At 29.2% G+C, this 65,959-nt stretch overlaps 1 protein-coding gene and 1 long non-coding RNA gene across 2 annotated transcripts in view; both read right to left on the bottom strand.

Annotated features, from left to right (window-relative positions):
- Positions 1–785, bottom strand: part of LOC147808220 (uncharacterized) — a 12,839-nt gene extending 12,054 nt beyond the window's left edge. Inside the window, exon 1 of the long non-coding RNA XR_015434928.1 lies at positions 240–785. This is a non-coding gene — a long non-coding RNA (uncharacterized LOC147808220). The remainder of the gene's footprint in view (positions 1–239) is intronic.
- Positions 786–16,177: 15,392 nt separating this feature from the next.
- On the bottom strand, positions 16,178–50,177 carry ATP6AP2 (ATPase H(+)-transporting accessory protein 2). Its single transcript, XM_016075498.3, has 8 exons — positions 49,868–50,177; positions 48,297–48,433; positions 47,867–47,998; positions 44,218–44,319; positions 41,915–42,106; positions 40,673–40,822; positions 39,078–39,200; positions 16,178–17,120 (listed from the first exon to the last, which is right to left on the bottom strand). The coding sequence occupies exons 1-8, from the start codon at positions 49,917–49,919 to the stop codon at positions 16,923–16,925; spliced, it is 1,086 nt and encodes a 361-aa protein (XP_015930984.3). The 5' UTR covers positions 49,920–50,177; the 3' UTR covers positions 16,178–16,922.
- Between the last annotated feature and the right edge of the window lie 15,782 nt (positions 50,178–65,959).

Below are 65,959 nucleotides of genomic sequence, written 5' to 3'. Positions count from 1 at the left end.
AATTAATTTTTGACAAAATATATTCATATATAATAAGGACAATGATTTGAAAGCACCCACTATATTGCAGATACGTTAACTCGGTCATCGTTGAAACGTGATGTCTGAGCTATATGTTTTAGATACAAACATAAAATATTTTATTTATTTATTGTAATTTATTTGTCCATATAAAGATATTTTTTTCTCAAATGAAAATGAGATTAAAGATAAAGATGGAAAAAAAAAATCCTACTTACCATTTTGAGTTTTGAACCTTTTTTTTTGCAGAATGGTAGAAAAGGATATTCTATAATTATCAAATTGGACATGTTGAACACCTTACTATTGGATTTATTATTATTATTATTTTAATCGATTGCTTTTAAAAACAAATTTCATCGTCCAGTATCAGTTGAAGTTTAGTTATCAATAAAACAACAGTTGATCATGATACATTGTTTCTGTTTCACCATGATGGTATGCAATAACAGAATGGATGCCATTAAAAAACATGCCGAAAACTCACTTCCACGATTTTCTTGTAGGAATTAGCTATATATTCGAATTTTTTTATTTTTTTTATCGTTAAATGCTTGAAGTAAGCGATTTATTAAGGCAATGTTCTAAAGGTATTTTTGTGTCTGTTTACACTTTACGCAGTCGTAAATTACTAAAATTCTGTCAGATAGGTGAAAAGCTCATTCGAATCTTTCTACATTGTGAGTTTTCGTTTTATTTAATTTGCGGTTAAACAGTTCTGAATAGGTTTGTATCCTCATAAGGAGCTGCCCTGCCAGCAAACGCTCGGTAGCGTAAAGGTAGAGGGTTCGAAACCGTCGTAACCTTGGATGCATTTTCGCGTTGTCCTTCTCTGAATTGTAGTATCTGTTTTTCTACTTGACATATGCTTATAAGCTGTACTTATGTGATTGAGTACACAAGCTTGCATATATGTGTACCAATAAATAAATAAGTATGCTCATAACAAAGCACGGTTTATAAATCTCTGCTAAGCTGAAGAACAAATTACCACTTGTTAAGGACATCACAAAAATACACTCACGGTTACGGTGGAATTCGAACCCGCTACCTCCAGAACGACTTACAGTGAGACTGTTTGGGCAAGAAAGCTTTCAAGTTTTGTTTGTAATTTTGTTTTCGTAGCATTTTGATGGGGTTTTTTTTTATATTCATTATTCTTACATTTGTTTTAACCTATGTTTACGTTTACATAAATGTAGTGATTCAAATGTTGGAAAAGATTTAACACATTATAATTAAAAGAATAAACATAAATTTTTTATATTCATAACATAAATTTTTTATATGTTTATGTCTACGTTAATGTAGTGATTTAAATGTTGATAATTAAATGAAAGTATTTTTGCGTTTGAAAAGAACCCTTTTAAAGTGTAACTTCCTGGCAAGGATGGTCATATATTCATCCTTAGAAGGCATTAAAAGCGTCAGTGATGCGTTTAAAAAGTAGAAAAACTGACCTGAATTTGCTTTCAATATAATATACTTAGATTGTTGTCACAAATTGAACAAATTATAGTGGATGTGCCTCGAAAAGGTTGACTAGAGTAAGACTGGCATTCTAAACAAAAAGTGTTTGCTCGTCGGGTCTTTAAGGCAGAATCTTGCGGTGCTTAAGATCTGATGCTGCGGTCAGAGGTTTGAGCCTTAAGAAGTCTCTATGTCCAGTTTTAAACTGCAACCTTGTGTCGGAATTTTCTTTTTTTTTTTGTCACGGAAATGTTTGTACTAAAAACCTTTTTTCAAATAAAGCAAAAATATTTGCAGTTTCAAACCGTTAATCCTAAAAGGATTAAAAATTATTTTTTACTGTTTTTTTTTCAAAAAAGTATTGTCACTTTGGTAAAATGGTCGCTTAAGTTCATAATGTTGTTTCTTAGCTGACGTCACACTAGCGATAGGAAATAAATTGCATTGTCCTCTAAAATTTCAAGACAAGATGGATTTTAGCTTAGCTTACAAGACTTAGTGAAAAGAAACCTTACAATTGCATAGATTTAAGATTATTTTCACCTTGTGACTAGCTTTGTTAAAAGATTTTTTCACGCTTGAAAACCCCAAGTCAGCCTCGATTTAAGATTTTTTTTTACATAGATGGTTGTTTTCCAAGGTTTTGGATTAGGGTAATAATGTGAATAGAATAGAGCAGATTGTCATCAGATCTAGTTTTAAGGTTAGAAGGTTTATACGTAAACCGTATAACAAACCTTTTCAGGTTTACATTAAAAGGTTAAAATAAACTTTAGTTAAAATACCTGAGTTAAAATAAACCTTATTTTGCTATCTGGGATGAGTGTTGTTCTGTTTCTAGTATGATTACCTTGGATTGACAGAGTGCATGGATGCATTGAATAGAGGATTTTGTACGAAAAGTTTAAAAGAGCAAAAGTGTAGGATCTAGAATTTGAATCCTTATAACCAACTTTGTGTACAAATGCAGTACATAGAAGCAAAGCAATCTCGCTACAGTCAGAGTAGTCGAACAAAGTGGTCGTGGAATTATAGGCTACATGAAATCCAACTACGAAACCATTGGCAAAATGGTGGCCATTATTGCACACCTGCTGCTTTTTCTTCGTAAAAACATGTCACCCATTGTTCGTAAACGTTATGAGCTTCAAGCCGCCACCAGAGGTCGCACACTATAACAGCTCAGTGCTTCAATTGCTGTGCCATCATGGTTCCTGCATTACGTAATAATTTCTTGATATTATAATATATTTATTTATTTTTTAACCGTCACTGAACAGCCAATTCCAACTTTGAGTTTACGACTACCAATGTTTGACTCCGTAGTCTTGTAATTTTGAACACCATCCAGATGACAAGGGAGCTCTGTAATCAAGTATTGGGGGAGAATTTGTCTTCGTAGAAGACTTTTTGATGGAACTAATTAATATTTGCGTTACATGGCGTGAAAAAAAACATGAAACCCTCCTACGGTTAGCCTGATGACAGGAGATTTTTGATATTTTATATCCGTCGATGAACCACAGATCCAATTTTTGGGTTTACAACTAACTATACTAATGTTCAACTCCGTAGACTTGTAATTTTGAACCAATCCAGAAGACAAGAAAACTCCTGGATCAGTACCCCAGAGGTATTGATTTGATATGGGAACATGGAGGACTTTGCGACTCGAGAAATTTAACGTGCATCAGTCACCATTTACTACACGGGGAGTTTTCGGCCAGCGGGGATCAAACCCATGAACTCCTGGACATGGGCTCAGTGTCCTACCAACCAGGCTATCCCGACCATGTGACAGGAGATTGTAATCTATGATCCGTCAACCACTGAGGACTGTCGTCGGAGCGAGAAGAGTACGGAATTCGCGTCGACCAGCCATCGCTGAAATTCGAACCTGGTTCATCTCTTGTCCGTGACCGAGGGGTATTAACATTTCATCAATTGTTCTGAAATGCATATTTAGCCGGGTTCCTTATGGCTTTTTAGATTTTTCCGCCAACAAAAAACTAATCAGTATCATTGAAATTACTTTTTTATTTCATTTAATAGAACCTTATCTTCCCCATCAGACAAAGTAATTCTTTCACGGTCAGGTCAATCACTTTTAATCAATTCAACACCAACGAGTTTTTTTTTTCTTAGAAATAAATACATCCTTTTAATCTGATTCAAAAAACTTTTCAAATTTTTTTTACCCCTCTTCCGAGCGTAAAAAGAAAGAGGGGGACCTATAGGTTGGAAGGGAGAAGAAAAAAAACTCAAAATCACCCCGGTATGCGATAGAATTTAAACTATTTTACTGAGAACACCACTTACAAAATCGAACCAAATCTAAAACGGGGGTACAATGAGAAGTGAAACAAACAAACAAAATGGAAATGAGAGCCTAGAGAAAGTTTTGGCGATGGCTTCTCCTTCAAAGAATCCTTTTCATCTTCTAACGCCAGGACTGTGAAAAGGGGAATTTTCTGGAAGGGGGTTCATGAAAAGGAAAAGAGTTTTTATTAGGATAATGAGGGGAGACTGGAGCACGATTTGGCCATTAGTGTGATGGGAAGTCACTTTCACCAAAGAAGAATAGAGAAGCGCCCTCTCTCTCTCATTGAATAACATTTTCTGCAGAAAATTTTCCGTTCGTATTTTAGCTTTAATCCGCTTTATTGCATGGAGCTAATATACGTTTTAGTTGCATCCATAACTTGAAAAATATTGGAAAGTTGAGAAGGCACTTTCACCGGAGAATGCCATCAGTTCCTCTCTCTTTCAGCGAACAACATTCGTAAAGGGAATTTTCTGACCTATTTAAGGAGTGATCTTTGGAGCTAATTTTGGTTGCACCCATGTTTTATAAAATACAGAAAATTTCAGAGCAAAGTCGATTTTTTTTTCAAAGTCGATTTCACCAAAGGATAATAGAGAAGATACCATAATATATAAGTAAAAAACATACTTTGATGAAATATTTCGCCATTATGTCGGGTGTATTAATTTAAATTGGAAGCATCAACTGTGTTATAAATATTAGAAAGTTGATAAAAAATTTTTGAGGGTCATTTTCACCAAATTATAAATGCAAAATCAATGAGCTTTCTCTGCGTTTCAAATAATAAAATATTTGGAAGGAATCTCCTGTCTTATTACTTTCACTCTTTTTTTTTTTTTGTTTTGTTTACATGGAGTAAACTTTGGTATCATATAGTAAATATTTGGTATTTGGTAAATATTTTGTTTGCATGGAGTAAATATTTGGTATTTAGAGTAAATATTTGTATACATGGTGGAAATATTTGGAATTTTGGTGGCAACAATAATAATAAAAAAAAAGGAAATTTTTTGGTAAAAGTAATTTCTAGAAAAAATTAGCAGCCGTAGGTCAGCTTTTGATGCGTTTTATTTCTCACGGAGTAAATATAATGAAATAATCCTTCCAATTTCAGTTTCCATTTGTTGTTAGAAAAATATTGAACTTCAGGGACAAATTTTTTTGAAAATTTTTTATAATAATCTTGAAAGAAAAGAAAAAAATAAGCTATGGAAAAAAGTTGCAAAAACAATGGCTACAGCAAGATTTATTTTATAGAAAAAAATCAATTATTATTATTTTGACAAATACATTGTTTTTTTGTTTTTGTTTTTTCTTTTACCTTAGCGAAAAGTAAGGTACTGTCAAATCTTAACTACCATGCTTCATTAATGTTTTTCATATCCATGCACTTGCAAGAAAACAATGTATTATTTTATTTTTAAGAAGAGTAGTAATATTTTAATATTTGTAATAAAAATATTTTTGTTTCATAAAGAGTATAAATAATTACGTAGTAGACATAGAATAGAAAAACAACGAATTTTTTTTTGCAAAAAAAAAAAAAAAAATCAATGATTATTGATTTAGCAATTTTCAACTAAACAAAAAGTAAGCTTTGTAAAATTCTTAAATACGCCGCTTCTTAAACTTTCTTTATTTCCATAAACTTATAAGAAAAAAATGTATTATTTTAGTTTCATGAAGAGTAGAAATATTTTCACTCAATCAATCAATGCCATTCCTTATGTCCATCCCGTGACAAGTTTAGTGATTTTGAAGCGGACAAGTCAAATTGTTTAGTGGCTCTCATATTTAAAACATTAGGTGGGGAATAATTCAGTTAAGAAAGGATAAAATATAAAGACATAAAAACGACAACATCGATGATAGCTTTTATAAATTGATTGACGAAACTATTTTTAGACGAAAGAGACAGTTTCAAAGTATCTTTTTTACTTTGTACCTTTCAGTTGTATCATTTTTATAATCCCTCTTTATTAATAATAATAAAATAAGAGAATAAATTTACCCTATTCAGTTTTTGTACTGTATTGAAAATTGAAATACAGTCAAATCCCGCTATAGTGAAGCTACAAGGAGCCAAAATTTTGGTTCACTATAACCGGGAGTTCACTATATTCGCATTGCAAACAATTTTAACTAATTTTACCGATCTGCTCCGTTTTATTACACATTATTTAAATAAATGACCAATAAAAAGAAACACAAAAATCATTAAAAAACAATATGTAGTAACAAAAAATGTGTTAACTTTTATTTTTTATTACTCTTCGTCTTGCGTACAAAAAATTTAGGGATGACTTTTATTTAGGGATGGGAAACTGAGATAGAAGAAGCAAACAAGAAAAAATGCTTATGGCTACATTACACTAAATAGATGGTTTTGAAAATCGGTATATGTATTTTATGTAGACATTTCAACAAAAAAAAAACAACAAAAAATCAGTCGAAGACAGAAAAAAGTTCGTTATATCCAATTTCCTTTCCTCTTTTGGTTCACTATAACACAAAAAGTAATATTATATGTGTATAGCAAGGCACGGGAGCTAACGTTTCGTTCACTATATCTGGGAGTTCACAATAAACCATGTTCACTATAACGGGGTTTATTAATAAAAGGAATAGTTTATGCGTTTTCAGTGCGGAAAAAAAAAACGAATGAACCACCAAGAATAATTTTTGATCTAATGATCACCTTTTCACGTACTAGGACACAATTTTTTTAACAGGACGCCATACAATTTTCGTCGCAAATTCTCTTACACCTCTATAACTGACTTAAAATTTAAAGTACAGAAAAAGTGAGTTTAGAAAACCTAGAGTAAGCCACGAAGTTTCAAATATTGAAAAGAAATTTTAAAAGTATCAAAATGAAATTAAATTATGAGAATATAACTTTGAAACGGAGAAGTTCTCTTAGAATAATTTGTTTGCATTTTGATATTTTTCTTCCAGTCATTGAAACTTTCTTGTTTGCCTCTACTCACTTTTTCTTTCCTTTAAATTAGTAATGGAAAGCCGGGATACCTGGTTGGTAGGGCACTGGGCCCATGTCCAAGAAGTCCTGAGTTCGATCCCCGTCAGCCGAAGACACCCCTTGTAGTAAACGGTGACTGATGCACGTTACATCTGCCGAGTCACAAAGTCCTCCATGTCCCCATAACAAATCATACCTCTGGGAGTACTGATCCAGGAGTTTCCTTGTCTTCTGGATTGGTTCAAAATTACAAGGCTACGGAGTTGAGCGTAAGTAGTCGTAAACCCAAAATTGGGACGGCTGTTCGATGACGGTTATAAAATAAATTAGTAACGGAGGTGAAAGAAAATTTGCGATGAAAAGTTTCTCCGGTGGTATGGTGTCTTCTTAAGGAAGTGACCTCAAATATGCTAATTAATTAGTGCTGACGATATTTTAAGTTACGGAATCAGAATCAAAAACGTTCTTTCTCTGAATAAACACACTTTTTGTTTAAGATCCGGCTCTCTGACTCCTGAAATATATAGTCCAAATAGTTTGATCAGGAGAGCGGTTATAAGTTTGGACCACGTAATGTTTATTTACTTTTCGCGTCTTTCGTCATAACTTGAGAATTTTTTAATCGAATCAAAAACTTTTTGCATGCATTTATTTATGAAATTCATTTATCTAAAGATTGTTCAATGCAAAAAATAATTTTAATAGTTATTTATTATTTTATTTAGTAATAGTCGAAATAATTTCGAATTGTAAAGCATACGAATTTTCGCACCATTTGGAAGAATGAAATTTTATATTTATAAATGCGAAATTTGAAGGAAATCGAATGAATAGTTCCTTACAACTGAAATTTTAACGATACAACTTCTTTAAAATTCGATTTCTCAATAATTATTCGACCTATTTCGCTCAAGTTTTGAATTTTTCCTTATAAAATTACATTCCTTAAAATGATGTAAAATTTTGTTTTCCATACAAATAAAATTTTTTTCAAATATTATTAAATAAAATAATAAATAATAAGTAACAAATATTTTTTCATGGAATTTTCGTTGGGGAAACGGATTTTAGAACTTTGTCAAAAAATTTTTCAATTCGCTTAAAAAATTCTCGAGACATGAAAGAATATGCAAAAACTAAAATTAACATTAAGGAGTCTAAATTTTTAACAGCGCTCCTTTCTACTGTACAAACTATTGGGATTATATTTTACAGATTGCGACCCCCCCCCCGCATATTTAGGGGGTCAGAAATCAAATTCTGTCGGAAAAAAAGGTATGATTATTTAGAGAAAGCTTGTTTTTGCGTCTGAATTTGTAACTTAAAATATCGTCTGCATTAATTAATTAGCATATGTCAGTTCATTCTATCGAACCATTAAGATTGACTTTCTAATAAGTGGAGATCCGATCATTATAACAAAAGTTATTCTGAATTATTCATTCTTTTTCCTCATTATGCATCCCACTTATGATTCCTGAAATTTTTTGTGCCAGGGTCTTGAAATTTGTAGGATACGTGATCAGAGGACATTAGTCCCCAATCCGAAATTTCGTACAAAATTTTCAATTAGATCGTTTGGGAAAAACGTTTGAAAAAGTTTGTTCTCAATGGTTTAGCATCAGGTATTGTTTTATAGTATTGAAATACAGACATAGTGTTTTCAAATACTTTTAAGATAACATCAGTGATGTTTGCTAGCTTAGAGCTCTATTTAAACAAAAAAGAAATTTATTGCAAGCTATTGATTTATTTTCTATTCGTTATGTCAAGTAAGTTCAACGATCAAAATGATAAAACGTCAAATTTCTAAACATTATCTTTCAGAATTTTATCTTTTTTATTTTATTTTTTCATCTTATTTTATCTTTTAAGAATTTTAAGTTGTTCCTATTATTGAATAAACGCATAAAACTCACATTTAATTTTTTTCAAAGATTCTTTTGATTTAATTTATTTGAAATTTCCTAAGTAAAGCAATAAAACTTCAATTCTCATCAAATAAACAGTTTAATTTCAAAGACAGTAAACATTTTAATATCATTAAATAAGCATTAAAGAATAAAAACAACGAACAGTTGAAAACTTCGCTTATTTCTTAAATTTCAAGTAATTTCGAAATTAGCGACAATAAACTTAATTAAAATTAATTTTCCAGCTATCATTTGAATTTATTCAATTAAAAAGAATATCGAATAAATCTTAAATGAAAAAGTCAACATACATAATTTACACAGAGAATAGAGCGCTCATTAGTTTTGAGTGATAATAAATTAAGCTACATTTACTCAAGTTCCAAATTTCATTAGAATTCTCTCTTTCTGTTGTTGGACGTTCCTAAATCTACTCTTTTATAACTCAAATAAATTAATGTTCGCAAAATCAAAACCACCCGAGGGTAACTAATGCAATTTTATTTTCCATTCTTTCAAAGATGACGAAAAAGTAAAAATGGGTTCTCATTCTTCTGTGTTGCCAATTATCGATGATCAAATACCGGTCGTCAGTTAGATGGGGGAAAATGTAAATGAAAAGAAGGAAAACTGATAAAATGCCTGCTTTTAGCTCACTTCGTCCTGGTCTATATTTCACTGTCTTTTCAGATAGATGGTGCTTTAAAACGATTTCCAAGAGCCGTATGATTCGTTTCGAGATTCAACTAACTGGAAGGAAATTTTTAACAACTAAGTTAAGTAACCATGACCGCATCGAAACATATTTTAGTGGGGGGTACGGAATATGCAAACGAAAAGAAAAAATCAGAATAGAAGCTATCTTCATTTCGTTTTTTCTTTTTCTTTTTAGAAAAATCATTTTTCATCGTTAACATTTGTAATATTTATCAATTTAGAATATTTCGACATCAATTAACTAAAGGAGACCTTTTTTAAGAAAAGAAAAAAAATTACTCGAAACTTTTGACTTCTTACTTTTATCTACAGAAATGAAAAACACAATAACTAAAAATTTGAATATGTGCTTAAAGTTTAAATAAAATAGATAAATGAAACAAATTCGGTTATTTTGAAACAGTTAGAGCTATAACTTAAAAGTTTTGAAGTAATAAATTAATGTAAAAAATGAAATTTTGTTTTTATTTGATAGTATATTTCCAAATAAATAACGCAGACAATCTAATATTTTTTATTAGTCTCCTCCTTCCCTTTATTTTTATTTTTTTAAAAAAAGATAACCTTTGAAACTGAAAATATATTTTCATATCATTGATAAAAGGAAGTTTTATTTTCGCGAAATGGGTTAGAAATAAAGTTATTCTCTCTTCAGGGGTCTGTCCAGACATTTTATGAAAGGTCCGGTTTTCGTGAAATTGTGAAAAAATTACTCACATTCTTTCAACCAGGGTCCTGCCTTTATGAATTTGTGCAAATAGGGTCCGGTTACTGGAAAAAACTTTTTCAAGGAGTCTTTAAATTGCAAATAGATACAAGATTATGCTCGACACTGTAAAATTATAATAAAAAAAATTAAATTTTCAAAAATAAACAGCAATTGCTGCTTTCAAATTAGAGACGCAACATACAAATATTTGGTATTTAGCCTATACTGCTGAACGCAGAATATTCATTTCGGACGAATAATGGAAGAATCGTCTGCCGAAGACAAAACTTAATTTTTTACATCCATCTTTCTTGTTTTCTGCCCTGGGAACGGTTTATTCAATTAACAAAACAATAATGAAGATAAACATATTTGTGAAGGATCCGATTAAAAGAAAAATCATTTTGTGAAGGGTCCATTTTTAAGTTAAAATATTTTGTGAAGGGTCCGCTGACGGACCCAAATTTCTTCAAAACAGACCCCTGCTTTTTAATCTATAGCATCAAATAAAACTTATGTTAAAACGAAAATAGTTCTAAGCGCTTTTTACAATACACATAAATTGAAAAAAGACAGTTTTAAAACTTTGTTGGCAAAACTTCTTTCAAACTGGACTTTGTTGGCAAAAACAAAATTTCTCAATGGTTATTTTTTAAATTTTAACAGGCGATTCTGATCAAAATCAGCTTCGTTGCTTGATTACGCCAAAAATAAATACAGTGGAACCTCTCAGGAGCGACCACTCTCTGTTCCCCAGTAAAATGGGCGTTAATGGAGGTTGGTCGTTCTTTAGGTTAACCCAGTGGTCGGCAAACTTATTAGCCAAAGAGCCAAATATGAACCTTACAACAATTTTAAAAAAAATTGGGAGCCAATTCTGCTTGTTAAGTAAACTTTTATTACACTAAATAAGTAGCACACCAAATAAAAAAAATTGCATACTTAATAAATATTTATTAATGCGAACAATGTGCTTTCATCGGGGGTGTAGTTCTATTTATAGCAGCGCGATGCAGAGCATCGGAAGAAAACTTCCAACATTTGGACAAATAGAAGTTATTGAAAAATCGATTACAAATTTTGTACCGGAACCACAAACATACATAGCAGGTGTAATAAAATCGCATAAAAATACCTGTAAGATGTGCAGCTAGATTGAAAAATACAACAACTTTTTAATAAGACAGGACAACGGCAGACAAGACAAAACTGTTCACACTGCAACTGCTGGTCTGTGGATGCCAATTTGTACCCCCATTACTTTAGAAAAAGTATGCACGCGTATTCTCCTGGTACCTTTGTATCATACCGAAAACATACGAATACATATATTGTGTTTACGTTTACGAAAACTCATAAAATTAAACTCGATGTTCGTTACGTATTTTTACAACAATATAAAGTTTTATTTACCTATCTAGCTTCTAACTTAAACAAACAATTATACATGTTCTCGATTTATAGAAGACATTAAATTTATCAAAATAAGATGTAATTTTTTTTCTTATCAAGTTTTTTTTTAAAATGAAAGTATTATTGCGTCTTCCCTTAATATTTGTGCCAGAGCCGCACTTAAGGAGCCAAAGAGCCACATGCGGCTCTGGAGCCGCACTTTGCCGACCACTGGGTTAACCCAATTGACTTCAAAATGTTATCGAAGGTACATGATTTTTCGCTAGCGATATTAATTTTACTCAGGTTCACTTTCCTTATGCGAAAATGCCCCTTGTGTTGGGTCATAAAAACCAGATAGATGAATAAAATGTACCGTCATTTCTTTTTTTTTTTTTAATATAAGTTTGCATTTAGTTTTATATCATAAAAATGATTTTACTTTTAAAAATGAGAGGTTTGTTTACTGGAGACGCTTAGTTTTTTCCTAACTTGACTTTTAACTGAATAACTAAATCATTGTGTAATCTACATTGTTAAAGCATACATTATTAATCGGCAAAATAATGCTGGTTTAATAGTTTTAAACATATATCTGCAATAACGTAAGTGAACACACGAGCAATATGTGTATAATGCTACGTGAAAGTGTTAAATGTTTCTAACAAAAAAGTAAGTGTCTCGAAGCTGTGGAAAAGTAGTAAAAAAGATCCTGCACACATTTAAAATAAACAAGTGCCTATTTAAAGAAATCGAAAAATTCCTCCTTCAACCTTTTCAACAATTCTACAGTAGTGACAAAAATTCCTAATATTTATGAAAAATCCACGGTTACTGAGATTCCGTATTACAAACATAAAACAAAATACTTTTTGAACATACACAAAAAATTTAACGCGTTGCTGATTATATCACATACAAAAGCATTTAATCAAAATTTCAAGTAAAATTTAATTCTCCACACGATGAAGTTATTTTAATAAATTTAAATATAGAAAGAATGTTCATTCCAAAAATTCGTCATTGATTAAATAAGATTGCATAATTTGAAAAAAAGAAAAGGGTTTTGGTCAAGATGGATCGAAACAAAAAAGCATTATCAATCCTAAACTTATTGCTTAAATTGGATAAGCTAAACCGCATGTTAAAGACCTACCAGATGCATGAATCGAGTTGGAAATAATTTAATTCTATTCAAATCCATGCAAATCAGTGAGCCTACAGTTACATCAAGATTCACCAACTGTTTCATGCAAGAGAAAAATTAAGGATCATTTTATTTAATATTCTGAAGCAAAGGTTAAATAAAAGCATCCTAGATTAAAATCGCCAAATCTTGCGATGATTTTTTATCTTTAACTTACGGAAATATATTTGCATTGGGGAAAATTGAATCAGGTAATTGATATGGAAGAATGCAAAAAAAATTTGTTTTTATGAAATCGAAACATGTACCGCCAATAAAGCAATTTAGATACTTAATTATTTTGTTTTCAAACAGAAAAATAAGGATAAAATTTTAAAAAAAAACAACTTCAAATAGTCTAAAATAGATAAAAAAATTTTATGTTTCTTACTGAGATCTGAAACGAAAATCGCAAGGCACGCACTTTCAACGTTCGGTGGTGATAGAAGCTTATTTTATTGCGAAAGTGATGAATTTTTCGTTTTATGTCTGACAAAAATTATTTTATTTTAAAAGTTAATATATTATAATTAAAAACTGAATAGTTAATATATTGTTTTTCCTTTGTTCTCTTTTTGTTTTGTGTCTCTTAGTTGATGTTGAAAATTAGTAAAAATTTTTATTACTAAAAAATAAATTCTGCTTGCTTCACTTAGAAAATAAATTGTGACTTGTATTGGCAAAAAATCAGGAACAGTGCTCCAGCTAGAACGTGCGCATTTTAGCTAGAAAAAGTCGGAAAGGGGTCAAAATTTCGGTTGACATTAAATTCTACTTTGTAGTGGTCGAGAATCAACTGAAACTTGTCCAGTAAAAAGTTCCTTTTTAAGTTTAAGCAGTTAGTTGAAATAAGGTAAAATTTTGATTGACCAAAAATTCTGTCTGTCGCGATCAAAAAACGATTACATCTATCCAAAGAAAATTCGAGTACTCTAGTTAGTCAGAAGGTGGTTAAAATTTTGATCGGCGAGATATTATAATTTTCGGTAAAATAGCAATAAATTATGCATGTAGCGAACAAGAAAAAATAAAAACTTACATCGTCATCAAGTACGGAGATTCAATTAAGATTTAAGTGCTTTAGCAAGTCAAGAACAGAATACGTAGAAAAAAAAAAGAAAAAGCACCTATTAAGCATAGAAAAAAATATTCTTAAGCAAATTAACGAAAAAAATAAATAAAAATTAGGATATGCACACTTTAAAAAAAAACATCTCCCTATTGTTGAAAGTGTTCCTTTTATATCTACATAAAATAGTGGTTAGCGAAATAAAAAATTTCAAGATTTTACACAATCATGATAGGAGTTTTCGGCAAATAACTCCATCCCAGATCTTATTAGTCACCATACAGACCTTTAACGCACAATTTTAAACATATTCAATATAGCTGTGCCCATTCCATTTTTTTCACTCAATAATTATTTTATTCAATTATGTAAAAAAAATAATTTTACTCAAAATTATAATAATCTGAACTTGATAAAGTTATCGGGTGTGTGTATTCGTGAGATTTAAATAAAAATTATTTATGAATGTATTCTTAACGAAAACTTTTTAGATCATTCTTAAATGATACATGCGTGTACAGAAGTAAGCAAATAAATTCATATCACTAACATAAATAAGTGAATGTCCTCCGCTTTACCAAAGAAGAAATTAAAAAGAAAGAAAAATGACATTTTCTTGATTTGGGAGAAAAATTCAGCAATGTTTAGTTGGACTAAACGATCAAAACATAGCAGAATTAAAAGTGTGAGTAAAATACTCCTTCCCCTTGAATCTAGCCCAGTGCAAGAGCATACAGACGCACGAGTGCCATATACGAGGGTTGCTATTTATATTTCTGGCCTAATAATGAAAAAACAAATATGTAGGATCGAAATTGGTTTTATTGTTTTTCAAAATATTCTCCATGATGATCAATACACTTTTGCATGCGTTTGAACCAATTTTCGAAGCACTCTTTCCAGTCCGATTATGGTTACTCCAAAACATGCGTTTTGAATGCATCAACCGCTTCTTCGGGGGTCGAAAATCGTTGTCCACGTAATTTATTTTTGATGTGTGGGAATAAGAAGTCATTGGGTGCCAAATCAGGGCTGTACGGCGGATGACCCTATCAGTTCGATCTTTCGCTCCGTCAGAAATGCCTTTGTTTGAGTCGATGTGTGAGAGCTCGCATTGTCATGATGAAGAATGATTCGCCCGTTCTTCTTTTTTTCGAATTTCTCCGATGACTTCTGGCAAACAAATGTTCGCGTACCATTCAGAATTGACCGTCCTGCGTTGCTCTAACGCCACTGTTGCCACATGACCGTTAATGCCGAAGAAACAGGCAATCATTTGTTTCGATGTGCTTCTTCTCGAACAACTTTTGTTGGTTTTGCCTCGTCTTGGAAGACCCATACAGTTGATTGCTGTTTTGTTTCCGGCTCATATGCATGGATCCATGATTCGTCACCTGTGTAGATGTTATACACAGCCTTTGACGTACCTTGAACGTATTTTTCCAACATTTCCTTGCACCAATCGGCACGAGCCTTTTTTTGAGCGCTTGTTAGATTATGCGGGATCCAACGCGAACAAATTTGTTTTACGCTCAAATGTTCATGCAATATTTTATTGATGCTAGTCATACTAATGTCCAAAGACACTTCTATCTCACGGTATGTCACATGACGATCTTGCTTTATCAGTTCACGCACAGCATCGATCTTTTCTGGCACAACAACGGATTTTGGACGACCTGTACGGGATTCGTCCTGGATCGAACATCGACCACGATTAAATTCGTTATACCAATTTTTTACAGTGCTGTAGGATGACGCTTTATCGCTGAATAAAGAATTAAGTTCATCGAAGCACTCTTGTCTTGACAATCCACGTCGAAAGTTATAAAAAATAATGGCACGAAAATGTTCACGATTCAATTCCATTTTTTGAATGAGAAGAACTTTTCAATTTACTGTCAACAACACAAATGAAGCTATAATGGTAAATCGTCTGCTGAATTTATGTTTAAAAATATCAAACTTTCGATTAAAATCGTCTGCGGTCGCCTAGCAACACTTACTATTGCCAAGGCCAGAAATATAAATAGCAACCCTCGTAGAATGACCTATTCGAACATTATAGATGGAAGCGCATCGTCACGGATTGTGTTTGAATGAACTGTGAAAACGTTGAACGGATCGTGAAAAATTATGATTTTTCTGCAATTTATCGCCAGGTAAAGGAAAAAATTCTCCTTTTGGAAAAGAAAATTAATCTCTTTTTTACTAAGATCTAATGGAAAAAGCACTTTTAATTGTTTTTAAAAAACAAAAATAAGCACCTTTAAGCACTTTTTAAAAACGCTACTCATCGTTAATCAGTCGTTTTTTCTGTAATAAGTTTCCTGCCTTTTCACACACGAAAATAAGTTAATCAAAACGTTTTGTTATGAGAAAAAACAAAAGATATTTCTTAATTGTTTGACTTTATTCTCTTGATTATAAAACAGACAATAAATAACCACAGTTCAAATATTTACATACAAAAAATACAGAATAACATTGTGGCAATTTCTTAATGAATGAATAAATTCTAATACAATGATGACTTTGGAATGCATAGATACCATTTAAACAACTGGATAGTATTCTATTTATGAACAACAATCAAATATTAAATTAATAAATTTTATAATTACTATTAAATACTGTAAAGACAGAAGTCACATTTAACTGCATGAATACAAATTATTTCATAAAAAAAAGGCAAAACTACGTTTGAGGATTTACAATATAATTACTGAAACTACCAAGCACATCTTTATAATGAATTATACTAATATCACGCATACTAACATAATAATAAATAACAAGACTAGAATTGTTCTGTAGCTAAGTTAAAGAACAATAATGAAAATTTATAATGAATGGCAGAGTAAATTTTGAAATTATTTAAGATACAATTTCCTAAATACAATGTTTCATGAAATAAACAAATTAAACCTTGAATAAATGTTTTTCTAGAGTATAACAAGCTTTCCCTGACTTAAAAAAGTTCCAATGATCATCTAACATCAATTTTGTAATTTTAGAATCAACACAACCTTTGCAAAACTTCAGATCATCTGAAAAACGCCAAATGGCAGAATCTATGAGTATAAATCGGAACACTAATTACAATTCTAGTTAATTAATTTGAAAATTGTTCTTATGTTTAATCTCTCTTCATTCGCTGACTCGTCATCCTGTATATCAGCGAATCACGACCAGGATCCATGTTCCAAAGAGCCACACTGATTCCGAGGATCGAGAGAGTTAGAAGCAGGCCAATAAAAAGGAACATGATGAAAACCACAGGATACATTTCATCAGCTGCCTCGGCTCTGTTGTATTGGTTTACAACTGGAGGTTTCTAGCAATAAACGGGGAAGAAAAAGTTAGAATTCTATTCTGGTTTTTCATTACATGTTTCAAGAATACAACTACTATATATTAACTAATTTTATCAACTTTTTTACTGTGTAATTTAGTTTTAAATTGTGACATTCTACATGAGTAATAGTAGGACTAATGAGACAATTTACCTTTATTTTTCTCTGATGAATGCAGTTAAAAAATTGTTTTACGTGATGATATATACATAGCTTGCGGATAATATTGGCATATCCAAATAATCGCTAAACAATCGATCACGAGCTGCTAGTAGCTCTCCGAAGTAGATCGTAACAATGGTCCAGTAGACAAACCAAGATTTCTCTACTGAGCAAATAAATCTAACATTTCTCTTTTTTTTTTAAAATGATAGTTCTTTTGGTTGGTAGCCCACAGTAGAATTTAAAAATGGTATGGTAGCTCAGAAGCGACTACTTTATACAATAATAGAGTTAAAATTTATCGCAACTCTACTAAGATGTTGAGTTAAGTTTAAATTGTAACATTTATAAATATTGAACCTATAGCAAAAGTACGGGAAGGAGGAGTTTGCACATTAAACTTCGATTTAACTTGAATTCAAGATTGGTTTTCAACATAAACATTTGTGGCTTTTAAAATGGTTTATCGAAACATTTGTATTTTTAACAAATATTGCAGCAAGAAAGGTAATAAGTCTTGTAGCTTGAAAATAATTCAAACAAATAATTTAATTGTTTCACACAAATAATATATATATTTTTTTAATCTTTAATAGTGGATTTAATGCAAAGATAAACACTGAGGTTTAAGCTCATCGAAATGTATCTAAATCACGCGCTTCGTTGACAGAGTCAGGTTAAATGAAATTTGTTTTATTGAGCGGCATTTAATTCTTTAATTGGGTATAATATGAAAAAAACACAACTACTTCGATTTAGTAGGAACAACATATGACGCAATGCTAAACGAATGGAATTTCGTTGTTGTTTATTTAGTTATTGTTATTAGTAGTTGTTGTTATTTGTTTTAGTTGTTGTTGTTTATTTAGTTGTATTTAGTTTCAATAACTTTTCTTTATAATGCAATAAAATCTGGCGAGCAGCTATTTAAACGATCGAACACTTCGTTTGTTTATTTGTGGCTTGAAGTTAAGCTCTCAGAAAATGCCGTTCATGCGTTAAATTTAGTAGGAACAACACAACCTGTGACGTAGGCTATATTATACCCAATTGGGAGGTATCTAAAAAGAAACGAATAGGGAATGATTAACTTACACTCTCATTTTACCCCAGAGTTTTGACATTAGTTGTATAAGATACATTATAATGCATTGTTCGAGAAATTTGCCTAATAGACATATTTTTTACACCAGCTAAGTGAACCACTTTTTTTTGTGTGTGGATCAGTTAGTACAGATTTCAAGCCTGTTCTTTTTAATCTTGCTGAAATTAATTCGTTTTCTTGCACACACACAGCACCGACAGATCTACCAATTAATTCAGCAATATTTCTTTAAGATTTCTAATAGCCAAGAAAAAACAATATTTGTCTCACCTCTTTTTGACTAAGGTCATTATTTCTCGACATTTTAACTCAATGGTCAATTTTTGTTGGTGGAACAACCGAATGTTTGATTCTTGCTGTCAACTTTCACTCCAGAAGCTTGTGACGCAAAAAAAAAAAATTGCATATAACTATTACTGAGTGCTTTTCTTCTTAGTGTATTTATATTCTCTTTACAATAAAACGGTGTGAGAAAATTTGAATAATTAAAATTTTTCTCTTTATAAATAAAAAAAAATTTTTTTTGGATGTAATTTAAGCAGTTTTTTAAGTAAACAAAAAAAAAATAGTTATTTCTCGTAGATTTTAACTAAAATTTCAGCAATTCATATGTGTATTTATAATTTCTTTACACACTGTATGACTTAGTAAATGATGTTCCACGGTCAATATTTTAATTTTTGATTAATTGAATTGATAAATTTCTGCTTTTAAGTTTTTTTTGTTTAAAATATAATTCTATTTTTTTATTTAAATTTTCTACGTACAGAGGAAACTATGTTAATGATATTCAAGTTCAAAAAATTTTGGGGAATGAAAATTTAATTTGAAAATTCATTTGAGTTCAAAATTTGAATTCTATATTTCTACACTATTAAACCAGCTACGATTTTAAATAACTACTGTGAACGCTGTCGAGATCGTGTTGTGGTCAACAGATGTTACTTTGAGGGTATTTTGTTTCTATAATCACTTTTATGTCTCCATTCACAAAACTTAAGCATTCGGTATCATATGATTGCTTAATTTATTTTTAAAAACAATGCGAAACTTTTAACATTGTTTCAGCAGTCACTAAACTTTAAATTACTAATCAAACTTTTTTCTTTTAAGAATTCCGTCAAAAACTCGAATGTTCATTATTTGGATTGTATCTAATTCGATATGATTCCGCAATAATCAAGAGTTTTACTTCGAAAAAAAAAAAAAAAGTTTCTAAAACTTTGCGTATACATACTCCGGAAGCAATTCCAAATAGATCCATGAAACACAAAGCCACAAAATAGAGAGACCATCCAGTATTTTCTTTAAAGCAAAGTATAAAACAATAAAAGGAAATGTATCAAAAGGACAGTCTCTGTCACTTCGAGTTGGTGAACTCCCAAGAGCCTGTCTATTTGGGGAGCGCTTGTGTTCCTTAAACATAACTGCGGACAACCTGAGAGACCAGGATGTTTTTATAAAATATTTGGATTATAAAAATCCACTAAAGCCGTGTAAGGAGAAAAATGGTACATACACAAAGAGAATAATTCTTTGACAGTCGTTTTATTTGAAGAAAAGTGTACTTGAACGACACTTGAAATTGTTTTCTTACTTGAGGTAAAGGTTGTGTTTAGTATTCATAATTTAACTTGTAGACTTAACCCAATAAATAAACCATCCCTTTGAAAAAAAAAACTTTATAGCATTATTACTACTATTATCTCCTCATGCTACAACAGTGTACTGTAAACTTATATGAGTAAAAATATTTAGAAAATATTCATAAAATTTTTAGTTACGTTGCCAAGAATTTTTCGAGATGTCTAAAATAGATTTTTGGTTCATTGAATTTGGAGAAGCAGTTTCGGATCAATGGCTTTCTTATTTTGGAAAAATGTTTCAAACAATAATTGCATTCGTATATTTAAAACAAGAAGCTAATTATTTTTATTGAATTATAATTTTATGCTGCACAATTAATAATTTTTTGATGAAACAAATTACAATTTCTCCTTTTAGTAATACAACTTGTTGATTTTTTTTTTCCCAAATTAGAAGAGAATGAGAGTTTTGATCACTTTTTAGTGTAGTTATGATCAATTGGAACAGGTTCGGTACAGTTTTAAACAAAAATGAAAGCGTTCTAGCAGTTTCATTAATGTAATTAAAATTATTAGAGACGAAACAGGTAAGTTCATGTGATAATAAAATGTGCCTACAGAGTTTAAGAATACGCTTTTATTATCACAAATAAATAATTTCAGTTAGTATGTTTGAAGGTTTTGGTGCAAGAGCCAGATGTGGCTATGTCGCACCTACGAATTTCGGGATTATTGGCAATTTTAAATTTTGCATTGATAAAAATGGTGTTATTTCTGAAAACCATAATAAATATGCATCCATCATCAATATGTACACTAATAACATTCGTATCTATGTGTATTATAAACATAAATTTTTTTCATGACTTTTGCAGTACGAAGAATTACTTTTTTCATAAAGTAGTGTGAGCATTTAAAAGATATTAGCATTTTAAAGATATATTTAGCTGAGAAAATTAAGGAATAAATGTAATGATCGCCTCACCATGCCACACATAATCATCAACAAGGCAATAATACCTTATCAATTGAAAGTAAATGCAGTTAGATATTTAAAAAAATGATTTGCCTACAATGGCATTGGTACAGACTAATGTAGACCACAGTATGCAATAAATATTCAACAGTAAACATTCCAATAAATAAAACAATGGTCATAAATCTGAGTACTGTTTGTCTACGATAGGTACTCTGTCCGCCATTCGTCTGGAGGGGTGTCGGGGACTATGGTAACGAGGTATGATTATTTCCTTAGAGGAGATATTAGGGTAGAGAGAGCTAGTCTATTGTTTGGGCTCTGAAAACTTGTTCCAAGATGGGGGTTTCCATTTTGGCGAAAAATTCATAGCTGGCGGTCGCATCGTACAGGAATATTTTCAAGAGTACTAAAGATTTTTTCTCACTTTTATTTTATTTTGAATGCTTTCCCAATTTTATTCGTGATTGTAAAAGATAAGCTTTCAAATAAAAATACATTATAGTATGTGTGCTACATTTAATTATTTACTTTTAATTTCTTAATCATAAAAAGCTTATAACATATTATTTAAGTATGACTTTGCCAGACAATGAAATAAAAATAATGATTTTTTGAATCGAAAATACATTTGAAAGCATTTAAAATATAAAGAACTAATTGCAAATGATTATAGGTATTAATTATTTTTGTCAAAGCGTCATAAGAGTAAAATAAAAAAAGTAACTAAATCCTTCAATAGAATTTAAAGAACAGCAAGAAAATAATTGGATATCAATATTCTATTTTAAATAGTTAAAAAAATACATTATCATTCTGTTTTATATTATTACATTACGGCTTGAACTAAGAAATATATTTTCATTGTCAATCTTTGTTTAAAGAAAATCATCTTATCCATTTGATACAACAATCTGGCTTAATATGCAAAATATTTCCTAAGTCATTACTTTATAATCTGTAAATTTTAATAAGGAAAAAGAAATAAAATGTAATTTGCAAAGTTAGGAAATACATTTAATTTTTAAAAATACATCATGTCTTTTTTATATTACATTCTGACATGAATTATAAAATATGTTATCAGTGTTATCAGCGATAATAATTTATTTCAACCAATGCATACAATTAAAATTTTAGTGAGTTAACATAACATGATGAAAGTATTTAAATTAAAATACCAAATTTTTGTTTTGTTATTTGTCCCTTTATCTTATTTTTAAAAAAAAGTATTGCGAAATTCCATATAAGAACATACTGTCTACCAGTTGTTTGAAACATTGATAGCTCTCGACAGCTACTTGTAATTTTACATTAAAAAAATTAATTGATATTCAAAAAAAGAATGATTCCCTTTTTATTTCTCGAAATCAAAATTAAATACATATAATGATAATAATAAATAGCCACACCTTTTATAATCCTAAAACAATTATTTAATAATAGGACCTATTATTAATAATAGAACCTATAATAACCTAGTTAATATTTTCTTCAATAATAAATGTACAGTAATAAATATAAAGCTTCCTAAGTAAATATGAATATCCAAACAATTTTTCCTACATAATAAAATAATAAGAAATATATTCTTCGGCTTATAAATTTTATTTAATAACGGAATTTCTAAAAGATAATTTTAATTTTGATCCAAAAAATTATTTTTTGCATGAAATGTATTAAATATATAATTAAATCATTTAATATATATAATTAAATTCGCTTGAAATTATTACAAAAAATTATTTTAATGCATCAATAAAAGTTGCAGAGCGAAAATTAAAGCGATCTGTTTGCAAACATTGGCGTGAGAGAAATGCGCCAAATCCGATGCACGCGCTTTATCAGAAAAGGAGTAAAAATATCAGAATATTTGTATCAATATGAAATTTAATTGTAATGAAAATGCCTATCAATGTTAACTACATTATAATCTATTAATTTAAATAAAAATATAAGAAATTAATTGCTATTTTGCTAGTTAAAAACAAATTAAATTCATTCCATAACTTGACGTGCTAACATATAAATAGAAAATAAATGTTTATATGTGAATATAAAAGAATAAAAATCTTTCTTGTGAAATGTAAAAGGTCCTCCTTTAATGAATTTTTCGTTGCATCCAAATGCACAGCAGTATACCACCATTTTTTTTAAATTTTATACTTAAAAACACAGCTCATCAATTCACCTCCATAGGAAAAGAATGGGGAGAGGGTTTACTGGAGGGAAAATCGTCCAGGAATCACGTGACGATGTTCTTTGCAACGAGGGATGGGGGAATGGTTCTCTCTACCTAAATTACTCCTCTAAGATTATTTCAAGTAGGGGTGCGGGGTCCCTCTTTAAGACTGGTTTCGGTGGGAGAAAAGGAGACTTCTCTCTTCGATCTATTGTATTAGCCCTAGAGTTAAGAGAAATGAGCATTCGCGCCTGAAACATCGTTTAGAGCGTGTGATTCCTTTTTTTTTTTTAATCTTTTCTCTTTTTCAAAAGCTTCTGTTTTAGAAAAAAAATTAAAAAAATTTATATGTATGTATGGAAATTGTATAAAATTGTTTAAAGCAGCTCAATGTTTTATTAATAAATAGCTCATCTATAAATTTATCATACATAGTAAATTGGTTATTAAGAAAAAAATAAATTTGCTAATAAAAACTGTTTTTAATAAATAGTGAAAAAAAACTGTACAGGTTACAATAAAATATGAATAAGAAAACGTAATTTAAGCAAAAAAAACTTCAGATAATTTCAGATGGTTTGATGGGTGCTGATAAAAATCATCGTTGATAGTTTTAGATTTCATCCTAGTTGCGGTCACTTGCTTTCAGTTTCAAAAAAAAAAAAATAAATAAATAAATAAATAAATAAATAAAATATTTAAAAATTAATAATCAAAACAAAGATATTTAATATTTCTCCGGCACAGATAACGTGAACTATTTTTATTTTCAGCAAAAGTTTTATCTCCTTTTAAAATCAGAGTTATTAAGTTTAAGCTCTTCACTTTTTCCAGAAAATTCAAGTAATAAAAGAAATTAACTGCTTTAAAAAATGCGCAAGTTTAAAAAATTAAACCATCTAACAATCAATGAACATTCATAATAAATATCGTAAAATTAAAAAGTAATATTAAAAAAACCTGTACTACCCTTAATGTCAGAATTTGTTCACTTTTTTTTCCTTTGTATTTAAAAAATAACAACTGATTGAATCGAGAGAATTATTTTAAGTAAGGAAGAAATATTCATGCGAATCTTAAAAAAGTTCTTGAATCAGATTAAATAAGTCTCCTACTGGTGGCTGAGTCAGCCAATCTGGTATACTCCCCCTATCATCGAAGGCGAAAGAAAAGGAGACCTCTTCATCGAAGCCACCCTGCCTAAAATGCTCTCTTCTTGTTTCCATAGCACCAGACTGCCGCAGACTTTGTGGCGGACAGAGTACCTATCGTAGACAAACAGTACATGACAGTACATTTTCCAAAATGAACGCGTTACAAAAAGCGAATTGCTTGAAAAATTAGTTTTCATAGAGAAATATTATTAAAACATTTATAGATAAAGTATGCAACAGAGCTGCAAAAAAAAAAGTAATTATTCACAATCGGAATGTTATTACTTGTAATAGGGACTTGTAATCAAGTAATAGATTCTTTTATTGATTTGATTATTTGTACTCGTGTATATAAGTAGACATAATGAACGAAATTACAAACGAACAATTGTAAACAATTGTCCTCTATCAAAGCAAAGTTTAAAAAAATCGATAAGATACATATAATTTAGTATTTTAGGACGATTTAAATCAGGGTGAGTAGCCAAATCTTTCAACAAAAAATAAGCACTTAAAAATATTTTTAAGCACTACATACATTAACAAAATGCTAACTAATTTTCAAAGGCTGTACGTGATCATGATAAAACAACTGGTTTCTGACAAATAACTATTTTCTTGATTATATTAGCCACCATAAAAAGATGGAGAGATTTTTCGGTTCGATTTCAGAGGGTGGAAAATGAAGCCTGAAGTGGAGAATATCTTGCAAGATGCAGCAGAGTTGCACACGAGAGTGCAAGAATCTCACCGATCCCAGCCCAGTAGACGCACATGCTGATTGGAGCTTTCATATGCTATGGACCTAAGGTACGCCGAAATAGTCAGTGGTTGAATGAATTCTGAAAACGTTGAATAGAACAATGGAAAAAGCACGCTTTTGGATACTACGTGACGAAAATCGACATGGTAAAGAAAAAAAATTCATTTTCGAATAGTCAGTGGTTGAATGAATTCTGAAAACGTTGAATAGAACAATGGAAAAAGCACGCTTTTGGATACTACGTGACGAAAATCGACATGGTAAAGAAAAATAATTCATTTTCGAATAGTCAGTGGTTGAATGAATTCTGAAAACGTTGAATAGAACAATGGAAAAAGCACGCTTTTGGATACTACGTGACGAAAATCGACATGGTAAAGAAAAAAAATTCATTTTCGAATAGTCAGTGGTTGAATGAATTCTGAAAACGTTGAATAGAACAATGGAAAAAGCACGCTTTTGGATACTACGTGACGAAAATCGACATGGTAAAGAAAAAAAATTCATTTTCGAATAGTCAGTGGTTGAATGAATTCTGAAAACGTTGAATAGAACAATGGAAAAAGCACGCTTTTGGATACTACGTGACGAAAATCGACATGGTAAAGAAAAAAAATTCATTTTCGAATAGTCAGTGGTTGAATGAATTCTGAAAACGTTGAATAGAACAATGGAAAAAGCACGCTTTTGGATACTACGTGACAAAAATCGACATGGTAAAGAAAAAAAAAATTCATTTTCGAATAGTCAGTGGTTGAATGAATTCTGAAAACGTTGAACAGAACAATGGAAAAAGCACGCTTTTGGATACTACGTGACGAAAATCGACATGGTAAAGAAAAAAAAGTTATTTTCGAAAAGGGAAAATTAAGCACTTTTTAAAAATACTCAATGAAAAAAAGCACCTTTAAAGGCTTTTAAAAAACGAAAATAAGCACCTTTAAGCACTTTTCAAAAACGCTACGCACCATGTAAATCTGCGATATACGTTCATCCATTTACCGCAGTCCACTATTTCATCACGTGGTCAGACAAATAAGTGTGCGGCTAAAAACGAAATCTAATATCGAATCATAGTCCACTTTCCCCGTCGATAACCCAAAAAGTGGTGTTTCACAGTCCATTATGAAAATGGAACGACATACAAAACCCCAGCCGGGGAATCGACATCATCTATGACGTCCGAGGCATCACCTTCAGTGACATTCCCAGATTTCCCGGGAGACTCGTTCGCTCCCGAAAATCTCTTTCTCCGGCTCTCGGGAATCGGCGACCACATCAACAGCGATCACCGTCTGTAAAAGCATCTTTTCCGCAACACCTATGATTTCCTTCGCGGACATCCATCACTCTCTCCCCTCCTCCCCCAACAAATAGCTTTTACGAGGGAATATCCCACCTACCACCCCCCAAAAAGGAAGACAGTGATAGATAACTAGGCGACCAAGTGAAGTGGCAGTTTTCCATCCCGCTCGTAATGACTCGCCAAAAATCACGCCAATCAAATTACGTGGTCGCACCCGTCTACCGGAAGCGAACCACTCTCCGGAGAAGGTCATCAATTTGTAATGGGGCTTTTGAGGGGTGTAGGCTTCCCTATGCGAAAAGCGATGAAGTTGATTACGTGAGTAGGAGATTAATTTGAGTAAAAACGTTAAGTTTTACAACAATAATCGAAGAAAACAAACCAAGATTATTTTTTATTCAATTCACTGTTAGACGGCAATTTTTTTGATTATTTTCTAGTTTAAATTTTGTCCGATTATATAAAAAAAAATGGAACAAATCCTCCACTTATCGATTTCGAATATATTACATTCAATGCTGTCAACATTGAATGTAATATATTGTCAACATTCAGGATTCAACGATGGCTCAAGGGATAGAGCGTTCGCCTTCCAATGCTTCGAACCAGGTTCGAATCCCAGTCGATACGAATTCCGCATCCGGCTTGCATCGACCACAGTGCTGACGTGAAATATCCTCAGTGGTAGGCGGATCATGGGTTAAAGTCCCCTTGCCGTCAGACTAACCGTGGGAGGTACTCGAGGATGTAACGGAAATGCGGGTTAGCTCCCTCAAAAAGTCCTCCACGAAGGCAAATTTCTCCCAATACTCGATCCAGGAGCTTCCTTGTCTTCTGGATTGGGTTCAAAATTACAAGACTACGGAGTTGAACATTAGTAGTCGTAAACCCATAAAATTGGGTAGGCTGTTACGACGGTTATATGATAAAATAAAACATTCAATGCTGTCAACTTTGAATGTGCATATCAGAAAAAAATCCAGTAGATAGTACGAAATATAAATTTTATGATAATTTTCGCTAAGTGTACCGAATATTTTACACATAGGGAATTTTAGTCATTAAATTAAAAAAACTGCAATATTTTCCAATTATGATTAACATTAAATGAACTATAAATGTTTTGTATTATGTTTACTCATAATTTTGAACAGTAATAGGCATTTAATTCATCAAAGATAGTTAAAAGATTATTTTAATTAATTTAAAAAAGGAGTTCGGAATAAAAATAAACTTAACATTTTAGAACAAAAAAAGTTTTAAACTGATTTTTATGAATGCGGCTCCCTTCGTTATGTACATATTAGAAACACTTATTTAAATATTCAAAAAAGCAATAATCTACGCAAAAATTCTATTTCAATTAGGAATTTTTTAAGGAAACTTACTAAATTTTCTAAAATATACAGAAACCAGGAGACCTTTTAAGAAAATAATTTTAAAAACTACTAAAAACATTCAATAAAAATAAACAAAATTTTTGGAGCAATTTAAAATTAATTACAAAATTATTTCTTTTGAGAAAAATTTGTTTAAAACTGCGTAAGATATGAGTAATGGGTGTGTTTTTTCTTAATTATGTAGCGAATCGCATTTAACAACTAATAAAGGCCGATTTGAATATCTTAAAAATTAAAAAAAATTCGAAGTAGTTTTTGTGCTTCTTAAAAGTAAGCTCGAAATGATAAGGGTTTTTCACAAATTCCATTTTGTACTATGACACAAGATTTATTAAAAATGACGCCGGCATCGTTGGGGATCATCCCCCATAAAAGTATCTTTTCTTTCTATTGCTTTATTTCCTTATACAATCATACTTCGGTGTATGAACGTTTATTGTATTATCATTTGTTATTTAATTTTGTCTAATAATACAAAATAATATTCGTAGAAAACCTCGTATAATTTTGAGTTTCTTTTGAAATATATATATCAAATTTATATTTAACACATATCAAATCTAGTTAAATTACTTCTCACAAATCTGAAATTATAGTGACGTTAATGTTAACACAATTTGTATTAAACCTCACGTTTTAAAGTTCCAAAATATTTAATATCGAAAAGGAAAAATTATGCTAGGAATAAATGAATTTGGCAGGGGGAAGATAAACGAAAGAAAATGTAGTTTTCTAGGAGCATTAAGTTTCTAATTAAAAATCAGTAATTTTGTTTTTAGTCTATATAGTGTATTTACATATTTTTCAAAAGCAACAATACATCCAACGCATTTACATGACCTAAATGTTGCCTATTTAGGTAAAGAAATACTCTTCGATTTTGCGGAAAATAAACGCAAATAAAATACTCGTACATATAGTTAAGTACCTTGAATGGTTTATAATAACTATTTTCTAAAAATGTAGAACTGAGCAAAATCTTTTAATTGTGTTTGCGATAGCTTTATTTTTTTGGGGGGAGGGGAGAGAGAGTGTTCCATCAGCTATTGTTTAAAGTAGTTAAAACGAATTCTCAATATCTTTATTCTTTCGTTTATCTATTTGTGATATCAAATAATAATTGTTTTGGATGCCGATAATTTACTTGCTTACAACACTTCAATGAAATAATTTAAACATTTAAGATAGGCTCGAAGTAAATTCAAAAGAAAAGTAGCACTGACAAAACGTCTAAAATCAAATTGCAGTTCTTTTTAATTTTTAAAATTCGTTCAACGCCTTTAGAATTTGATGATTAGATTTACAAATACAGTCAAAAGTATTTCTTTGTTTTCATTTTTTTAATATGCTTTCTCTTTCAGCAAACAGCAATTTTTGTTGATAAATTACTTGTATGCGTACATATTATTAAATTTTCTTTTGAAAATCTCTCTTTCATTCGAAAATAATTCGTACAGATGAGGTCCCATTCTAAACCGTTTATTGTCATATTTCTCCAAATTCTCTTATTAAATGAGTAATAATCTTCTAAATTAGCGTTATCAAATTTGATAAATGTTCCGTCGTTCTTTGTTTATGCGCTTCGTCCTCACCCTCCACCACTCGGAAAAGCATTTCAGCGCTCATTTTTGTTTGCTTCAAGAACTCATAATTTGATTGAGCAAAATTCAATTGCTTCCTTTTTAAACTAAACTAAACAGAGATTTTGTAAAATGGTTTATTAAATAAAAAGGAGCATATTTTTTTTCCCTTTTTTTTGCGCTTTTCCCCATCCTCCATTGTCATTGACAGAAAGTCGCTTATTTCATTAGGTTTTTGCATTTCTGATTTTTCCTGGTTTTTATTTAATAAGAGATTTGATCTTTTACCCCCTCGCTGATGAGGTACCGAGTTTGGACTAGGCCTGTTTTCTCCTATTTGGTCGGGCTTCTTTGTTACTGCGAAAAAGTAGTTTTTAACTCGTTGTTTTTAGAATGTTCTCTTTCCCACTCCATAACCCAATCAACTTCGAACTTTTTTTTTCTTCCCTTATCCATTTTTTTCTGCTTCAACGTTTTGGAAGTTTGTAGCCGTTCTTTATTGTTTTCCAAAGCTTTCTTATAATATTGAATAATTCGTATTTTAAACAGTTTTAAGTTTTTCTCGTATTTAATTCGAAAGGATATTTTTCACGTCTTTCGTAACGGAAATATTTGGCGTATGTAGTTGTTTTTATGATAAAAATAAACAAATGCGTTGTGTATTTTCGAATGAAACTTCTTATAAAAACATAGATATTTTGTATTAGTACTTTTTATTTTAGACTTGTTGATAATACTCATAACGATATAGCTGTAACTCCAGACACTGAAAGTTATTTCCCATTTTATATTGTTTAAAAGTTTCTGAGTAAATATTATTGTATGATTTCACTAAACAAAAACTTATAACTGATATATTTTTAATCTTAATTTTTACTTATTTTTTTTAAAAAAAATAATATATTAAAAATATTATTAATTAAACCATATTATTAATAATGATTTATAATTATTTAATTAGATCTAACCACTTAGATTGATTCAATATTGCGTATTATCTGATAAAATTGCAAGTATAACTAGACAGCATAAATGAATATTAGATATCTAAGTAAAAGTCTCCTGTAGGTTTAATAAAACTTAAGAGCAAAAAATTAGTCACAAAATTTTAATTTTGACAAATATGTAGATTAAAAAATTATTCTGAGATTTCTATATCTCAATAATACTTTTATTGCATTTACTTAGCTAGATTTTATTAATAATTGATATCTAAAACATTGTAGTAAGTACAAATGTAATAAAATAATTCGATTTCCTTTAGTTTAGATTCCATATTTTACTTCTGTAAGGGCTGTATGCGCCCTAGAAAACAATGATCAATAATAATGCAGATAGTTGTGTGCATGGTCAACGGATTTTTTTTTAACTAACAATACTTATTATAAATTAACAAAAGAATTATTTTTCATAATAGTTATTTCCAATATCTTTTCTTTTTTACAGACAAAAGATATACTTATTTTTGAAAAACAATGTTTTAATTATGATTCTCAGTAGTTAACCTGAATGGACTTGGTTCTTATAGAAAAATTAACATCAGTTTGGAACACTTATATAGTGTTAGGTAATGCATATACCTTACATCTCAAAAGGATATCAGTTAAATATAAATGATGATATTATAATCATATTTAAATTTTTTATAAGGTTTTGTATTGTTATGTATAACTAAAATAACAAGCGAAGTAATTGCATTAATTTTAAAATAAGTATCACATAAAAATACCGAAATATTAAATTTAGAACTATCAAGAAACAATAGTATAATAAGATTAAAAATACATTTTGTCAGTTTATAATGTTTAAAATTTGTTGATTGAATAATTATATTTTAAATAAAAGCTTTGTACAATTAAAATAATCTCAACGATATTATTGCATTAATTTTACTATAAATATCAAATTAAAAAAACAAAACAGAAATTGTAATATTTGAACTGTCAAAAAAACACTAATAATGTTTTATATTTGTTGCTTCACTATTCATATTAAATGTTTAAAGTTATGAATATAGCATGCTAGAATTTTTTTTTTTTAAATAATCAGGCTTACAATGATTTTTTTCCCCTTTTGTATAACTGTAAATATTTTTGAAGAAAATTATTGTTTTGAAAAATGCAGCATAAATTAAAAAGTAGTATAAGTTTCAACTTAACTAAAGTACTTTAAGGAAGGTGAAATTTTTCTTCTTCTTTTGTATAACTTTGTTGCCTTAAAAATTAAATTCTCTATTTTCAATAAAATATCATTAAAGAGAGTTAATTTTCTAAGAAAGAAAATTAAAATTGTTTTCCCAGTGAAACAATAGGTAAAACTATATTAAATTTCTTCAAAAATATGAAGGAAAAAAAATGTAGATCGGTTGATAATTTTTTTTTCATTTAAATTCATTAAAATAAATTCTCAACATGAACCATGCAAAAAGAAAAATATTACAGAAAAAAAGGTTATAATTAAAATATTAACTTAAGCATCTGAAATTACAAAATATTAAATCATTGAAAACAGGGGGAAAATATTCAAATTAATTACATTGCATTAAATTGTTAAAAAAAAATTTAAAAAAGAAAACATAATTACATTGCGTTAAATTGTTAAAAAAAATAATAAACAAGGATGCCCACTCAATAATAATAATAATAAAAAAACCAACCAAGGAATTTTTAACGACTTTCAAGGATCTAAAATCAAATTTTTCAAGGCCCTACCCAGTACAGTTAGTATGCTATAATACATGTAAGAAGATTTTATAATTACATTAAACCAGAAATTGTATATTTTTAAAGCATAATGCTTTATTGACAAAGAAAAAGCACATATTAAATGCACCAATTTCTTATTTCTTAAGAGTTGTAACATTTCTTAATATGGGTAATTCACAGCTACCAATGTAAATGATTTGACATTGCTGGTTTAAATCAGTTCGAAGATAATCAAAAAATTTCCCATTGACATTGGCATACTAGCCAACTTTTAAATATTGGCACCAGTAAAAATTTTTAAGAAAAAATTAATGAAGCATATTAGAATTAATTGCAAAACAATATGACATTACACAATGATAAATAATTGATAGTACTTATTATGGAATTGCAAGGTTATTAAAATATGAACTTTTCTTTTTAATTTCTTAAACTAAATTTTAATTTGAAGAAAATGTACATAATTAGATAAAAGTTCAAAATGTATCAATTTACAATATCTGTTTCAATTTTAATAACATAGTATCTTTTTACTACCTCAGAATATCAATAATGTATTTTGAAATAAAATATATTACTGAACATAATAAAATCTTTTGTAGTACAATATTTTACAGATAACAAACTAAGTTTTACCAAACTTTATTATTTTTAAAATAGATTAAAAATAGTAAAGCGTGATTTGTTAAATTTTACGAATACAATTCAGTATGCGTAATCATGATATGTTACACGAGAATCAAAATGATTCTAAAAGGTGAAGAAAGCCTTAAAGGTTGCATAAATTACGTATCGCAATGTATGACTTGCAAATTGATATGCAACACATGTATCTTAAATAGCAGTTTGTTATTAAGTAAGCAACTTTAAGAATTATAAGTAATTAGTAAATTATGATAAGAGTCGCGAAAGGTAATTCTTATATCTCAGTTATACTAGTTGCACTGCGTAAATTTGAAATCCTTTTGAAATGAAACCCAATGCGCCATTCGCAAAATAACTTGAATGAGAATCACGATACATGATTTAGAAAACACTAAAAGGCGTAGCGTTTTGTACAATTCTGGAATAACTTTAATGCAAATTGCAATGTTAGTTTCATGCAAACTCCAACGAGTCATTTATAAATCACTTTCATGTGAATCACAATATTTGACTCTTAATTCACAGAATCTGAAGAACTAAATTTCACCTATTAGCAGATAAAATTAATTGTAAAAATCTGAATAAAAAAAACTATTAAAATGACAAGTGGTTAAGTATTAATGGTGGCAATGATAATCTGCTATAATAATGAAGCTAATGTATTTATATATATTATATTTAAAATTCACCTATTAGCAGATAAAATTAATTGTAAAAATCTGAATAAAAAAACTATTAAAATGACAAGTGGTTAAGTATTAATGGTGGCAATGATAATCTGCCATAAAAATGAAGCTAATGTATTTATATATATTATATTTAAAATTCGATGATAGACATCACATAGAGGCTGAATTATTATTTGCTAAAGATTCCAACTTTCTAAACAGAAAAGGTGATTGATAATCTGGCGAGAAGAGCATAGGAGAGGAAAATTATGTATTCCCCTTTCACAGTCAAGAGTTTCTTTACGATTTTATATTTGATAGAATTATAAATTGCATCTATCAGAAATTACCAGATTTTTGGTAAATAGGAAAATATATCGGAATTTTAGTAAACTCGTTCCATTCTTGACAAATCGGAATAAATCATATTTTCACCCATTAGCAAATAAAATAAAAAAAGTTTCAAAAACCATACATGTTTCAAAATTAATGCATGCTGCATGTGGTTAAAAGTGGCTAATATTAGACATAATTTTGTTCAATATTTTCTTTTCACTATTGGCTTTCTCACACACTATTTGTGCTTTGAAGGATAAAGGTCTTTTCTAAATTTAGATCAGACTCCTAGACTCCCACTTATCTGACTATGAATCATTCTTTAATAAAGAAAAAAGAGAAAAAAGGAGTGATTACAATTTCCATCAATTCCCTTGAAGTAGGAAGGATATTATTATTTTGACAATTATTCTGAGAAAATCAAAAACTTTTCAGGGTCTTGATTTTTTCCAACAAAATTCAAGGACTTTCAAAGTTTATCAAGTACCACAGGAACCCTATAAACTCTAAAAATTGAAGTAATGGCAGAAAAAAACTTGTTAGAATGCAATAAATCAAATAAAACAGAAAAAATTTCTTTTAATTTTTAAAATCTTATTTTAACATTAACAGATTAAAAAATAATAAATTTTAGTAAGTAAAACACATGGTTTGTTAGAAATGTAATTATCGATCAGAAATGCATTTTTTTTAAAAAAAGTATGCAAAGTAAACTTTTGATAGTCTATCATTATTATGCATGTTCGAAAAAAGTGATGAAAATTATAAATGTTTAATTTAGAATAAGAATATAAAATATGGCTGACATTAAAATGAAAGAAAAGGACAAAGCACATTTATTTTGAAATTATCCTTCAAGCAATAATGGAATGATTATTTTTTTAAATTTATTTTAAAAAAAGTTTGAATTGATAGTAGGAAATGGAAAATAAACATGAAATCACAGATAGAAAGTGGCAAATAGAGAAAAAGCTCTGTGCATGTTACAGATACAAACTATATTAAAACTTTAATAAACTTTTTTTTTATTATTTTACAAAATATTTAAAAATTACAGATTTTGATTTTACATCTACAATAATTTATATATAAATATAACTTAAGAAATTTGTTAATGGAGGGATGCTATTAATTTTCTTTTTGTTATGTTGTCCTTTACACATCATGAAATTGCCCACAAATTGCTAAAAAAGAATTTTTTAGGTTCCTACTTATACTCTAATAAATTAAATTGCCATCATTAAAAGTAGCACAATAGCTAGAGCAGGCAAAGCTGAGACAGTGAAGCTATGTGTCATCCCACATTTCTGTGGAGTCTCATAAACTTAAAACTTAACATAAACTGTATAACTTAAAATAAAAAAAGGGTCAAACATTGAGAAACAAAATGAAAGACTTCATTAAAATTATGAAAAAAGGTCCTTTTAAACAAACACTATTCCAGTCTTGGAAAAGATATTAAATAAAAAATATAAGAGTAACCCTGAGAATCTCAAAGTGCGAGCCTTGTCCTAAATATTCGCTTTATTTATCTTCACCTAAGAACGGATGCAAAGCCATCCTTGCTTAAAAAGGATCCCCACACCAATATCTTATTTCTTTTTTTGTAAAAGGGAATATATCACTTGGCCTTAAGGCAAAGTAGAAGAATTAAATAACAAAATGTCAAAATAAATAGGCACACGTCACATAAATAGTGTAAATAAATTTTAATTTAAGTAAAGTAAAATGTCCTTTATTAATTACAAAAGGTTTTACACATCCCGAAAAATGTATTAAAATAAAGCAGGACCCACACATGCGACCCATATGTAAACATTAGTCTAACATCTTTTTAAGAAATTAAATTACAAAGATAATTATATAATGTGTATATTTTGTAGGATATTCTAAAAATATTAACTTTTGTCCCCAACCAATTTTTTTTGGAATGAAAAAGGAAATAAACGAATAACTTGAAATGATCCCTTGAAAGCATTGTTTATGCCAATTGATGGTAGATTGAGTTACTGTAAATTTTATTATTTGTTGACAACAAATATGTATGCATAATGTAAGTTCATTCTGACAATGCTTTCTAAAATATTATTTTCACAGTTTAAGTAAATAATCCTTGATTAAATTTTGCTTTTATATAAACACATTGCTAGATATCAAAAATGTATGCCTACACGTTTTATCCTTTTCGCACCCCCACTCCACTTTCCATCGCTGTCAGGGAATCAAGCATCTTTACTTGAAGATCTCCGATCAAGTTCAACTGTGCATGCTCTCTCATAAGATACTTTTCATTGTTTACTACTAATGCAGCAGCCACAATAAATTTTTTCATGTATATAGTTTATTTATTTTATTAATTTTTCTTTAATCAATGTACAATCTAAACGATACAGTCTACTTCATATTATACACAATGCATATCATTTATATATTCAATGTGACAAATCATTCATATGTTGCTGATCCTCATAAATGCTTAAATTAATAAAATATAAAAATATGCGTGATTTATGGCATTGTCTTTGAAGATTAAGGCTTAAAACATTTTAGCGAAGAAATAGTAAAAACAAATATCTAGCTAGATAAAGTAAGGCAGATATTGTGAGGCACTGAAGGGGCTTTGTACAAGGCCTTACAAGAGATAAGGATTTAAGATTGATTTTCAGGTATATAGCAAAATTTTGCATTCTTTTCTGGAAAAAACGCAACATTTGACTACTGTTCATGGCAAAATAAAATGTATTCACTATTGCAGGCTTTCCAGAGATTTTATCACTCTTTACAAGTGAAGAATTTGAGGTAATATTAGGGAAAAGTTAACATTTTGTAAACATAGTATTTTTAAATCAAGTAAGTTTATTTTAAATAATATTTTTTGAACAAAAAAACGATACTGTAAATGCTAATATTTAATCACATTACAGTGCAAACAGTTAAGAAATTTCTTTCAAATCACAACTTTTCATGTTAAAACTTGATTTTTATGGATATAATCTATTGCAGTTTCTCACTCAAACTCCCTTTGAAAATGTGTTCAAAAAATGAACAAAACAAACGATTGTTTCACATATGTTAAGGACTTACATAAAAACATACATTAGAATAGATAAGAGGCCTGAGAAATGACATTTTCTTAGGTTGATAGTTCTGATATAGCAAATTATTTACTAGAATAATTTTAAATCATTGGTTAAATCAACTTTTTTTAACACTCATTATATTCCTAAGTAAATTTCTGTAACAAGCTACACAAACTAACAAATGTATATAATTTGAATTTAATGGGGTAATTTTTTATTTATTATGTTTTGGATAAAATAAAATTATTCATATTTTATTCATGGAAATTTCATTAAAAATTTTCAACATGACAAATCAGTAGAGTAATATATAGAATGTTTCAGATTAAGTATTACTTGAACAAATATATAATTGGGACGTAGAAAGAATTGAGAAAAACTAAGCAATTCTGAAACTTAAAAATATTTAGATACATAGCACACAAGATGGCAGCACTACATGGCAAGCTTTTTGAATGAAGTTGCATATGGAGTAAAATTAAAGAGGAAAAAAATGTATAGATACATTTGAAAAACAAGATAATAAGAATGCTGGAAGTATTTCATTTAGTGCAATTGATGCAATGTTTTAATAATAATTTCATGATTTTTGAGACAAATAAAATTACCTTTTAAAAAACTCAATAGAGAATTTTTACATAAAAGATTAAAAAAAAAAAGAAAAAAAGGTGATAACTGTTAATGTTATTGCAGAATACTCATTATTGCCGAATACTTGGAATTAGTCCCTGAAACCATTATATTTTTTTTATCAATATGTAATGAATAATAATATATAGAATGTTTTAGACTAAGCATTATTTAAACAAACATATAATTGGGATGTAGAAAGAATTGAAAAATTAAGTATTTCTGAAACCTATAAATATTTAGACACATAGCACACAAGATGGCAGCACTAAATAACAAGCTCTTTAAATAAAGTTGCAAATCGAGTCAAATTAAAAGAGGGAAAAAATTATAGATAAAATTGAACAACAAGAATGCTGGAAATATTCCGTTCAGTACAATTGATACAATGCTTTAATAATTTCATGTTCATTGAGATTAATAAAATAATTTTTGAAAATCTCAATATAGTATTTTAATTTAAAAGATAAAAAAAGATGGAAATGTGAAAATTGTTAATTTTATTGACATTTCACTCATTTATGGCAGAATACCCAGGAATAGCCTCTGAGACCATTTTTTTTTTTATCAATACATAAAATGAAGTTAAATTTTATACAGGCTAAAAATCAAAAATGAGAATCAATAGTAATTGTTTCAAAAGAAGATTTCGTGTCTTATATTATAAAAATGTGTTAGCATTTAACAAAGCATTTAAAAAAGAACAGAGATTTTACTAGCGACATTATTTAGGTTGTGAGTAAAGTTTTGTTACATATTGCATAGTTATGTAAGTTAAAAAGAGAAATTCAAAACTGGAAATAATATAAGCATTTACATATAGTCAACTAAAAAATATGTAAACATAAATCTTAATCAAAGACTTTTTTAAACCATTATTAATAATTACTTAAACTATAAACACTCAATATATTGCAGTACAGGCAGTAGCACCATCTGTTGAGGAATAAGAGAAGTGTTTTTGCCATGAGCGGATATTTTATGGCCAAATTTTTTCCTTTCTTTTTTTCTAAAATTTCCTCAAAAAATACGGAGAAATTTAAGAATATACGGGTAAACAGGAGATAGTTGAAAATACAGGAGTCTTCATCAAAAAACAGAAGACTTGCAAGAAGTATCTCAGTTTTCCTGTACTACAAATTCATTTAATTAATCATTTCCTTCTGTAACTAAGTAGAATAAAGTTAGAAAACATTTATCCCTAAAAATTCCAAAGTATAAAATTCTGGGTGGCAGATTTTTAATCCATAAGGGTGCAAATAAAATACTAGGTTCTGCATTTTTCTGTTAAAGAAAATTTGTAATAAGTATAAGTACTATTAACATATCAGTTTATTCAGTAGAAAAATTTTGTAAGCCTCATCAAAATCATTTTACTGTAAAAAAAAAAAATTAAGTAGTTGATTTCTAAAATCATATTTAGTTTAAATAATGGAAAAGTTCAAATACATATTTAAGTTTCATTATTATACTATTAATACTATAAAACTTTAAACCTTCACTGTGTTACCTAAATTAGATTTGGGAAATTCGTAAAATTAAAGAGGATCCTTTAAAATGAAATATAGAATAACTGTTACAGTAGTATCATTTTATGAAGCATTGATTAAGATACCTTAAGAAACACATTTTTAATAGATGAAATATATTAATTTAGTACCTCAGTAGTAACTTCCAAAAGTTTTCTGCCTTGGTGACCTGATAAGGACAATGGAATGCTATCTGATTTTATCACTGCAACCACAACATTATCACTGTAGATATTACGCATATTTCTCTCCACCTGGAAAAAAAATTAAGCAAATTTTAAAACATAACAAAACCTACAAGTATGGACACGAGCAATATTATGTTTCTGTACATCAGTTATGCAATATATGACTCATTTTACAGTTAGTTAAAAAGCAATAAAAAAAATGGTCACATAATACCCTAATAGCGGAACTAACACAGCATGGTAGCAAGCACCAAAAATTTATTTTGCTTTGAAGACAAAGAAAAAAAAATGTAAACATTAAAAAAATTGCAGGTAAAATTAAGTTAGTTTATAAAAATTGATTTCTTTTGCAGTAACATATGGTTTTCCATCCTTATAAGTGAAGTTTCCTCCTTCATTAAGCTTCAATTAATAAATATTAGGCACTTTCTTTTAGTAGCTCAGTTACTTTATTGTGTATTGTATGAAACATATTTAGCATGATAGCAGTGTTAGGCATACCTACCATATATAATTCTAGCTATTTATAAAACTTGCAAACTTACCAAATGCAGAGTTTGAATACATACATTTTACTGCATGTTTTGTAGATAAATTAGCAAATTTTTCCATTGTGTTGTAAATCAACAAAGGGGCCTTTGAAACTGGGCATAATATTATTAATCTAATACTGTTAACAGTATGCTTTTTTTTTCTTGTTCAATTAAACTTTCCAATTTGACACAATCTAAATGCCTTATTTTAGCTCTAGATGGAAATATTTAATTAAAATATTCATATAACATTCATATAAATTTTTTTCCTTGTCATTTCTTTCTTTTGATATACCAAATTGCATAAAAGGAGAAAGAGGACATAAAAAAAAAAAGATTAAAAGAGTATAAGAAAAATACTACTTCGAGTGCAAGAAATTTGCTAACTAATGCTGTTAACTTTTTATTGTTGTTTCATTTTCAAATTTAATGCTTAAAATAATTCACAGCAAGTTGTTTAGATTTTAAACATTAGAATTATAACTTTTTATATCAATCAGCAACTAAGAAAATATTTTAATTAGAAAACGATTTATTTTGGATTCAATGAAACTAGAAAAGAAAGGGATCCAATTGCCACAGAAACACTAAATCCTCTTATTCCCTAAATAAAATCAAGATGTATCATATCAATCATGCCTGTATATCATATCATTGACAATAATAGATCAAAAGGAGACGACATCCTCTACTAATCCATTCTTTTTTTGATTCTTTAAACTTCATTTCACACCTTCAAACTCTGATGAGTACTTTGCATAATTATTGTAGAGTTTTATAAATGTATTCATATTAAATTAGTTTCAAGATATGTGTGATACTTCATGTAAGGGCCATATTAATGTTTTATATCAAACATTAAAAAAAAAAGAAGAAAAAAACATAGTTTAAAATTTTTATACAAAAAGAACTTGGAAGAAATTAAATCAATAAAGCTATATAAAAGTCATAAAAAGTTAACAATGACTGAAAAAATAAAGGCATGAAATAATTTTTTTTCCTTACCTCAGAAATCATTTGCCTAATTAATCTCATAGCTTCAGCAAACTGAACTGATTCAGTTCCATAAACAGCCAATATAGACTCCAAACCAGTCACTTTTAGCCAATAAATATCTGGAGTTCCATCTTGAATTTCTGATTTTTGTGCAGACAACTGAAAATAATTACATAATTTAGTTAAATATTTCAGAACATAAATAAATATTCAAATTTAGTTTCGCAAGTAGCAAACAGAAACAAGATTAACAGTATCAATATGGAAAAGTCAATAGTCTAAGTTCAATTAATAGTGATTTCGTAATTTTTTAAATAAGATTTATTACTAAAATTATAGATCCAAATTTAAATCAAATGAACAAAAAGCCATCTATATACCGAAATGTGGAATTAGTTCCCTCAGCGCAGAAAATTATTCATTTTGAACACTTAATTCTGCAAAATCAAGACTAAAGACTCAGGGCAAAATTTTACAAAATGTTTTCTATTAAGCAATCACAGAATAACACAGAGCTGGGTTTTGATAAAAAAAAATGCAATGAGCTTAAAAATTTATTGGTTAGGTATTAAAAAACCACAAGAGTCAGAAACAACTAAGCTGCACAAAATTCAAAGATTATTACACCTAGGCTAAAATTAAATCATGTACGAAGGAAATTAAATTGGAACTACAATATTTAAAAAGAATTTGAGAAGACATTACGCCCAATAAAATGCTTTCCTATACATAAATTTCACAAATTTCAAGTTGTAAAAAGTTCTAAAAGCAAAGTCATTTAATTAAAAATGTGTAAATTATTGGTCCCAATAAACAAACAGTCAAAAGTCCTTTGTTATTGATTGTTTGAGATTTTTAATTTAGATAATGATCATTACATTGTTGTCATACCATTAAAGGCATAACATATTTCCTAATTGTATAACTTAATTTAATAATTAAAGTACATTTAAGTCAGTAGTAAGAGATGGAAAGTTTTTCATAAGAGATGGAAGGCTTTTGCTCTATGTTTCATTAATATATAAATTTTCACAAAGCTAAATATGCTTGATAATTATATACACTTCTTAAGTAAGAAAAATATACAACAAGTTCATAATAAAATTACTATAGATCTGCTACTTCTAAAATGTCTTTATAAAATTATTTTACTTTAAGACTAATGTACTAATTAAGGAATACAACAAAATTACAACATGAAAAATATTCGATAAACCTGATTGACAATTGTAAATAACTGATAACACTCACAGCCTTCATGAATTCCTTAAGTGTAGCTAATTCTGTAAGAAGTTTTGTATCACTGGGTGAACTAGCATTAAAAATGGACTCCTTCATTAGCTCTCCTAACTCAGGATTTTCCAGAGCTAACTTAAGTCTCTGAGAAGGATCAGCGGGAATATTCTTAAGCAAGACTGGCTGAGCTATTTTGGAATCGTGAATCTGTCACAAAACAAATACAGGAATAAATTGTGTGCTCTGACAATGCTTTACTTTATTAATATACACATTTCATTCACAATAAATAAATAAAAATTCAATATCTTTTCTTATTTTTCGATAGTTTTCACGATTGACATATCTTATTAATAGTATCAATAAAATTTGGAAGAAATAAATTGACTTTGACATATTTTTAACAGTTTAACTTTTTAAAAATAAAGTATGCAAAAAAGCTAAAGAAATTCATAAACTAAAGTTGAAGGTATAGTAAAAATTAAGAATTCTCTAGAGAAACTAAGTAATGATCATTTTATCTTAAAAAATTATTATTGAGTTGTTAACTTTTATTTTAATATTTTCCTAAGGTCACTAGTTAAATAAGCAATAATAAAAAAACTTTACTAAATAAAAAAAACTCTGCATCCTTTATTTCTCTTCCATTTCAAAACATCTAACTATTTATTTAAACTATAGTAGAATTTCGCGATGAAAACTTATATTTACAGAAAGTCAAGATAAATATCTTGTGAAGAATGAAGCAGACAGAAACAAAAAAATTATTAATACACAAAAAAAAATTATAATTTTACAAAATATGAAAAGGTAGTATTACATTAACAAAACTAGAAAGAAACTATTTTTATTTTAATTTTTCGATACTTTACAAGATGTATTTCGAAATATTCTTATATAAGTAATGTATGTAGATCTACAGTATTCTTTGTAATAGAAACTGAATTCGGAATTAAAAAGAAAATTTGAATTCCGAGTAATGCTAATTTTTCTAAAATTATATTTCCAGACAGTAAATTTGCGTTGAATTTTAACTAGATTGATTAATTTTAATTTAATTAAATTTTAATTCGCAATAAGCAGGCAGATACCTATTTAATTATCATCAACCTATGACAAATAATAAAATTGACCAAAGCCCAAGTGAAATCAAGGTTAAAAGATTCTTCACTCAATTGCAATTAGCAACTATTTTTTTTAATTAATTATTACTTCATTAATGATAAAATTTATAGGTAATGCAATGATTAAGTGCTAAATGTAAAGTTTATAAATATAGAGCCAAAAGCAGTTTTATTATACCAAACATAAACAAAGCCAAAGATTGTTGTTTCATAAGTTTGCAAAAATAAAAGAAAACATTTGCTAAAAGAAAGCTATAACACATAAAATTTTATACCTTTAGATGATTTTTTTAATTGAAACTAAAACACAAAAAGCTTTTAATCATCAATATCTTAAAGATCAATATTCTGTTTTAAAAAAGAAAATCAGTTTGATGAGTTTATTCAAATAGATTAAACTTAATTGTAGTTTAATTCAACAAGTAGATTCAACAAGATTAAACTTAATTGTAGTTTAATCAGTGGAAAATAAAGATCAACCAATTTCTGACAAAAATTAGATTTCTTTAAAGATATATAACTGTAATTTAATTAAACCAAGGAAATAATTGATTCATAGAACACCAGAGCTCTTCACAGATAATATATAATCAAAACAATTTCATAATGAAACTACTGAGAAAATAAATGGTCAAGAAAAAGAAAGTAAAACTTATTGATGAAGAGCTTTATAATATCAATGAATGTTTTTACAAAAAATATATAAAGAGCAATGGTAAAATTTATATTAAAAACTACAATAGAAACAATGTGTATCACTCACAATTATGATGAAATATGCTGTTTTGTAATAATATTAGACAAAAACACAAAATGGAAAATTATAAAAACCAAAACAAATTTAGTGGCAGAGAAAATCAGTTTAGAATTTATAGAATTATCAAGAAACAGTTTAACAAACATATTTTTCCTAAGTACATTCCTACATTTAAATGTTTGGATAAATTAATACTACATACTTATAAATGACCATAGCATGCTCTTAAACTCGAAAAATTTCAGAGCTATATTCAAAATGCCAAGTAACATATTTATAAGTGAACTTCAATAAACATGTGATTGAAATTCAACTTATGACATAAATAAACACTTTAAGTTACATAAATTTTTTAATACCTGTTTATATTTAAAATGCAAATATTAAAAAATTTATGTTAACATGTTAGCGAATATGAGGACAATCTAATTTCTTACCTCATTTCCTAAATCCATGTTTAACATTACAGGACGTTTCCCAAAATATCTTTCATTAGTTCTATGAGCAGCTAGGTCAAATTGAAAACTAAGATCTCCAACCTACAAAAAGTATAGAAAAACTATCCTTAAGTATTGCATCAAAGGTATTTTTCAGATATTCTCAGAGTAAAATTACTATTGCAAAAAAAAATAAAGCATCAAAACCCTTTTTGTACCAGATATAATTTAAAACATTTTGAAAGTCATAAAAATCAGAAAAAAAATTTTCCTCCTTTTTTTCTATAGAATACAAATACAGAAATTCCCTATACATTTATACATTGGCAGCTGAACGCCATAACATATTTTAATAAATATATAAAATATTTTCAAAAGAATATCAATTTAATTAAAATTATATACAAGATTTAAACACGTTTTGAAGAATAAAGATTAAACATATTTAAAAAAAAATGTAAGAAATCTCAACAAAATTTTTTAAAACGTAAGTTTTTTAAATTTTAATCTAATTATATAATAATGACTAAAAATTTTTTATTTATGAGTAAATACTTATAGTATTGTGTAGTTATAATGACCTCACACTATTACCTCTGTTTTTATCTTTTCATCTGGGGTCATACTGAGCTTCATCAATATTTTTAGTATTAATTACTAACAGCAAAATAAACACATTGCACTATAGTGGTGAAATTTAAATTGAAATAATCCAAAATATTATGACTCCTTATATCAAGAGAAAAATTAACATTTACAATTAAACTGTAAGTATTAAACTGTAATTCCCCGTTTTAAAGAATTTAAATCTATAGGGAAATTTGAATACTTAGTATCAGGGTTGGCAAGATTTTGCCGCAGGTGGAAAAAACCATGGTAAATACCGGTAAAAACCGTCCTGGCAAAAACAGGTTTTTGCCAAGCAAAGTGGCAAAAACCTATATTTTCCCAGATGAGAGGACAAAAACACATTTTTGATACAAAATTATTCCTAAAATTGAAATATATACTATGAATATAAATAATTATAAAAAAATTAACAAAACTATTATTCCATAATTAAATGATAATGTATCATTTTAGTAGTTTAAAACATTATTGATTGGAAAATTTGTGATTATTCTCTTTTTTCCAGTGAAATGAACTTGTTTTAAATTAATACAAATATAATTTAAAGCATAAAATATCTATCAACATGTGTAGTTAATTATTGTACAAATAATAATTTTTTATAATAAATAATAGTATTATACAAATAATAATATTTATTTGTAAAAAAACATTTATTTTAGGATTCTAAAATGAAAAGAGATCAAAAACTTTCAATCTTTTAAAAATTATTACCCTTAGGTATATTAATTATTAATATGTTAAAAATAATTTTTTCATGTAATGTATCTAAATTATTATTCCTTATGATTGATTTAAATTTGTTTCAAGTATTTTGTAATAATATTTAATCAGCAATTTAGATCATCTGGTTTTTGCCGGTTTTTACCAGTTTTTGCCGGTTTTTACCAGGTTTTTGCCACTGTCCTGGCAAAAACCCCTTTTTGCCGGCAAAAACTCCAACCCTGCTTAGTATACAAATTATAATTCTTTGTATCAAAAAGTACTGGCTAAATTACTGGGATTATACAAATATTTTTTCTTTTAACTTCATACAATGAAACCAATATCACAGGCCAATGTAGACAATTTATTTTTTAATGGGAAACTTAAAAGTAAATCAGATAAAAGGTAAACTAAAGAGAATAACATAAAACTATTTCAATCAGTTCATCTTATTCAAATTATAACTAACTTTGTTATTGCTTAGATAATACCATTAAATATAGCTTAAATATTAAAATTTTTCATATTTATTTATTATGCATTATAATTAATTATGCATTGTAATTTATCATGTATTATTATTTATTCCGCATAATTATTTATTTTGTATTATTATTTACTTTGTTGCTAATTCTGATACATTATAAAGCATTACATTTTTGAGAAGTTGTTTTTACAACATTGAAGTCATTATTATTTTTATTACATCAGGTTAATTAACATGAATTTTAAAATAAAACATAAATACTACAATATAATATATGAATTTATTATTACATTTTTTTTTTTTACATATTGACTTCATATTTTTTGAAATTTTATATTGCAATAAAATTCTTATAAAATAATTTAATAAACAATTTTTATTATATAATATGCAGTATTACATAAATTAGGTGTTGTATGATCAAGTGCTATTATGTGTTACTGCAGATTAAAAGACTTTCATACACCCTATATCATTTTTAGTATTACTGATTATTTCCTTTTATAACAATGATCTGCTCCATATTAAAGTATTTTACAATCATTTTAAATAATTTAATTATTTGAATAAAATTTAAAATTAAATACCCATATTTTGTGTAAACACGGTGAATTTCTCTGGCACATATTCTTTTTAACGTGTGACATATTTGATGATTACAAGTGGCTCAGTTGTGTTAGTCTTTCATTTATTTAATTTTTATTAGCTTTATTTTATTTCTTCTTTTAGATCATCACATATGTTACAACAACTATGAAATTCCATAATTGTAACATATGATTTGAATGAATTTCCATAGTTTCTTCTAGTGGCTCTTCAGTCGTGTTTGTCTTTCACAGTTCCATTTAACTTTTATTAGTTTTATTGTATTTTTTCTTTTAAATCACCACATGTGTTACAACCAGAGTTGGCAAGGTTTAAGACAGGATGGATAAATCCACGGTTTAAACTGTCCTGTCCAAAACCCTTTTATTCAAATTATCTCACAATTTAAAAAAAAAAGATTAAATATTGTGAAAAATAAAAGGTTAATTTTTGAAAAAGAAATGAAATGAAGACAAGTTTTTGTTTAATTTAAAAAGTTTATTGTCATTTTTAATACTGCATTAGTTATCCTTATGCAAAAACAAAATTTATCAGTATCAAAAGCATTTTTATTCATATTTAAAGGATAAGGTATTCACTTTTATTGTTCAATGAATTGTAGAGCTTCAAAAGTTATTTATATTTTCCTATCAAATTATGTGTACAATGGTTACACACATAGAATTTTTACCCATTACCCATGTTTTAGGTTTCAGACACTTGAAGACAGTAAAACCCATGTGTCCTGTCCAAAACCAGTTTAGGACATCCAAAATCCCAAGACCCTGGTACAACAGCTATGAAATTCTTTGGTTTCAGAAAATACTATTACAAATGATACCAAAGTACATATATAAATATTTTAACAAATTAGAATATAAGAATTTTGTCCACCACTAGATATTAATCATTTAAACAAATATTTAAATGGTCAGTCATATTAATTTACATTCTGAAGATCTGATAAAAGAAACAATAAAAAAACCTCAATTTTTTATTAAAATATTTTACACAAAACTCAGATGTTGGAGGATAGCTCAACTATAATTTTACTGACCAAGGGCACTGGGTAAAAAATAAAAATCATGCAATTTGATCAGCAAAATATATACATCTTGCATCAAAGAATGATCCTAACTTTAATATCTACATCTCATATCAGTAAAAACATGCATAAAAGCACACACACACAAAATATGAGTAAAAATTAATTTGGATCTGCATCACAAAATAAAAACTTACATTTTCTAACAAAAACTTGTTTCCTTCAAGAGGGAGATCAACCTTGTTGCTAAAGCCAGTAAGTTCAATGATGACTATTGCTTCAGGTTTTTTCCATGGTGAAACTTCAGCTAATCCATTCCAGTCAATATTCTGAAATTTAAAAAAAAGTTATTCTGGCATCATGAATTTATTATAGTGCCTAACTTAAACATAAGTACCATTTTGCTGCATAATACTGATGACAATTAAAGTAGTTCTTTTTTTAGAAAGTAATTAAAATTTTTTAAATTAAAGCTGATGTTGTAATGTAATATGCAGTGCTCAAACTATTTATCTGTATTGATCTGACAGTTTAAAATCTGGAAAATTTTGTCAATTATTTACAACTTTGACATGAATGCTAAAGTAAATAAGTTGCAAAGATAAAAAAATACAATCAATTACATACACTTCGGATGGTATAGCCAAGCATAGAAGAAAAAATATCTCCTAAAAAGCTTGACCGCACAGGATCATTAGACAGAAATTTCACTGAATCTGGAGCATGAGTAATGACTAATTCTTCAACTGCTAGGACACCAGAACCTGAATGGAAAAACATAAATAAATATACAAATAAAAAAATTTGACAATGATATTGAAGAACAGTGCTTATATAATTTTTTATACATTTGAGTTTCATAAATATTTCCCACCCTCAATCTTATTGTTGTACTTTGCCTTAAGACTTTGTTACTGCTATTACAGTTCAGATAATCAAAAGACTTTTAACTAGATTCTTATTATGATGTAAAATTATTAAAGTATCAAAGATTAAAAGACATCTAATAGATATGTACCTAATTAAAAAACATATAACATCTTTAATAGTTTTTTCCCCAAATGTTTTGCAATGAATTTTTCGAAACAGTACAGTTAACAGTTTTTACAGTTAACATTCTAAAGCTGCCTTTTGAATATCATGAAAATCAAGATCGTCATTAATGATACAATTACCCGGTAAATAATTGTTCAAACTTTTTCATAAATAATATTTATAAAGTTTGAATAAGACTTTTTCCTCACACTTGCAATATCATTAAAAATAAGCTCATGACCTTTTTGCATAGGAATAATCAAATTTCTGACAAATTTTTAGAAGTAAAACATTTCTATAAACCTTGAGAAAAGCTAAAAGTTCAAATATTTTCCAGGTGATAACAACAAATGATAACACACATTTCAAACACAAAGCTCTGGCGCTTTTTTAAATGAATGGTACTATTAATTATAAGGCATTACATTTTAATCTATTTTTTAAATGCTTATATGTCTAAAGCAATGCAGTACATAGTAATAAAAAAAAGTGAAATAAAACAACCTCTCTCATACTCCACAAGGGTTAAACCCTCTTTTTCACACTTTTACAACTATTTTGATCTGTTGTATCTAATGTGCATCGACCTGTGTTATTTCTATGAAAATGGCTTCATTATTTTGTTATTATCATCTAGAATAAGCTTCTAAAAAAAGGAGTAAATATCCAGAATAAGCAGCATAGAATAAAAGGGTTGAGACCACATAAAAATCGAGTTCATCAATTTATAGCGAATTGACAACAATCGTTTGTATTTACAATAGAAAATAGTAGAAAGAAAGTTGGCCAGGTGAACTCAAAACTAAATATACGCTTTTTCTAATGAATATTTTTAAGAAGTCAATATTTTGAAGTTAGTAAACATAAACTATTTTGTCCACCCATTGATGTTCGAATCATTACTATGTTGTTGCATTGAGTGCTCTAAATTAAGATTTAAGCATTTTAACATAAAGAATTTTCACAATCAATTCATTTAAATTATAATCGTTCCATTGAACATCATTAATAATTAAGTGAAAAACGAAACTACAGAAAAATGATACAAATTTAAATTATACAACTGCAAAGAAAGAAGGGTTAAAAAATTTTGATTAAAAAAAATTATAATACAATTTTTTAATAAAAATAAATGTGATTAATCATTTTAACAATATACTTACAAAATAAAAGAGCAATTAACTGAAAAGTTAATTTAGAGACGGAGCTCGCCATGTTTACAAAATTCTCGTGACTAATTTCAAGATGTTGCCAACTCCATTAGCAACTTAAAAAGATTAGACTCAAATTTACCTAGATTTAGGAACCGTTTTCACTGTATTTGATTCAAATGCCTCCGATCATCGTAGGTAAAACGTCAACCTGATTGGTGAGTTTTTCAAGGGAAAATACTTTTCCCTGACCTCCGTTCTCCCTTGTCGCTGTTTGGAAGTGTGTAAACAGCATGCAATGTGAATGGCCATTCAAGATCGCAACACTCGAATACGCCATCTGGGAAGAATTCAATGTCTACAGCCTCCCTCCGTCCCCTTTCTCCCATGCACAAATGTGTAGAAACGTATTAAAATGTGTCCCTCTGGTCGAATAAAAGGATTTCTGAAACTATAACAATCATTTATGAATAATTTTAAGCTTTTTTAATTCTGAATACGAGTGCGTCTAACACAAATAAGTCTTATAAGGCACTGGAACCCGGCGAAATTGGTCGAGTCAGGGTACCAGGTACCGTGCCGTCTGATAAAAAATCCGAAATCCCGGTTCTGGGAAGTAAAATTCTTTTGCCGGCTACGGGTAGGTCGGAAATTGAATAATTGCCGGGTTACCGGTACATTCCTAGTTTCAATTTAATTTTCGAATTCTTTTCAATACATCTCTAGTTTCAATTCATTTCTCAAATGCATTTCCTGTACATCCCTAGTTTCAATTTAATTCTCACATTTAATATTTAGAATTAAATTTGCATAATAAATTGCTGTTTCACTTTATAAATAACGATTACCACCGGTAGGTCGTGAATCGAGTAATTACCGGGTATCTAGTACATATCTAGTTTCAATTTAACTCTCAAATTCCTTCTCAGTACATCCTTAGTTTCAATTTAATTTTCAAATTTAATATTTAGCCTGTAATTTACAAAATAATTCGCTGTTTTACTTTACCTTTTTTACTATATTATTTGCTGTGAGTTATGATTTTTAGTTTATTATTTGTTGCTTAATAAATTACTGTGTTACTTCATATATTATTACTTTATTATATTTACTTTCTATATTACTATAACCAATACCACCAACAACCCAATTAAAAAAGCTGCACGATTAGCAACATTTCTGTCTTATTTTTTAAGACTTTTCTAGAGCTATTTTTTTAAAGTTTATATTTTGATAAGAAGATTTTAACACTAGACTGACCTCCTACTGTTAAAGCCTTTCGTCATTATAAAATTTTGCTTGCTTCTCAAAAAATGAAAATGAGTTTTTTTAGTGTTAGATCACCGAGTATGATATTTTTAGAAAAACAGACGAAGTTGGCTGAAGGCTTGCAGATGTAAGCAAATATTTATTTCATTAAAGTATGCGCCCTTGTTTTCGTTACACTTTTGCCACAAAAACGGTGGGCTGTGTGACATAAACCTGGTCGAAAGGAGTGAATAAATTCCTGAAGACATCTTCGGAACAAAGTTGCTTCTTGAAAGTTGATAAAATTTAAGAAGAACTGGTAGTCGGCCCCTAAGGGTATATTGCGAAGATAAGAGGAGAGAGCTTCTGAAGTGAAACTGCGGTAGACTTTACGTATCACCGTGGACAGGAAGGTAGCCCACAAGACAAGCAAGTTCGCGGTTGGAGGGAGGGGTCCTGGGTTCAAATCCCAGGGACGGACAAATTTTGAAAAAATTTTCTTTTTTTTGTTTTTTGTTTATTTTAAATTATATTATTTTTTTAATGTGCTTTTCGATATTCTGGAGGGTCTTGCATGTAGAAAATAATATTCTTTTAGTGGGAAAATGGGAAAAAACTGATAAAATACAGGAAAATCAGCTCATTTGTTCTTTTTCGACTTCTTTTGTAACATTTTGGATATTCTAGCATGCATGGGCTGTTTTCTGTGTGTGAAATCCAGCAAAGAAAGCGTAATTGAATAATAAAAAAAAGAATAAAAAAATAAAATGTAGCGAGTATGGTTCAAATTTCGAGACCTCCCTAGCTCCCTTTAATATCAAGGTATAATTTTCAAACTCGGACCCTAAGTAGGGGTCTATGGTCCAAACATGGCTGAAGAAGAAAATTTTTATAGGCCAATTAGGGGGGGGGGTCACAGTGGGCCCGTAAAGTTATATTGCGAAGATGAGAGGAGAGAGCTTCTGAAGCGAAACTGTGGTAGACTTAGCATGTCACCGTGGACTGGATGTTAGCCCACCAGACAAGCAAGTTCTCTACTGGAGGGAGGGGTCCTGGGTTCGAATACCAGGGAAGGACAAATTTTCAATTTTTGTTGTTGTTTATTTTAAATTATATTTTTTAATGTGTTTTTCGATATTCTGGAGGGTCCTGCATGTAGTAAATAATATTTTTTATTGGGAAAAAACTGGAAAAATGCAGGAAAATCAGTTTATTTGTTCTTTTTCGACTTCTTTTGTAACTTTTTCGATATTCTATCATTCATGGGGCGTTTTCTGTGTGTGAAATCCAGCAAAGAAAGCGTAATGGAATAATAATAAAAAAGAATAAAAAAATAAAATGGCTCGAGCAAGGTTCAAATTTCGAAACCCCCTAGCTCCCTTTATTATCAAGGTATAATTTTCAAACTCGGACCCTAAGTAGGGGTCTATGGACCAAACATGGTGGCCAAAGAAAACTTTTATAGGCCAATTAGGGTGGTCACAGTGGACCCCTAAATGTATTTTGCGAAAATGAGATGAGAGGGCTTTTGAGGCGAAACTGTGGTAGGCTTCACGTATCTCCGTGGACTGGATGGTAGCCCACCAGACAACTAAGTTCGCTGCTAGAGGGAGGGGTCCTGGGTTCGAATCCCAGCGGCGGGCAAATTTTCAAATTTTTTTTTAATTATTTTTATTTTAAATTATACATTTTTTAAATGAGTCTTTCGATTTTCCGGTCGGGCCTGCAAGTAGGAAATAATTTTTTTATTGGGAAAATAGGAGAAAACTGGAAAAATCCAGGAAAATCAGTTTATTTGCTCCTTTTCGACTTCTTTTGTAACATTTTCGATATTCTAGCATTCATGGGGTGTTCTCTGTGTGTGAAATCCAGCTAAGAAAACGTAATGGAAAAATAAAAAAAAAAGAATAAAAAAATAAAATGGCGCGAGTAAGGTTCAAATTTCGAGACCCCCTAGCTCCCTTTAATATCAAGGTATATCTTTCAAACTCGGACCCTAAGTAGGGATCTATGGACCAAACATGGTGGCCGAAGAAAATTTTTATTGGCCAATTAGGGTGGTCACAGTGGGGCCCTAAATGTATTTTGCGAAGATGAGATGAGAGAGCTTTTGAAGCAAAACTGTGGTAGGCTTCACGTATCTCCGTGGACTGGATGGTAGCCCACCAGACAACCAAGTTCGCTGCAAGAGGGAGTAGTCCTGGGTTCGAACCCCAGGGACGGACCAGTTTTCCAAACAATTTTCTTTTTTTGTTGTTGTTTATTTTAAATTATATTTTTTTAATGTGTATTTCGATATTCTGGAGTTTCCTGTACGTAGAAAAAAAAATTTTTACTGGGAAAATGGGAAAAAACTGGAAAAATCCAAGAAAATCAGTTTATTTGTTCTTTTTCGACTTCTTTTGTAACATTTTGGATATTCTAGCATGATTGGGTTTTTTTTTCTTTTAGTGAAATCCAGCAAAGAACGCGTAATGGAATAATAAAAAAAAAGAATAAAAAAATAAAATGGCGCGAGTAAGGTTCAAATTTCGAGACCCCCTAGCTCCCTTTAATATCAAGGTATAATTTTCAAACTCGGACCCTACTTAGGGGTCTATGGTCCGAACATTGCTGAAGAAGAAAAATTTTATAGGCCAATTAGGGGGGTCACAGTGGGTCCCTAAAGGTATATTGCGAAGATGAGAGGAAAGAGCTTTTTAAGCGAAACTGTGGTAGGCTTCACATACCACCGTGCTCTGGATGGTAGCCCACTAGACAAGCAAGTTCGCTGCTGGAAGGAGGGGTACTGGGTTCGAATCCCAGGAACGGACGAAATTTCCAAAATTTTTCTTTTTTTTTGTTGTTTATTTTAAATTATATTTTTTAATGTGTTTTTCGATATTCCGGAGTTTCCTGCATGTAGGAAATAGTATTTTTTTATTGGGAAAATGGGAAAAAACTGGAAAAATCCAGGAAAATCTGTTTATTTGTTCTTTTTCGACTTCTTTTGTAACTTTTTCGATATTCTATCATTCATGGGGCGTTTTCTGTGTGTGAAATCCAGCAAAGAAAGCGTAATGGAATAATAATAAAAAAGAATAAAAAAATAAAATGGCTCGAGCAAGGTTAAAATTTCGAGACCCCCTAGCTCCCTTTATTATCAAGGTATAATTTTCAAACTCGGACCCTAAGTTGGGGTCTATGGACCAAACATGGTGGCAGAAGAAAACTTTTATAGTCCAATTAGGGTGGTCACAGTGGACCCCTAAATGTATTTTGCGAAAATGAGATGAGAGAGCTTTTGAGGCGAAACTGTGGTAGGCTTCACGTATCTCCGTGGACTGGATGGTAGCCCACCAGACAACCAAGCTCGCTGCTAGAGGGAGGGGTCCTGGGTTCGAATCCCAGCGGCGGACAAATTTTCAAAAATTTTTCTTTTTTTTGTTTATTCTAAATTATACATTTTTTAAATGAGTTTTTCGATTTTCCGGTCGGGCCTGCAAGAAGGAAATAATTTTTATTATTGGGAAAATAGGAGAAAACTGGAAAAATCCAGGAAAAGCAGTTTATTTGCTCCTTTTCGACTTCTTTTGTAACATTTTTGATATTCTAGCATTCATGGGGTGTTCTCTGTGTGTGAAATCCAGCAAAGAAAACGTAATGGAATAATAAAAAAAAGAATAAAAAAATAAAATGGCGCGAATAAGGTTCAAATTTCGAGACCCCCTAGCTCCCTTTAATATCAAGGTATAATTTTCAAACTCGGACCCTAAGTAGGGATCTATGGACCAAACATGGTGGCCGAAGAAAATTTTTATTGGCCAATTAGGGTGGTCACAGTGGGCCCCTAAATGCATTTTGCGAAGATGAGATGAGAGAGCTTTTGAGGCAAAACTGTGGTAGGCTTCACGTATCTCCGTGGACTGGATGGTAGCCCACCAGACAACCAAGTTCGCTGCTAGAGGGAGTAGTCCTGGGTTAGAACCCCAGGGACGGACCAATTTTTCAAACAATTTTCTTTTTTTTTGTTGTTTATTTTAAATTATATTTTTTAAATGTGTATTTCGATATTCTGGAGTTTCCTGTACGTAGAAAAAAAATTTTTTTACTGGGAAAATGGGAAAAAACTGGAAAAATCCAAGAAAATCAGTTTATTTGTTCTTTTTCGACTTCTTTTGTAACATTTTGGATATTCTAGCATGATTGGGTTTTTTTTCTGTGTGTGAAATCCAGCAAAGAACGCGTAATGGAATAATAAAAAAAATGAATAAAAAAATAAAATGGCGCGAGTAAGGTTCAAATTTCGAGACCCCCTAGCTCCCTTTAATATCAAGGTATAATTTTCAAACTCGGACCCTACGTAGGGGTCTATGGTCCTAAGATTGCTGAAGAAGAAAAATTTTATAGGCCAATTAGGGGGGTCACAGTGGGTCCCTAAAGGTATATTGCGAAGATGAGAGGAAAGAGCTTTTGAAGCGAAACTGTGGTAGGCTTGACATATCACCGTGCTCTGGATGGTAGCCCACTAGACAAGCAAGTTCGCTGCTGGAAGGAGGGGTACTGGGTTCGAATCCCAGGAACGGACGAAATTTCCAAAATTTTTCTTTTTTTTGTTGTTTATTTTAAATTATATTTTTTAATGTGTTTTTTGATATTCCGGAGTTTCCTGCATGTAGGAAATAATATTTTTTTATTGGGAAAATGGGAAAAAACTGGAAAAATCCAGGAAAATCTGTTTATTTGTTCTTTTTCGACTTCTTTTGTAACATTTTGGATATTCTAGCATTCATGGGGTGTTTTCTGTGTGTGAAATCCAGCAAAGAAAGCATAATGGAATAATAAAAAAAAAGAATAAAAAAATAAAATGGCGCGAGTAAGGTTCAAATTTAGATACCCCCTAGCTCCCTTTAATATCAAGGTATAATTTTCGAACTCGGACCCTAAGTAGGGGTCTCTTGTCCAAACATGGCTGCCGAAGAAAATTTTTATAGGCCAATTAGGGGGGTCACAGTGAATCGGTGTCTGCTAGATCTAGTAAGTATGCAGTATAGTGAAGTTCCGTTTCGTGTAATTCTGCTATTTGTCATGCAATAAAACAAAAGGTGGTCTTTTTATCGATCTATTCTATTCTTCTTTACGCTTTTAGATTATTTCGTCTAGATAGTTTCAAATTTCTATTTTACCGATAGATAAGTCTGATTTCATAAAATTGATCAGACCAGCGCTAGGGCACTAAACACTCACTATCTGCTCTTTTTGTGAATATTACTTAGTCTTTTAGTGATTCGTCTTAGTTCAACCAACTATCAAGTCAACTTGCAAATAAAGTCAGATAGCATATTTTCTATTAATGTTTCGTGTGGTCTTATTTGTTGCAGCTCGTCATAAATTATTCTTCCTATTAGCGTGCATTCGCGACAATGTTCCCAATTCAATAAAATTAGTTAAAAATGTTTTTAATATTTTTGGAGTTTTAAGCAAGTGAGATAAGTTACTTATCAACAAAAGAAAAAAAACAACGATAAAATACTAAGCCAATATCAAATAATAAGCTGTTAAAATTTTCATATCCAACCTACAAATTTCATCGATGACGATCTAATATATGCAGAATTATTAAAAATATATGTCTCGATATTTTTTTTATCGTGGTATATTGTGACATTGCGTCACTTTATCTCAATATTTCTGTTGGGATCGTGACCTAAAAATTATACCGAACCCTGACCCCTCTCCTGTGACGCCTCACTGTCTGTCGACCTTCACGCCTGTGACCTTCGGCAGCCTTTGATGTGAACACATGGGAGAACGGTTAGCTGCAGTCACCGTTTGCGAATAATTGTAATTTAATTTTTCACTGTTAGTCTTTTCACTTCAAGTCCTTTTTTAGCGAGTTTAACTTCCACTTCTGGCTGTTTATATAAATACTGATTTTTGGGAGCAGGTAGCATTCAAAATTTGATATACATCCAAGACTACGATCCCTTAACAGGGATTTTTCATTTTTACCCCCTCCTCTCTTCGAGAGACGGAGTTTTTGTTTAATTGCATGGAGGCCATTTCTTCCACCCACCCGTGGATGCCGTTTGCGGGCTGTGACAACACCCTCTGTAAGTAGGCAAGGCCTGAGCTCTCCTTCAAGAACGGAAGCATGAGTCATCAAGAGAAGTCCTACTCGTTCGTAGCGAACTGGAAGTCGTCGAAGCTTCTATTCTGCTGTATCGCCATTACTTTTTTTTCGTGAACGCGTGGATTTTTATCTTTAACGTTGTTTTAAACGATAATTACTTCTAGCTAACTCCATTCAAAGGGAAAGAAAAGCGTCTTTTGACAATAAAGTAAGTTCATTTGTTATTTTTATTTTTAAATATTTGCTATTTTGTAATCTTTTTGATTGTTTATGTTACTTTGCTTAGACTGCATATTTTATTCGATGAGTACCAAAGTGAGTGCTCTGCTACACAAATTTTACTAATTTAAAAATGTGGTTATTAAAATTAATATAACATTAACTAATTTTTGGTTATTATTAATATTAACTGATAAATTCAAATCGAAAAGTTTGTCTTAATTTAACACTATATCTTAGATTCCTGTTGATTTGTTTATGTTTGAGAAATTGTATTTGCAAGCTTTACAAGTCTACGTTTATTACGTTAAGTTAAAATGAATGGTTAGTGAAACATCTATAAATACATTTTATGCTTTTATAAAAGCATTATGCTTGTTAAACACATTTTATGCTTGTTACAATTGGTTATTGAATGATAAAATACAAAGCAATGATAAAATGCATTTTTAGGATGAAATTTATTTGAGTTCAAAAACAAGATAAATAAAGGTTTTTTCCAAGAAATAATAAATGGTATGTAATTACAAAGTATAATAAGTTGCAAAGTATAATAAGTAATCAATAAATTTATTTAGATCTGCACTTTTAAAATGTTTACTGTAGTAGCTCATTCTTATATGAATAGAATTAGTTAGTATAATAAGTAATCTGTTATAATTAGTTAGATTAACTAGGTTTTTTCCAAGAAATAATAAATGGTATGTAATTATAAAGTATAATAAATAATCAATAAATTTATTTAGACCTGCACTTTTAAAATGTTTACTGTAAGTAGCTCATTCTTATAATTAAAATAATTTTTTTTCTCAAATCCCAGTCAAATTATAATAAATTAACCCTTTTCTCTGTATTCATATTTTTTCGTTTAATAGTTTGGCTGAATATCTATGAAAAGTAAGATAACTTGATAATCATGTCGAAAAAATGTCCTTCCGTTACCAGTTTTTAAATTTAAATTTTAAAAAAAATTATTAACCGAAAATCTCTGGTTTTAACTTAGTTAGTTTATAATTTGCTTCAAAGAGTTTTAAAGTCTGAATAATATTCATGGAAAAAATGTGTTAAATTTTTGGTTACTATCAAAAATGCATTGATTTTGTTAGTCAAACTGTTCTACCATAACAACCTCAATTAATCTTATATGAACTTATTTTTTTCAATATAGTATTACTTAAATATTGCTAATTTATATTGATGTGCTTATTATTATAGCAAATAATTTTAAATTATTTTTGATCTCTCTTATTTCAGATTAATCTTTAAAAATGCCTTTTCGTTGGTGTGTTCCCAATTGCAAAGGCAACTATGACAGTTCTTCGGAAAAAGTTTCAATTTTTAAATTCCCTGAAGATAAAAAGCTCTTCGACAGGTGGCTAAAAAGTATACCACGAGAGAATTTTACTCCATCCAAATCATCAAGAGTAAGTTTTCATTTCAATACTAACATAAATCTTATTAGAGAAGCATGTTTTATTAGGAAACATGCTGTTATAATTAGTTAGATTCCCTGATTCATAAATGTAAACCCTAAAAAATTACATAATCAATTTAAATGATGGCTTAAATTTAAAGAATATGCAATAGATGAAAGTTTCACAAATCTTGTTTGATGGTAATGCATTCTAGTTCTGCAAAACAAAAGAGAGTCCTCTTAAAATTTTTAAAAAAATTTACTTAGAAAATTTAAAAACTTGCATGGAAAAGTTAGAAATTATTTAAGTTTAGAAACTGCATCAAAACTTATCTTTTGTTATACTATAAATTACTGTGGAGTACAAACAATGTAATATTTAATTTTGAATGGTGATAATTTTGTATATGAACTGTACTTTGTTTTACATTTAATTGTTTTTTCGATAAATTGACCATTGTATGTCAATCTCAGTATTTATTTTCACGTCATTTCCTTAATTTCTATAGTTTTTTGCCACAAATGTGGCGGCCAGTAATTTTAACCACCTTGGCAGAAACGTGCTAACCTTTGCTATAAAATTCCTTGATGAAGAAATTCAAACAAACAATATAAGTTTTTAACTATTTAAAAAATTTGATTCTGATGGCTTGGAACTTTTAATAATAATATTTGCATAATGAAAAGAGCATTATGAATTGAAATACTGTTTGTAAATATTTAAATTTGTATAAAAAATTTCCTTTTTTATTTTTCAGGTATGTGAATTACATTTCCATTCCCATGATGTGGAAAGAGAAACATTTATTTACGACAGTAAAACCGGGGAAAGATTGTCGACTAGATTGCGTTATCCTAGGTTGAAAGCTGAAGCTGTACCTGCTTTATTTCCTGGTTGTCCAACTTATCTATCAAGTGCACAGAACCATCGAGAAAATCCCGAGGAAAAAAAGGATCGATTAGAAAATGCACAGCTCAGTAAGATTGTTGAGCTAAGTTTGTTAAGCAAAGAAAACGAGGATAAAAAAAACTTATTCTCCTCGCAAGATGAATTTTTAAATTGCTTGAATTTTTTCAATCTCCCTCCTCATTGGACTTTAATCAAGAAAACTGATGTTACCATATTTGCTCATGTAGAGTATTCAGAAGTACCACAAATAAAATCTTCTGTGGTAATTGATAAAGAATTAAAAATGTCGGCATATTATGGTAGTACTCAGCTTTTAAAATGTGGTATTAAATTACCTAAAAAAACCAACTCAATGTTTGAGATAGCGGATGTCTTGATGATTTTGGAGAACTTTCAGCAGAAAAATAACCCAGAGTTATCGTTACAAATTTTAAATGATATGTTTGACAAGATTGCAAGCGAGGATGTGGAATCATCAAAACAAAACATCCAGTTTTTAAAAGAACAAGCGAAACTAATTATGTTAAAAAAGGGACATAGACATTATGAACATGAGCAATTAGTTTTTTTTCTTTGCTCTTCTCTATATCTCCACATGCTTATAGGTTCATTCGAAATTCAGGCAACTTAATACTTCCGCACCCTATAACAATTAGAAAAATCACTTCCAATTTTCCTTTGAACCCATCAAATGAACAAGCCAGCTTTAATTTTTTGAAATATGTTGAAGAGAGATACAAATATATGAAAGAACATGAGAAAAATGTAGTTCTTATGTTAGATGAAATACACTTAAAGCCTTATTTTGACTATAAAGGTGGTGACATAGTTGGTTTCGCTTTTGACAGTGAGCAAGCTGCTACTAGTGCTCACACATTTATGATTTCAAGCTTGTGTTCAAACTATAAAGATGTCGCTCACATTTTGCCAGTAAAATCTATAATAGCTGATATTTTGTTTTCAATTATTAAAAAAACAATTATTGGCTTAGAAAATATAGGCTATAAAGTAATTGCAATCGTTACAGATAACAATGCAATCAATGGCAAAGCTATGTCTTATTTTTCTGATCCCCCAAAAATGCAAATTGCATACCCCCATCCTGTTAATCCCCAAAGGCTGCTTTTTTACATTATAGATGCAGTTCACATTTTTAAATGTATTCGCAACAATTGGTTAAACCAACGAAATGATGGTTGCTGTATATTTTATCCAAATTTTCAAGATAGTCACTGCATTAATAAACTTGAAACTGTCTCCTTTAATACCTTGAGAAAACTTTATGAGCTAGAGCATGCTCAACTTGTCAAGTATGGTTATGGCTTAACTTTGAAAGCCCTGAATCCTACAAACATTGAGCGCCAAAATGTCCAACTAGTTGTTCGAATCTTTAATGAATTTATAGTCAAAGTCTTGTTGGAGTTTGGTGAGAAACAATCCTTAAATTATTATCAAGGAACTGCTGCATTTATAGAAATAATTCTTCGCTGGTGGTGGGTGGTAAATGTGAAATCTTCTGATAAGGGTATAAGACTAAAAAATGTATATATGTATCCTCTTACAAGCTTACCCAAGGATGAGAGAAGGTGTTTTTTAAAACAGTTCATTGATTGGCTTGATGTGTGGGAAAATTCAGGCTGCAGCACCGGAACTTTAACGAAAGAAACTCATCGTGCTTTGAATCATACGTGTAGAGCAATATTAGATTTAACTGATTACTGCAGTAATCAGCTAAAAATGAAATACATTTTGACAGGAAAATTGCAATCAGATGCATTAGAAGAACGTTTTGGAAAATATCGAACACTAGCAGGGTCTCAGTATTCTGTTTCAATACGGCAGATTTTTGAATCTGAAAGTAAATTGCGAATGCAAAATGTTTTGCCATTGACTTTAAAGTCATCCAAGTTTGGAGAATTTAGCCTAACACAATTTGATATTGATGTCACAGAATGTCATGAGCATATTTCTGAAAATGTCAACATACCTATCACTGATATTGATATCACAAATTTAGATGATAAACTACCAATTTTTGTATATATGGCTGGGTATTGTATTTATCAAATATGTAAAAATTTGAAGTGTGTTTCTTGTGAAAGTCAACTGACCATGGACAAAGAATTGGCAGTTGATGATTGTTATAAATTAATATCTTCCATGAACAGGGGAAGTTTGAAATTCCCTAATTCTAACGTAATCAGAATTGTGTGCTTTTCGTATGCAGTTGCAGAAAAACTTCTTTCACCTTTGCATGAAAAACAATTTCTTGCAGTTAAACACCAAAGGCTTTTCATGACAAATTTGATTATGAACTTATTAACAGATTTTGAAGTTTTTAATGATGTTGATGTGTGCTCATCAGGTCACGTTGCTGAGCTGATCGTCAAAAAAAATAATTTGGACTACCGCTAACATGTTACTTAAAAATTATTGTTCTAACAAGAATGATGTGGTTAAAAAAATTTCTCAAAAACGCAAATTAAGTACATTGGAAAAACATTAATATAAATAACATATAAATAAATAAACATTACATATAAATAAATTTAATTGCAATTTGATTCTTTTTAAATGATTTACTTTTTTTACTTCCAACTTTTTTAATATATTGCATCCCCTTTCTTTAATTTTGGAATGTTGCATATTTTTAATCATTTTATCAAAATATGCTATCAATTTCAAACTTTTGTTCATCGAATTTTTATTCATATTATTTAGAAATGCTTTTTTTTCAAATTAGGGACTAAAAATGTCATTAATACTACATTTAAAAATTCATGATCTAAAAGAATTAAATAATATTCTAATATAGTATTTGATTTTAATTAAATTTTTTTTTTTTTTTTTTTTAATTTGTTGTGTAATACAAGCTTATGAAATTTATAATTTTCTTTTCACTTGTAGATTGTTTTTGTATAATATATTTTCAAATCTATTTTATTTACTATTATCATGCTATAATTTTTGTATAATTGTTTTGAAGGACTTTTTTAACATTGCATAAAAAATTCAAAATTATATATTTTATTTAATGAAAATTTTTTTCAACCAGGATAAAGAATAGGTTTTTATATTTTATGTATTAAAGTCCTTAAGAAAATAGCAGCTTATTTGAAATCATTATGTATTTAATTTTATTGAATTGGTTATTAATATTTGTAGGTTATATTCATGACTATATTTAGAAGTAAATTTTTCATTCCATTTTGTGAATAAAAACTTGTGTGACTAGTTCATGATGTATTTAAATTTCATTAATGTTCTGTAAATAATTTGACTCTTTTATATAGCTTTATATTTTGATATTTTTTGTCTAATAAAATAGTAAAAATACTCTATCTTCTCTATGAGTCGATAATTCTGTTTAACAGTTGTGAACTACTGTTGTGAATGTACAAAAAAATTAAAATTTTAAAATGTATGATAATTCAAATTTGATTTTTGGAAGTTAAACATTTTATCTTTACTTTTAATTAAATAGGTTATGTACAAAAAATAAAATTTAAATTTGTAATAACTTTTTTTAAGTGTTTCACTCTATTTAAAATCAATACGAAATTAATTTGGTTATATAGTTATCTATCAGTAAATTATGTTCACTAATAGAACAGTTAACTGCATTGTGGAATAAAGCTTCCATTCTATGACAAAAAACGACAAATTTAAATTATGTATGAAATAGATAAATTAGAATTTAAGAATATTAAGTAAATTATTTGATTTTCATTGTATTAATTTATTTGCCGTATTTTCGATTTGCTAATAAAATTGAGAGAATATTAATAAAATTTACAAAGTAAATAAATTACTATTTATTGAGTGATTATATATTAAATTTGTCAAAAAAAAAAGTTTTAAAAAATCACATCGCGTTTCTTAAAATTTGTTAAAAATAACTATTTGTGATTCATTAGAAAAATAAATTGGAAATTGCATAAAATATTTCCATACAAAGTTTCAGTTAAAGGAAAAAATAATTTTTACAAAAAATATTAATTACGATCTTTTTTTAATATTATTAAATTGAAAGATGTTGTCTTTAACCATTTATGGAAATGTTTATTAAAAAAATATTATAAGCTTGAAAATAACTTTTTCTCGCGAAAATCACATAATGGTAATATCTTTGCTCAACGTACATATCTTTGCTCAAGTTAAGCGTACATATTCTCAGCCGCTGATGCAGAGAGGAAAAGCGACGGACTACTATTGATGACTCATTCTTCACGCGCTCAGGCCTTGTCTAGTTACAGAGGGTGTTGGTTACGCTCAGTCTTTAGCAATATTTGTGAATCCCTACCTTTAACTCTTTGCCAATTCCATAAATGTACAAATCTATTCAGACATGTACGTCAAGAATAAAATTTTCCTGTCAAATATGTTGCTACGGTATCAAAAATTTTTAATACAAGAATATAGTTTCCGAATAAAAATGATATAGTAAAAACGGACCGTTCGTAGAACAGATATTCGCAGAAAATAGAGTTCATTTAGATTATTTGATAAATATTTAACATCGTAAAAATTTCAATATTATTTTAAAGAAAAACGTGATATTTTCCGGAAATGCTCATATAGCCATTAAATGGTCATTAAAACTAAAACTTTTGGGTTAACCATCATAGACATTTGAAAATTCAATAAAAGGTTCAACAATTCCTTAAAAGACTTTTATTAAAATACAATAAACTTGGTCAACAAGTATTTCATAACAACTTTAGAAACAAAAGGCAGTACTTTGAAATAAATAAATAGGAATAATTCATAATCATATTTGGCGTTTACAATTACATAAGACACAAAAAGAGACATACATGAATACACAACACATTTGTTGAAATTTAGCATCTAAAATGTTTGAGCCATTTAACTTAAAAATGTAAAAAAATAATATTTCTTTTTTGAAATTAGTGTAATTTTATTTTTATGAAATTATTAATAAAACTGCTTTCTCTGTATCGTCACGTGAAAAAATTCCCAAAGTGACCCGTACCTGGAACAGAGAAATAAATGGAAGTAAAACCATTCAATTTCCTATCTTGTTTTCGAGAGGAAAGCAAATGATTTCTCTACCAGTTTCTCAATTATAGGCAAGACTTCGTATGGGAGTTCTTCTCGTGACGGCCAGTCTATATTTGTTCTAAATATAATAACATAATACGTATTTCAAAACACATAATATGCACTTTTTACAGATATCACAATTTTTACAGACACGTATTGCGTTTATTTCACAAATTAATATCAACATCGTAAAATATAAATGCATATTATTGAAAAAAATTAATGACTGTTTTTTACCAGTTTTATTAGGGTGTATATAAACTCACTTTTTGAAGCCTTTTTTGATCCTACTTGATTTACAAGGCAACCGCTGTTAAAATGACGCCAAAAATAACGCCAAGCTAGAATTATTCGCATTTATGTCGCATTATATGTCTCAGCATAGCGTTATATTAAGTTTGTTGCAAATTAAATCGAGATTATGGTTCGACGTGGTCCAAAATTTCTAACAATGTTTCATAGTAATTTTTTTTAATTTTAATTTTGCATCCAATTTCATCAATTCTTAATTCAATATAATTCAACGTTTCTCGATTATGTAGTTGACATAGTCCTTATTTCATCTAAATTCATGGATCATGGAGAAAAAAAACCAGAAACATTTAAGGAGCATGTAAATTAAATCTGTTTAATAAGAATAAAACGAAAACCATGAAAATAAATGCTAATATCTTTGAAATTTTGAAGAAAACATGAAGATGGGCTGGACATATATTTTTCGTCTAAAACGGAATACCAATCCTAAAACCGCACTTACTTGGGCACCCGATGGAAAATAAAAAAGAGGAAGGCCGAGACTTACTTAGCAAAGATATATGCACGAAAACCTGTGCGAAGCAAAATTAATTGGATGGGAAGAGGCAAGAGGACTGGCTCAAAAGGGGTGCCTGGAAAAAGAGACTTGAGGCTTTTTGCGCCAGATAGCGTGAAGAAAATAGATAGGTAGGCGTAATTCAGAGTTTCAGTATATTGTTAGAATAAATCTGAATGAGAATAAAACTTTTTAGCCAACCAAATATTTTTTGGTTCGTTCAAACAAACTTTAAAAAATTGTCATTAAATATTTTTAAATATATTTAAAATAATTTAATTGAAAAATTATTCAAAACATATTTTAATATGTTTTGAATTTAG

This window comes from Parasteatoda tepidariorum, chromosome 6, assembly GCF_982258835.1.
Source record: "Parasteatoda tepidariorum strain Cologne lab strain chromosome 6, Ptep-v5.0, whole genome shotgun sequence".
In the NCBI taxonomy this organism is placed as follows: domain Eukaryota; kingdom Metazoa; phylum Arthropoda; class Arachnida; order Araneae; family Theridiidae; genus Parasteatoda; species Parasteatoda tepidariorum.
Note: the sequence above shows the minus strand (reverse complement) of the source record. Positions and strands in the feature narration are given on the sequence as shown.

Bases quoted from the DNA above. Each gene is read 5' to 3' on its own strand.
- ATP6AP2 (XM_016075498.3), bottom strand. From the start codon at position 49,919: ATGGCGAGCTCCGTCTCTAAATTAACTTTTCAGTTAATTGCTCTTTTA. The intron at 39,201-40,672 runs GTAAGGAAAAAA...TTTTTTTTCCAG, and splicing joins TTAGGCAAATGATTTCTGAG to GTGGAGAGAAATATGCGTAA. The intron at 17,121-39,077 runs GTACTAAATTAA...GTTTATTGCTAG, and splicing joins TTTTGGAAGTTACTACTGAG to AAACCTCCAGTTGTAAACCA.